The sequence below is a fragment of the Amblyomma mixtum genome, chromosome 1, assembly GCF_055824585.1.
Source record: "Amblyomma mixtum isolate Tamu chromosome 1, ASM5582458v1, whole genome shotgun sequence".
NCBI classification, from domain to species: domain Eukaryota; kingdom Metazoa; phylum Arthropoda; class Arachnida; order Ixodida; family Ixodidae; genus Amblyomma; species Amblyomma mixtum.
In genome coordinates, this window is record NC_143012.1 from 301,276,841 (window position 1) to 301,348,929 (window position 72,089).

Consider the following 72,089-nt stretch of genomic DNA (forward strand, 5'->3'; position numbering starts at 1 on the left):
TAGGGGATCGGACACTTGTTTATTTATTTTCGCATACTGCAGCCCCTATTGAGGCTATTGCAGGAGTGAGGTTAACAATTTGTAAAAATGACAATGTACAACACAAACATTTAAGATGCAATGCAGAAGAATGGCGGCTCTTCGCCTCACCATCGTAGATGGACACGACAGCACTCTCGCCTACCCGCTGCCGTACATTCCTCACCCACTTTCCTCCCCACGCTCTCTTCCCTATCGCCGTACTTTCATCCTCAGTTGTGCTCTTCGCTCGCTCTGCTGGTTCCAGTCACGCTGAGGCCAAAGCCGACACTACACCCAGGAGTGGACGCTTACGAGCTACGTTCTAGAAAGCCATGACACAAATTTCCGCTCAAGTCCACAACAGGTCCTCCACTGCTGCGTTAATTATTACCTGAGTGTAGAAAGCTTTCGGTATAGGACGTAAAGCCTGACAAATTGCTTTCCCTCCCCCCGCTCCCTTCCTTTCAAGCGCGATTACAGTACGAAAGAGCTTTTCAGGACAAACAGCTTTACCGTCGGTGTCAAAACTAACCCCAACTTAAAACTGACGCAATCACCAACTGCACAAACACAGTGCCGTTGTTGTCGGGTTGAGCCATAAGGGACTTCTGTGCCATAGTTGGCACGTGACCCAAGCGCGCCTCATACCACTCACTCATTGGACCGAATGCAAGGAAAGCTACAGCTGTTGCTTGTAATTTTGATGTTAAGAAAATAACAGAAATGCTGGAGGTTTCAGTGCCCTTGTGTTTAATTTTATTTTATTAAGAAAGCCCCGCTCTCGAGTGAAAGCTTCGCCTAGCAACGTTGTCGCGTCACGTGTCCTATTCAAAGTAGGGCCTTTGCAGGGATAAAAGAAAAACACTTTTGTCGTATTACATATCGTTCGCAGCCATTTACAGGGCGAAACTAAAACCAATACAGCTTTGTCTCATCAGCCGTCTTATTTAAACGGTCCACCTTAACAGGGATAAGAAAAAAAAAAAAACTGACGGTTCATGTGGCTTTCGTAGCAGTGCATCCTTTACAAGATGAAATCAAAATCAGTGCAGCTTTGCCTCAATACGGGTATATGCCGTGATGCCCTCTTTACAGAAGCTAGAAATGCAGTTATGGTGCAGCACGTGTCTGTCGCAGCAGTGCAGTCTTCACAGGCTGCAAGTTTGCCGCAGCATCACGTGTCATATTGCAACGGGTCACACTTTACAGGGTTGAGTAAAAAAAAGTAAGATGCATCGCGTGGCTTTCGCAGCAGTGCACCATTTACAAGAAGAAAACAACATCAATGCAGCTTTGCCTCATTACGTGTGTTATTGCCGTGCTGCCTTCTTTAGAGGGACAAAAAAATGCAATCGTGGCGCAACGCGTCTTTCGCAGCAGTGCACCCTTCACAGGCTGAAACCGGAGCTAATGCGAGTTTACCCCATCCCGTGCCTTATTGAAACAGTGCGCCCTTTACAAGGATTAAAGAAACTACTTTGTCGGATCAGGCGTGCGCCGCAGTTTGGTCATCTTTGGCAAAGTAATATCGAAACCTGTGCAACTTTGCTGCATCACTCGTCTTATTGCAACGGTGCACCTTTTACAGATATAGAGATTTTGCTGTGTTACGTCTCTGCGTCACGAGTCTTATTAGTAAGGCGCACCCTTTAGAGAAATAAAGAAAAACAATGCAACTTTGTCTCTTATTGTGTCTGCCGGAGTGGTGCGCCCTTTCCAGGGTAAAAGCAAAACAAAGAGAACTTTGCAGCAACGCGTGTATTACTGAAACGGTGCACCCTGCACAAAAAAAAAGCAACTGTAGCATCAGCGCCTTTTGCAGTAATGCACCCATTGCATGCCTTATTACAACTTCTTCGTTTCACGCACCGTGCTGACGTAGTGAACTCATTAAACTAGAATGCAAAAAAAAAACTTTACTGCATCACAGCGCGTTTTGACTCAAGGGACGCTTTACAGGGAAAAGCAAAACGTGCAATGCACGAAAACGCCGTCAGAAGCTTCAGTCTTCATTAAAAACAACAGTCGTCGGTGGCCAGGTGGCGAGGCTAAAAACAACCACGGAACAAAGGACTCACAGAAGAAAGAACAGGCCACAAAAATGTGGTGAGTCTAGAGCCAGTTGGCGTGCTACGCGATAATAAATGGTGACGGAGGCAATGCACCTAGTTTGCGCATACACAGACACTTAAAAACTCGAGAGATTACAAACGGAAATAAAAAGAGCAAAACACGAGCCTCTTTAAGAAGCTCGATGCTGCGGATCGTTGTGTAGACGAAGGGAACAGATCTGCCCTACATCAAAGATGACTAACGGGTTGTCGCAGCTATAATGACATTCACCTAGATTCTGAAGAGGGCACGCAAAGCGGCGCTAATGAGGAAGTTGCGAGGCAATTGCAACTGAACTCATGCGCCGTGGAAGCCGGAGATTAGGCCCTTGGTTAATTACGGGTAGATCCTTCCTTCTCAGCAGCTCTAACCAGAGCGTCCAGCCCTGATTACAAGTGGCCGAGTTCGAAATCCGATTTGGGGCCAGAGCTCTTTGGCAGTGGACAGAGTTTAGCAGAGTCGTTCGAAGGCATAACACTTATGAAACACGTGTCACAGTTTGGTGTTTATCCGACAGCACGGCTCAGGAAGGCGACGTTGATCCTATGGTGTGTTGAGCCTCGTTGATTGTGCCGATGAACCAGCGACGGGGCGGCAGCTTCTCGCGGTTCTTCCATGAGACAGCGACTTCTCTCCGCCCGGAAGGCATGGCCCGGCTGGCTCTTGCGGCTTCGACCACGGCCTGGGTAGCCCAAAACCGTTGGGACGCCTCCGCTGCTCCGCACTAATTAAAATTTCGTCTCTTAAGCCACACGCTCTCTCCCCCACGAGAAGCGCGCTTCTTTGTGTACCTACTACTGCTACTTTTTGCACTGAGGGCCACGGCGGTTATTCGGACGTCAAACACGGAACCCGGCTGACTCATCACAGACATCAAGAAACTTGTGTCCAACAAACCTTGAAAGGAGTAGCGAAAGCGTCAAAATCAAGGCGCATGAATAACATCTAAGAGACTAAGAAGCAGATTCTATTAAGCATATCTGAGGCAGAGCATCCATTGCGAGGGGGAAAAAAAACTGCAGTTGCAGATTGTGGTACAACAAAAGCGAACATTTCTGAGTCGCCTTCCTCATGCCCTAAGAAGCCATTTTCAGGCGTACACAGATTGACGATCTAAGGCTCCATAAGAACTTCAATTTGTCTAAGTGGACACGCTTACGACTTTAAAAGTGTTGTGTTTAAGACACCATAAGTGCTTTAATTTATTTCACTGGTTTCACCTACCACACTAACTGGCCCTTCATAGAAGGTGCAGCATTAGTATATTTTATGACGAAAAGAAATATTGAGGTCAGTGAGAAGGCTAGAAAATAGTCGAAGCTTTAGCACTGTTTGAAGCGATGACCATGTCCTTTGATTTATTGATGAAAATGTGCTTGTATGGAATCAAACTCTGCCGAACAGCTACACTATTCAACGGCAGGAGACGTCATTGAGCATACAAGTTGGGAAATAAAAGCTGTTGAAGGCCCCGAGCGTGGGTCACTAAGCAAGTTTTGCCGATAAAGTTTTAGTTCTCTCTCTTACAGTGATAAGTATCGTTGAGATCTCGGGTCGGATATGCCGACCGGGCTAGACACTGCTTTAGGGGTTGCAAGTGCATGCAGGTGACGCTTGAGATGTTTATAAGAAGGCGGCCGGTAAACATTAATATAGACCATCCTCCGAACCGTCTATGTAATTACAGCACCAGTGAGCAATACAGACGAAGCTTTATTAGCCTTCCCTCAAGTTTAGTTCAGTTAAATGAACAACTTTCAAGACATCGTAGCGAGGATAACCCTGAGTGCACGCGTCGACGACGGGAAGACCCCAAAAGTATGTGCCAGAGATGCACATAGGACATTTCTGTAATAAAACAGCCATAACATTGGATCCCGTCAAGCGACCACAAAAATGCTTCTGTCACAAGACTCTGATGTAAATACGTGCTGCTGCGAACAAAGCTAGAAGGCTCAGACGGCAATCAGATCATGATGGCGCTACTTCGACGTTCCTCTGTGCATTAAATGACAACTCCGATGCTTTCTGGCGTTACCTTCGTCACGCGCTGTGAGTTAAAGAAGGCCTCGTATCGCTCGCTCCCCGACCAACGGCGGTGTTTTAGTTAACTCCAGTTCATCCAGATGAAGAGACAGGCAAATCATGTTGTTGGCACTAGGCATTCTAGTGTTACTTCAGCGGAAACCCGCTTCGCATTACGTGTATGGTTTCCGGCATTGTTACAATGAGCTGAAAATTTTAAGGGGCAACTGTACGCTTAACCGCCTTGGTCATCAGTGACATCACAGTGAAGCGAGTAATTCGCACCATCTTTGATATACAACCGGTATTGTTTACGGTACGTCGACTCGAAAAGTTCAGCGCGGAAATGAGGAAAATAAGAAGCGCTCAGATGTTTGGATTTTCAGGCTACCACATTTAGCGTGCCTGTAATGATAACAGAATCATTGTTCTGGTTTAATGAGGCGACTGACTCTCTACGCTGACATAGTGACACCGATTACTGGTGCTTATGCAGAGACCGCTTATCATTTGTGATTTTAGTTTAAAAATAGCAATTTTAGGACTTTAACTATAAAGGGCTAGAAGAAAAGGCGTGATTGAAAGGACAGTACTAGCAAAGAGGAATAAATTGTGACAGCAAAATCCGCTGGATCTCATTGTAACGGATATTCAATGTTTCCTTTTCTTATTGAAGCTGAAATGATTGCCAAGAAACACAGCAATTTGGTCATTATTCTGAGTTCCGCTGAGTATTATAAGCTTCGTTACTCCACCAGCTTGAGAGATGTGCTCGAAATCAGAATTGGGAAACTGCACTGCCTGTTAAAGAACAAAAAACAACACCATTAAAAAAAACAACCTGTGTCATTCATACCTCCTTGAAAAAGAGATAAATCAATGATTTGAAATATTTCGCCTTCATTTTCTTGTTTTTTCATGTGGCTTGTAGTAAAGGCCAAAAGACATCTCCTATGTTGCCTTTCATTGGAAAGTATGCATAAATAACAATGACGTACTACACAAGATAGTGGCTTTTGTTTTTGTCACAAACACCAAATCTCTAACACATGCAACAAACACATTTCCAGGCGAGTGCGGTGTTGCTGATGAACGTTATCAATTACATAAGCTCCAGAATGAGCCTTCTATGCAATGCCTATTTTTGGTGAGAGCGAAGGCCACCACGTCAGACATGGATCTCCTCATTATTGTTATTTGTTTAAAAAAGATCTTAAAGTAAATTGTGTTTTCGACACATAACCCATCTTTTCTTTTCTTTCACGCAACACCTTGGTGCATTTTTTTTTACACTCTTGAAAAGGCGGTTTTTCTGCCCACTCTCTATGAGTCTTTTTAATTGATGCTTGAATACGCTCTTAAGTCTGGCTTAGTACTTCCTTATCTGATCATACTTATGAGCTTCCTGTATGAGCGTGTCTTAAGTATTCCGCTGCAAGCAAGTGTGCGTACATTAGCTCTCCGTTATGGGCGGACAAGGAAGGTAAAACAAGAGTACTAAAACACTATGTGGTGCGAGTTCGAAATAGAAGCGCATTACACATCGTAGAATGTTTTCATTTTCTTTCAATTTACTATGTTCTTCTATTCCTATTTTTGCACCATGAAGCAGGTTTATCAAGAACAAATAAGCTCGCTTACGGGGTTTCATGATCGCCCCTTAGGAGTTCTTGGAGTTAATTAGTCCCGGGCCACTAACTTTTCGCTGCGCAGAAAAAATGAACGCATTACAAGGTAAGACCACTCCGCAGAGTCAATTTTCACACAGACTCTGGCAAGCTGAACCTCAGCAATACTTTTTTTCTTCGTTTTATTATGGAATACGAAAGAAGCCTCGCCTAATTTAGTATATGCAAGTTTTGTTTACCTAATTACGGGAGTGTTTTAGATAAACACAGGTTCTACTGGGCCTTTAGGCTGGCGTTATGATTCTTGTGCAGGAACAGAAAAGAGTATGTGGTAATTGCTTTTAGTAGATCTTCATTACGTGTACCTTCAGTCTGTGTAGCCCTGAGTTCGTTGTTCTGGAGGACAGCAGTTACTTTGGGCGATAGCTTCCCTTTAATCATCGTTGTTCTTGACAGCACTGCCCATTAAGGTCGACATGTTGAATTCCACCGCCCTCCCATACATATAGGGCGTTTTCTTAGAGACTCTGTTCGCTTTTATCGTCTTACAGTTGAATCATAAACATAGCGTAGTATAGCATACTCGATTAGCATAGGAAATGTTCGGAAAGTTAATTCTCATAATTATTTTGACGTAGAAGGGTGAGTGTTCGGGCTAGTGGGCAATTGACATGAGGTTTTATAGCGCAGAATGCAGGGACAAGACAAGGAGTTTGTGCACTGTCTTGTCCCTGCTTTTTGCTCTATGAAACCTCACGTGTTAGCACGTCCAACATTCTCAGAGAAAAATTTTGGAAATTGGAAAATTGTAAGATACTGTCACAAAGATACTGAAGGTAATCTACCAATCTTCTAATATACAGCACAATATTCCTTTTAAAGAGTTTACATCGATCTCGTCGAGAGTTAAGACTCCCATAGAAAACCAACGGGGAATGCTTTCGACGATAACAAAGACGTTAATAAAGAAAAAATGCAAGACTGCCGTTCGGTGATTTCTGGATATATAGATTGTTATAAAAGTCTTACATAATATGAAAAAATTGCGTTCATAAACAATTTGCCGTTCAAAAATGCTTTCGTCTAGAGTTGCTGGGTATGTTCTGACGGCTGTGATGTACGGTTAGTGCTTACGTAACTTCAGTTGCCTTTCAGAAACGAATACAATATTAAGTTGTTGGATGTGACATCTTAAAAGGAACACTGGTGAACATATTTGTTCCCAGCCAAACAGCCAAGAGTGCGGCATCAGTACCACAGCTTGCTGAAATTTTCAAAGATAATTAATTCTGATATCTCCTTCAAATGCGGCCATGTCTTAGTAACGGTTTGTGAGATAATAAGAGATGCAAAAGAACAGCACTTGTCCAGTATTTTTCTTCTTTTATCGGTGTAGTAAAAATCTTTTGACACTTTCTTTCAAAGCAGGGTATCAAAGCTGATATTTGGTTCGAATTGTTTTTCACAAATGAATTGCACATCTTGCCACGATCCTGCCGCAGCCTTCAAGCAAAGGAAGTGTAACTACAACAGAATAAAACAAAGCAAACTCACTCCGGAAAGCCTTTTTTGTGAAATACATAAAACTTCTTTTCGCTATTCTAGTTACCAGTGGCAGAACATCTCTCCCCCCTCCCCCCTCCCCCCCTCTCCCCCCCCCCAAAAAAAAAAAATGTATTGATGATGTTATAATGTAATCGTTAAATAAAATTGGAACCAGAGACTTTTTGGGGGAAATAGCTCGTAAGAAACCTTGCTTTTTGTGTAATGCAGTGGCATGCGCCTTTATGAAGGATGGCTGTGAAAGAGTACGGCGGTGCTGAATGAAAAACCCTTGACAGTTACCTTTGTAGTAAAAATTTTGTACTTATCTAGAAGAAGCTGCCATTTTTCAGTGCTTTCGTGAAGAACAGGCACTAATTTTTTCCCTAGCTGCTTCTGTCCTTAGTCTTTGGATCGCGGAAATGGACTCAAGAAAATTCATTAAGATACAGGTGGCTCCAGTGCCTCAGGTAGACAGAAAGATGAGCTTTGCTGCCGGAAATCAAACTTTTGTGCGATCGGCAATTCAGCAGATTAAACTCAATTGATTCTTGTCGGCGAAGAAAAGTTGGCGGAGCGTACATGAAGAAAGCGAAAGAGCCACAGGTAATTAAAGCTACCAGCATCTTTAGGATGGAAAGAAATCCAGGATGAAGAAGCGGACGGCAGGTGAACGATGCCGCAGTGAAAGAAACGGAATGCGGAAGTTCTGCAGCTTGAACCAGAGCTGATGACAAGTTTCTGGAGCACAGAATACAATACAGCGCTTTGTTTGGTGCGCCGTTCGATCACGAATACATTTGTCGGGAGATCAAAAGAATTAAAATCCGGCAGAACACAGAAGGAGCAAATGATAATATACTAGATATATTGATGTGCTTTTTCAACTTTAAAAGTTATTTCTGTATGTGGTAAAGAACACCTAATCATCAAATTTTGGAGGAATGTATTTTTGCGTGATGTTGATTGGCATGAAGATGTACTCTCCTCTGTTTAAATGGGCAGCAGTGATAAATGAGAACGATAGACGGTCTCGATGCTATTTAAATAATGACATTTTATTTTAGTGTGACTTTTAGCTCAGCCAAATTTAGAAATATTCTGACCACCATATATAGCATACCCAACAATGTCAGCAGCAGGTCTGCGGAATGTTCCGAAACTCTTAAAACAAACCTTTAGGCCTCCGCATCTGAATATATCTGAATTTTCACTTCGTTCTCTATTTGTCTTCTATTTTTGTGGCTTACTTAGTTTATCACGTTCTTTAAACAAATACTAACGGCAATTTGACCCATAACTCCGTCTGTTCCTAAGCTCCTGTATCCAATCGCATGCTAACCTTAAACACTGATTGACAGTTGCAGTAACCAGAAATGACAACACTAAAACCACAGTACAGTAGTGGACGAGAAGGAGCATTTTGAAAACACCGGCAAATTTACCCACCCCGCTACCATTTTAGCTTTCCTCATATTAGCGTTTGATTGCAAAGGAAGCATCAACGCCTTTGTTAACATCGGCGAAGCATTTTTTTTTTTACTAACAGTGCATTACTTTCCGGTGCGACATGAAGACGGCGGCTGTTGGTTCCAAGAGCCCTTTGAACTGCCCACATTACTGTAATAAGAATGGCGAAGAGGCGCAAAAATGCTGACACACAAATTCGCTGCTCACGGAAAATCACAGCCTGGAACTGCTCTGTAAATGTTCGTCTATCGAACACATCTACAACCTCTACGACAGAAGAGATGCCGCTTCTCATCTGCTGCTGGCAGTGTTAGTGGCTTCTGTTTTCCAGGAAAATAGGCCCCATTCGACAATTTCTCATGGTGAGCACGACCTTCACTATTTCCTTTTTCGAAGAAGTCTGCCATTTTCATCTTCATCGTTCATGAGGACAGTACGCACATTGTACATATTAAGACTCGCATGCTGGCGTTCGGAGCGATCAACACATTGCGTGCCTCCTATTTACATAACGCAATGTGCTCAGTCCGCTGCCCTCCTCTTCAATGATTGCAGACTTGTATGCCTCAGTGTTTTCTTTTGCTTTCATTTTCTTCTCAGTGTCGTAGGTTTTAATATTGCACTTGTCTTCAGATGCTGCAAAGAATCCTTTAGAAAAGAAACACTGAGCTGGATGAAAGTTTTGGAATGGTTTGCACAATAAAAAGAGTAGAAACGAGCTCTGAAGAGCGTCTTCAATCAGGGCGCCCTTAAACAAGTTGCGCCTACTAAAATTCCAAAAAAAGAAACGTTCGCGAGAAATCAACAAAGATTTTTGGTACGCATCTGTCAAAATTTCATAAGCAATAAGCGTGAGACAGCTCCTGTCGGTGGATTGTGTCCGTTTATTTGAACATGAGACGCGCTGTTGCGAAGTTAGGCTTCCGACTGCTTACAGAGGATCAAAAAAAGCACGCGTTTGATTTTTTGCCCTGACTTGAAAAATCATGCTGAAAATTATTTCTTTCTAGGTCATCACGGCGATGGATGTTGATGTTATGGTTACTACACTCAATAAGCTTTCCGCTGATGGAAGTCACCCAATTTACCACGACAAAATCATATCAAGTGAGCTCAAATTTGAAAATAATTCTGGTTGTTTTTGTGCGTGAGTGTGTGAGGAGTAGCTCACTGGGAATGTGTTGTTCCGAAACGACGGTGAACAAAAAATTTTCGGTTGGAGGTTTTAAGGCGACTGAAAGAGAACGTGTGAAGAAAACACACGGAATTGTAGAGATTGAATGGCTGGTGTCTCCATCAGTGCAATGCTCATCCCATACAGCTTTGTCTGTGACCCCGTATTTGGCTTCCCCTCCATGGACTGTTGTTCTCCGCCCCTCTGTTCACCATACCTCGCTGCAAGGAATTTCTCTTTATTCATGACAAAGAACAAAATATTGAAAGGAAACATGCTTGACAAAATAGCTTCCACGAGGCACCCAATTCCATCAAGCTTGAGCAGTGCCTGAGATGCTTCAAACGGTGGGAAGAAACAATAGGTAAGTGCATTGTTTAAAGAGGAGAGTACTTTGAACGGGATTGAGTGTTTTTTTTACGACATGCATTGGATCGCCGCTTAAGAAAACGTCCTTTTGTTTATTATTTTTTTTTGAGGGGGGAGTTCCGGGGTAGGCAAATAGGACAGAGTTCATGTCTACCTTTGTTAAGAGCCTGGCTGTATAGATATTATCCTTTCACTGCAAGCAATTTCAAGCTAGAAAAATGTGTGGGCGTGTTACTTTGGGTACCACGATAATCTTGCAGGGCAAAATATGGCAAAACCAGTCCGCATTGTTTGTTGCGTTTCTTGCATCTTTGCCTTATTAGCGCTGCTGGATCGATTCTGCTGGAGGCAAAGAGTACTAAGAAACTCTTCGAAGCGCCTGCAAGACCTGCTAAAGCATGGCTGAAGCTCGAATGAGGCACTCCACAGGCATTCCAGTCTTTAAAAAAGAAACACGCGCAGTCTATTCTAAGTCCAGACGCATATTTATTTAACCTAGGTATTGCATACCAAACAAAGAAGCAAGGTGCACCATCTCTTAAGAGGTTGAGGGCTGTTACTTATAGGCTTAAGAGACACACGCTCACTGAATCTCATTGTGCCCAGTAAACGTGCACTGCTTCTGTCTCGTTTTCTTTTGGTTTCAAGTTGCACATTTGCTCCTTTGCAATCCTATCTTTTTATGGAGTCTTTACGAAGCTCCAGACATTTCTTAGAATTAGAACTCGGGATGGCGACAAGCTTAAATATTTCAGCGCCAGACTCGCATTAAGAACGTCACCTCTATCTTCAAAGTGACGCGGGTGCCCGAATTTGAGGCCCAATGTGATTCTAATCAGTTCCAAACTAGTTTTTGATTTTGTAGTGCGAATTAAGCTGCATTCTTAATTTCCTGCTTCATTCTAACGAACAATAAGTAAGTGTAGAAAGGGCTGATCAATATAAACGAAAATTTCCTATATTTCAGAAGCTAACAAAGTTAACAGCCTAGGTGGGGAGCCCCGCGGTCAACAGTGGAAAACGGGGTGGGTAATTAAATATTTACTGGACTCATGCAGCCACCCCAGAAGTACTTTCTCCAAACTGTTCTTTGCAAAGACAAAGAGCGCGGTTCTATGTAATCTTGGTTATTGTTCTAAATTCCTCAAAAGGAGAAAAAAAGGCAAATACATGGTCTGCTCTGAAAGTAGTAGGACTCATTTTTTTAAGCAAAATTTATTCAGGAGAATAGTACAAACCATTACAATTTTTCAAGGTAGCACCCTTCCGCACCTGCACGCTGCTGCCAATGAGTTTTACAGTTTTCGTACGCCTCCAGGAACGCCTGGACCGGAATGCTGTTTAGCTCCCTCGTCACGGCCTGTTGAACCACCTCTACCGATCCGTAATGTTTCCCCTCGAGCGTCGATTTTATTCTCGGGAATAGAAAAAAGTCTGGCGGGGCCAAGTCGAGGCTGTAGGGGGGCTGAGGCAGCGTTGCCGCCTTGTGCTGGGCAAAAAATCGGGGTCCTCACTCACATCATGAAGAAGATCCTACCGGTTGGCCTCTTGCTCCTCTGACAACACTCCCGGCACCAACTTCGCGCACGCTTTCCTCATGGATAAGTTTTCTGCCACGATCTCAAAAACTTTGGTTTGAGGAATGCTCAAGTCATCAGCAATCATTCTGATACTCATTCTACGATCACTGTTAAGTAAATGTTCCACTCGCTACACATTTTCGTTGGTCTTGCTGGTCGAAGGGCGTCTGGAGCGGTCGTCTTCCTCCACTCTTTCCTTACCTTCTCGGAAAAGCTTGTGCCACTCAAAAAACACTTTATCTACCCATGGAAGCGTCACCTTAGGCCACCTTAATCATGTTGTGAGTCTCTTTGCCCGTTTTACTAAGATTTACTCAAAATTTGATCGCGTATCGCTGATCCAGTAAACGCTCGACGATTCTGCGTGACGAGACGTTTCGACAGGGATTCACAGTACAAGCGACCTCCTCTATTCAATGGCCGAGAGCCGACTGCCGATTTTCCCCAGCATTCCCAATATCCCCCTTCAACGATCCTGCACGCGCAGACCACCTCTCGTCCGCCCGTTCGCCCAGGAAAAAACCAGTCCTACTACTTTCAGAACAGACCCTGTATACATGGAACGCAAGCAGAAACGCCTCAACTCAATATGATAACCTTCGTGTCCCTACATAACGTTTTTTCTACGTATATATAATCAGCGTCACCGCATGTAGAGTGCTGGAACGGTGCAATTGCCTGCAAAAAACCTGCACCCTCGTCGTGTCTTTGAGGTTTTGCAATCTATGGTGGCCGGAAGTAGAGCCATTTAAACCAGCAAGCAAAATCGCCGTGAGCACTTTGCCTGGAAACAGCGAAACAATGTGATGCTTCCTAATTTCAGTTTTAATTTCGTGGTGCACACTACTCGAGACGCCCGCGTGTTTGTGTGCAATACAGTTGTACGAAAATGAATTTTTCTCGAATTTAAGGTATGTTGTCCTGCAATTGCAAGACTCTGTGGCGAGTGTTTATGGTACAAGTTCCGCTGCTCAATTCTGTGCTTCGTTGTAGGAGTGTTCTTTTCGTGGGCATGTTTTTTCGTGTAAATGTCAGTTCACCTGTACTTTTTTTCCATTTCACTGCAATACAAGCTAACATTGCTGCTAAAAGCTGCTAACAAACTAACAGCTGCTGCTAACATTGTATAAGTTTATTCTTTTGGTTTTATTGTATTGGTATCCGTGTGCTGCTAATATTGAATAATTTTATTGTTTTGGTTATGTAACAATGTAAGTTCACTCCTGCTTGGGCCAAGCAGTGGCCTGCAGTGTTCTGAAATAAATAAATAAATAAATAAAATACGCCCGCCCCCTCCCCCTCCCGTAATGCCATTTATGGTGCTGTGGGCACGATGGTAAATAAATAAATAAATAAATAAATAAATAAATAAATAAATAAATAAATAAATAAATAAATAAATAAATAAATAAATAAATAAATAAATAAATAAATAAATAAATAAATAAATAAATAAATAAATAAATAAATAAATAAATAAATAAATAAATAAATACTCAAGGGTGACGCAGAGTGTACATTCAAGTGTGTTGCCGTCATTGATCAATGCAGGTAGAGTCTGCCAGCAAAATGACGGCAGGGGGGACATGCATGTGTACGAACCCTGGGAATACGAACCCTTGGGTCGTATTTCGCGTGCCTCATGAACTGCTGCCGTCCTACCAAACGTTATAATAAAGAAACAAGGACTGTGAAGTAGATTGAAAGCGATGTGATAATGGTCCACTTCACAGGGGTTAACATTTCGATTCGCCACTTCAGGCAAAGCAACTTATTGCTCTTAGTACACAACTGAGTAAAACACCTTTGAAAATATTTTTTAAACTGCGAGAATGGCCTTGCTGTGATAACGCTGCTGTAACGCACTAAATGAACGTCACGTACGTCCTCTTAATATGGAGGTTGTTCCCATATACTAATGTTTTTTGTGAACCGTTAGGAAAGGGCTTCTGTGACGTCCCAGAGGCTGTTGCGTTTCGTGTTAGGACCGGAAATCTCCCGTTGAAAAGCAATGTGTTCGACTCGAAAGAGCCCGACTTCAAGTAAAATAAACAAAACTTCTTGCGGCAGGCGAGCGCTCTGCTACGACTGGGAAATTTCACGGGAACAAGATTGCCAACAACCGATGTTTACAGCTTCTATCAGCCGCCTAATCTGAAAAATAAAGGTGAACAGTGTTCTTCTGCGTTTCTGAAGAGGAAAGATTTCGAGACCGTACTGAAAGAGAACAATCTTAGACAGCCCCTTGGCCGGAAGGAATTAACCGTAGGAATCAAACGAAAATCACAAGCACGGTGATATCTATCGAAACGAAAAGTCTCTTCTTGCGTCAGAGTCCGAGAGCAGCAAATATTTCCGCATCGGTGGCTACAGACGGCTCAACCTGCCAGAAATTTTCTACCACATAAAAGGGCAATGAGAACAAAGAGGACGAAATAAAAAGTGCAGGAAATCATAAGTTATTTCCGCACAGTTTTGGCAAAAAAGGGGAAGGCAGCAGCATTCCGATGACGCTCGAAGATGATGCGGCAAGCATTGCTTGCTATGATCCTCAGATGAGCCGAATCAACCGCTTTACCACAGCGTTGTGTGTTCCAGTTTTTTTTGGCCAAGGAACTGTGCAGTACATCACGCGAATATTGCGTAAGACAATAGACTAGAAGTGTTAACTGCAAACTATTTCTAACGAGCTGCACCGGCTTTAAAGCATTTTTCAGAGTGACATCTTGCGTAACTAGAAGCGTAAAGCGTCTTGCGACCTCCAGTTTGGTCTTACTAATACAAAAGCGAATTCATAAAAAAGTTCACGTCTCCTTGGCAATAGTACTGTTAGATTTAGTGTCCGGCCAGTACACGGGAGCCACTGCAGAACTTCATAGCAGATTTGTTTGCTCACACAACTGTTCAAACCTCTCTCTACTGCCTGTTTTCCAACTTTACTATTGCCGCTTTTTGCTACTGTTAATTAAGTACTCAAGACTTAAGTACTCATGCCGAAAACTCAAGAAATTTATTGCCGCCAGAGCTCGAGGAACCAGTCTGGCCCCCAAAAAAGCAAAAAACAAAATGCTTTTCATGGATGAGAAACCAAAGACGCGAATTGTAAATAAAAGTGTTTTTCAACCGCTAGGAATCTTCAAACTGCTTAAGTTTAGAACGAAAATTTCATTCTTATAATTTTGTATTCAGGTTTCCACTACGGCTTCACCATTTATTCAGCGCTTATGCTTGCTTACAATTAAGCAGAACGCATACCTAAGCAACACTCTGGACAAGATGGAAAGGGAGCCCAGAAAGTTGTAATGGTCGACAGTTTTTTTGTGGCTGTTGCGAATGACCTATAGCCTGTCCATGATCCTATGCCAATTGAATCAGGCTGGACACCTTAGCAGCGGAAAACCCCGCTTAACCAGGTGAAGCAAAGCAGGCTATTTAAAACGTATAATCCTACACGTCGCGAAACGGGCTTGGTTTTATCAACGATAATGAGCACGAAAAGTACGATATGCCTCAACAGATTATTCAAAGGAAAAGAGCCGGAGGACACAATGACATCCGCCGCCAACTTTCGAAGGCATGAATCGTGAGGAGGCCAATTTGTACAAGCCCGAAATAGAGTAATTTAAAATCAGGCCACATCCAGTGCAAGCTTCCTGAGTAAGCACGAAGTAGGATGTTACTCTGTGCAGACTTCTCTACAGAAGTAACTGCGAAAATGCAGCAAGCTGGAGCAAGTCACTGTCCGTCGACGGCAGCTTGCTGACTTATCAACGAAAAAAACGGGGTCATCGCTTAGAGGCAGCGTGGCAGAAGCGGAAAGTTCCGTTCTCTCGAGGTCGGCCTGACGCGCGGAAGGACAATGATATGCCTTGTCCGCTGTCTCAAAGTGCCAGAGCTAGCTGGAGCATATAATGAGGTCAGACGTGTTCTGCCCCCTAGGAATGCTGGGAAGCTTCCATTCCTTTCTCTCCCTTCGCGCAGAGACTGGACGCGGCGCGTGGAGCGGGGGCGGAGATAACGCGTGTGAAAGAGCGGCCGAAACTCGGCTTCCGGTGCAGCGGTGCGGCACCTTTGAGGTCGTTTTCAGGAGACGAGCTTCGGATAGGAGGAACATAAAGAACAGTGCGAAAAAGTGACGGATCCCGGGAGCTGCGAAAGGGCAGAACTTTTATAGGTCACTGCGTTCTCCAGTTCCGTCAAGAAGGAAGAGTGAGTTGCTTTTTTAGCCTTTTCCGAACGAACAGGGCTTGTTAAGAAAGAGAATTGGATGCAATTGATACCAAAAATTTTCAAGCTTCCTGGCTAGATTGAAAGAAAGGAAGAGAAGGAAAAGGAGGCGTAGGTGGAGGTAGTTGTGGACACTATTCAAAATTCGCTTCACGTAAACAATACGATCTTGAGTATTCAGAGGAGATGGAAAGAATATGATTTAAAAAAAACGCATCGCTTTAGAAGTATTGCAATTCTTATAATGTTCATAATGCAACAAACGTAGTTCTCTCTCTATTTTATTTTAACACTACTACCCAGACTTTTTAACAAGACCTTACGGTAGGATTGCACAGCCATGGCGGCCGCGCTACAGGCTCCAAGCATCTGAAAGCACAGAAGAAACAGCAATTTACAACCCGCAACGAGAAAGGCTACGAGTTAGAGGTCATCGCACGACCACTATCACACTTCGTTCCCTAAGTAGCCTGGAATGCAAATAGCTCTGTGCAGGCGGCATTCCAGATTGCGGCAAAAGTGATCTATTATCCTCGTACTTATATAAGCAGCTTGTTTTGGCCGAAGAAGTTGGGGAACAGCTATCTGAATCCGCGTTTTCAAGAAAACAGATAAAACGACTAAAAAATGAGCAAGTGAGCACACTCACAAAACGCTGGTAGGCGGTACAGTGACGGGCGCATTACGCAGCGAAGTTAGAAGGCGCACAAACATACAGCTTTCGGCATATGGTCTAAACGAGTAGCGCAGCCATCACACTTGCCGTGATGACTCCTCGGGCCACTGAGTCCCATATTCAGCACTCGTGGTGGAAGCTAAGCGGCCATCCATCATTTTGGTCAACGTCTTCCCCAGTTGAGGAGCAGTAGGTATCAACAACCGAAGAAGCAACATGCCAAGAAAGATTTAAACAAACAAACAAAAAGACAGCAATGCAGGAAGCTACATCAGCCTACTTGTCATCATCGCCCTCTTCAACTTTTCTGTGAAACGATCGAGAAAACGCCCGATTGCAGAAGCTATTGCTGAAATTCAGCAGGAATGATAGACAGTTTGACGTCGATATATCAAGAAAACTGAATGCTGCCGACAAGGCTACCACAGCTAAAATCACAAGGTTTCATACTGTTATTGTGAAAACTTTAAGAAACTACTTCTCTGTTTGCTTCTTAAACCTCTGAATTGAATAATTGGTTAGTTGATCGATCAATTGATTGCAATACTTGTGGTACCGATGATGATTATGGTGTACTAGAAGTAGAGGCAGCGGAAAAAACGGGCGCAACGGCGCATAGGCGGTGTGAAGCGGAATTGCCGACTGCGGACAGGGGCGCTGGCATTGATTTAAGCGCTACTCCCGAGCAGACGAAGTTTCGTCGCCGTCTCCGCCACCGGTGCGTCTGGTTCCGGTTGTCGCGTTTCTCCGCCTTGCCGTTTGCCCGTTTCTGCTTTGGAAACGGGCAGAAAAGTCGCTGGAATAGCAGCTTCTTAACACGTGGATGCAGACTGCAGTGTTTTGTTTATCACAAAAGGAAACTCTGAAGGTGCTATTGCCTTTAGTGAACATTCTCACAAAAAAGAATATGCAGTGATTTTAAAATTAGTGCGCACCTCGCCAATTCTTGCGGCGCGTTGTACGCTTATAGGCTATGCGGGAGGCACGGAAAGTAAGCGCGCTGCCACCTGGCGGCTTTCTGCACAATACACATACCTTACGTAAAGGCCGCCCCTTTGTGCAATATTGGTGCGAAAGCATTTCTTGCCTCATCAGTGGCGTGGACAGGATGCGTCACGCTTTCAATAATCCATATTCAAACAACAATAGAATCCATAGCCATCCAACAAGCCAATCATTAAATCCATAATCCAACAAGCCAAACCATAGTCCACAATCCTATTCATCATCCAACCCAGAATCCAATTATGCACGAGCTGTTAATGAAGAAAAATGAGAAAAGAAAATTGGGTCTAGGCGGAAATAGAACCCGGGCCGGTCCTTTTCTTTCTCTATTGCATGGCAATAGTGCCGAAAAGGAAAATATGAGTACGCTTTTCATCAGCCATGTGAAATAAAGTTTGAGTATGAGTTTCGCCTGCTATGTGAATTAAAGTGCCTGACGGTAGCCCGTCTGGTTGGGGTTGCGCATAACTTAGTTCGCGTACCGTACATACCGTCTGAGAAGGCATATCTTTTTTTTTGCTATTATATTTAGTAATTTTGCCAGACGAAATTCCCGACAGCATCTTTCAATGAAAAAACCATGGATAGAACCGTTTTTCTTTCTTTTTTAACATCATACGACTCAGAAAAAGTGAAGAAGTAGTAACCACTGACCCGTTTTCCATCATCAGATTTGAAGCAAAAGATCTATTGTGAAGTAACATAAAATCTTAGCGTGTTTTACAATCTCGTTTTTTTTTAAAAGCCGAAATGTTGGTATAGGAGTGAATCAATGGTCTGGTCCCGAAAGCCTTTTTGAATGCATGGCTGATAGAAATTATAAAGGTTCTACTGTCTGCCTTCAGCACGAAAGTCGGCCAGTGACGAAAATTTGAACAGTACCCCTAGTTCAGGAACTTCGTTAATTCTTATGAAATTGAGGTGAACGCAGCGGGCCATGAAAAAAAATAAAAATTGGTGAAACATAAAGAGACAGAAGAAAAGCTCTGCTGATTAGACAAGAAGTGTAGTACGATACATGGCGTCTAAGGTCCCATATCGACATGGGCTACAAAGGACGTCATCGTGCAGGTTCCCGGACTGATTTAGACCGCCTGGGGGTCTTTAAAGTGCACTAACATCACATGAGACACAGGCGTCTTGCGTTTCACCTCCATCGGAATGATTATAAAAAGCATACGTGTTAATAACATTCTAGCTCAATGTAAATAGAAGTGAACGTGGACAGGACAGACCTCGTAGAGAACCGATAAACGATGATCTGCTTCTGTATCAGAGTGTTCACCGAGAGAAGAAATTCGTAATCGAGGTAGCTGAGAGGCAGTTGAAATTATGGACTGAAAAAATAACCAGGAATAACCTGGCCGCAGCTGTCGCATTGCAGAAGTCGCTAGAAGCCCTTTGGCGATGCCTTTTTCCTGTGATAGACTCAACTGAGTTGATGATGCTGATTCTTTGAAGCATGTCCTTGCAGTCTACTCAGCGGTAAACACCTCCGAAGTATCCGTCTTAGTGCGGCAACAAATTACGTCAGAAAAAGCGCTTTGTGGCGATATGTACGAAAAGGAAACATTAATTTTTCTTGTTTTTGTGTAGGTGAAATCTTTTATTCGAAATCTGCACTTCGAAGGACATATGAAGATATATGGCATAATATTTATGAGCAGCCTTCTCACACTAAAGGACGTGAGTGCTTGACTCACGAAAAAGCAAGTCATGGAGTACGGGCTAATTATCGGTGAAATATTGGGTAACACTTCCTCTGTAGTGCCATGGCGCGAAAAATTAAAATTTGTCACGATACTCCGGGCCGTTATCTAAGCTGTTATTTGGGATTTCTCAGCAGTGAAGCACTTGCTGCAGAGAATTACCTTACGAAGAAACGAGATATGATGTTTAAATTGAAGTAATTATGGCTTTGCAGGGCAGTGTTCGACTTTCCGCTGGAATATAACACTCCTTAATGCGTGCACACAAATTTCTTTAATTGTCTTCACTTTGGGGACGTTGGGCTGCAACGACCACTGTTCGCCATTATCGCCTAATTGTGCTCCCATACAACCTGACGCTACTGACTGCGGCGACAGCATACGAAAGAAAAATGTCTTCTAAGCACCCGATCGCTTGCGAATTGCTTCTATATAGAGGGATGCATAGCTTGTTCAAACCGAAAATCAATGCATGCCTCATTAAAGACGGTGTGATCGCAGGTGAACTCAGCTTCACAGCTTCTGGTGCTTGGATCCTGTAAAAAGATTCATTGCCTTTGATCAGTTCCTGTGGTGGTTTACTGTTTTAATATGCACTTCCTTACCTACTTCTGTGGCTTCATTTAGGCTCATTTATTTCTCCATGCTCACCAAATGACGAGGCGTTAACTAAGCATTATCGTACAAAAATATTGTTATATTTTATAGACACCAGGTAAGACTAGAACAGCTCGTCTTAATCGCAGTGCATGAGCAGAAGACGTCCAAATAATGTTGACTGCATAGCACCCCACGCGACATCAATAGGTTGTGAGTTCAGATCTCACCGGATGCGTGTAGTATTGTAGTTTACTTTCTTAAGTCTTCCATCACTTAAAATGAATGCTGATATATTTTTGCTGTGTTATACAGACTATAAAGCAATAAGAAAATAGTTTATAATGCTTTTATTCTTTTGAGACTCTTGCCGTATGACAGAAAATGTACAGTTGCTGCAAAACTTCATTTCCCTGCGGAATGCTGTAGCCAGAAATAAACGCGCTCCTCTCTTTACTATTTTTATGCTTTGAAGACTTATTGCAATGCAATTAAATTTGTCCTCGAAGAAGAATTGTGCAGTCATTTTTCTGATTCTTTTCGTGCTGTTGTGCTTGAAATCACATTTCCTACAGCAGGTAAATTTCTCCTCCTATCTCGCTACTTCAGCGAAACCATTAGATAAAGTGAAGCGTCTCCGCAGTATTATTGCACTTCCCATACCGAGGAAGAAGGCACTCCTGTAAGGAAAGTACCATCCTCTTATATGTTGCCAATCCATTCGAACGAATCGACACTGCACCAGTGATTCTCCCCAGCAATCTTGCTTTCAAGTGTGTCAGCAACTTCATTAAAGTAAGGGTAACGATATATCCTGAATGAAAAGAACCGCCTCTGAAACTTGTCAAGTCAGCATTACCCCTTTCTCCGTTCCATCGACCCACAGCTCAAATCAAGGCTACCACTCGGGCTTCCGGGTCTTCTAGAAACAATTTACTATCGCTTTCGTCTTAATGTTGCATTTATGAATAGTCTACGGTACTGTTTCAAGCAAGCAGACAGTCCGTGTTGTGACAACTGCGGCTGAGTGGAGACTGTACTTCATATACTTTTCGAATGCCCAGTGTGCGCTAACAGCGTGTGCACTATGAACAATACTTGCGGTCCGTCACCCAAGTGCCACTCACAGTGGACTCCACATTAGGTCCTTTAGGCTGCTACATTCCGCAGCGACGTGCAATGATATTCTTATTTGCCCATTTAGACGCTATTGGTGTTTTAGACACACTCTAAATTGTCCACACACTTGATCACCCAGCAGTACACACAGAAAACTTGACTTAGGAGTCATTCAAAGAAGCCATCATGCAGTGAACTATTGCGTCAAAAACCTCTTTCGTGACCGCACTCTTTTCTAGCACACTTCTTCCATCTTGACTTCCCTACTCCCTCCCCTACGCAGAGTAGCATTTCAGTGAAGATTATCCACGCCGGATAAAATCGAGAGAGCTCTCTCTCTCTAGCATTTGTCAGGCACGTACGACGCGCGGCTTTTTCAACAGGAGCTTGCAAGCCGTGTGCTACGTCGCCAAAAAAGCGATATCTAGCCTTGACCGATTGGCTTTCAGAGTCCCGCGGTGAAAAGCAGCGCAAAAGAATAGCATAGCCGATCACCGCATCCGGATGCTGTGCACGTCGTTCGTATGAAGCCGCACCACGACCGTCCTGCTGACTGGACTTGAGGCTGAGCGCCGCCAGTTCTGTGTCATGATAACTGTGTTTAACTTTGCGCGTCTAACCCCTTTTTCCCACTGAGAACGCGGTCCGCATCAAAGCGATGCTGCAGAGGAGGGAGCAATGATACGCCACACAATTGGGGACAGAAGAACTTGCTCCAGACTGCCGAGCGGTCCCAAGCAAGATGGCGAAGCACTTTTTCTTTCCCCACTTCTGAGCTGTATCAATATTTCAAACAAATTCGCCATAGAGTTGCGCTGTATTTGCTACCAGGCGAAGCGCTATAGGGAAGTGCACCATGTGGTGCTGTCTTTTGCCATTCTCGTTTCGAGGTTCTTAAGCCTCTTCTAAAAAAAAGAATATAATATAAGGCGTACCCCGGCCGATCCCTTTCAATAAGGTGCTTAAGAGTCGCCAACAAACACGCAGGCCTAATAAGGCGCACGTTAGGCTGGATACCCGAGGAGAGGAGAGAGAGTTTAGCTATGAAAAACTCTAACAAAGACAGAGAAAAAAGCCGCTTTCTCGGGATCGCGACCGCATGAGAAGAGCGCTCATGTTGACGCTTTTCTGATTTTCTTCAAGTAATGTGACCTGGCAAGAGGCTGAACACCGTATCGACATCTTGCGAGAGTAAGTCTGGGTCTTGGCTCATGAACGAAAGTTTGGACGGTCAGTGTACTTTGCAAAAGGTAGCGATTATTGACCCGAGGTTTTTATCAAAGCACGCCATCGCCGCTTATACGCTCTCCCGCGGGGCCATTCACCAGCTTTAAGAAAGCGCGGAGGCGTCGTGTAGCTCATGTCACAACAGGGCATCGTTACATCATGCCATCTAGTGAGGAAAAAAAAATTAGATGAGTAGGAATAAAAAGAAGTTGCCTAACCATGAGATGGAGTGCGGAAAGTTAACCAAAGAAGCTAAAATACTGTAGCAGTACATCGAGAACAGTGCTACCTCAATAGCAGCATTCATGCCAGGCTCGTGTGCGGGGTTTGTATTGTTGGCATGTGCCGGTGTCTTTCAGGCTCATATTGGAGGAAATAGGCGAACTATGACCAATAAGAGATTCAGCCAGAGACGCCAGCCTATCCTGACAACAAAAATAAAGTAATGGGGTAGGCGTTTTTCTGAACAAAAATGCGTCCGAACCAGCAGGGTTTCTATTGGAGACATGTCATATTAGAGGTGTTACATTATATTTTCAAACCAAAATTCAAAGCGAAGCAGTGCAGAATCAGTAAGAAGGGTATCGGTCGTGCCCACACCATGTTCCGTAAATGCAAGCAGATGCAGGTAGCATTGAGGACCAACCACGAGAGTCGGCACTGCTGGCCCGCAGAATCGGACTTTCAAAACTGTCTAGAAATTTTACAATGTTGTCAGCTCGTTTTGAACACTCGCACCTTAGAGTTCGTCAGATCCCATTTCCTTCGCGAATGCTCTGGTCAACTTTTGCGACTATGCACTCGTGCTGTTTCTGCCGCGCCTTTTCACACATTTGAAGACTGGCATCTTCTCGTGCTTGTTCTTGGCACACTTCTTTCTCTCTTTTCAGTTTTTTCAAAATTCCGCTTTGTCTATTCTGTACTGCTCCCCGTAGCATCTAAACTTCAAGCTGCAATCTTTCCAGCTCCCTTTCCTGTTTCTCCAGCTCTCGTTCCTGTCTGCTGTTAGCTTCTTTTCCTGCTCAGGTTTCAGGAGTTCCCACCTATAGGTTGTTGTTTCCTCGTGGGCACTCTAACAGAGTTTTTCTCAGATTTCAAATTTCGCTATGTGATCCTGTACTACCGCAGCCAACTTGTCGCACAACGCTAGCAAATCCACCTCAGACCGCCCTTTGAGATCCACACTTGCTGTCCCTCGCGTCGGGGTTGCTGGTCAAATGTCGTGAGATTAACACCCACGCATCAGCGAAACACTCCTGTTGATTCCAAGCAGGTCAAACTTATTAACCAAAAATTAGCCCTTCGAATCTCAAGCAAAGTTCGAGCACTCACCCAAAAAAGCAGCACCAGGTCGCATGGTGAAGAAAACGTGGCGCGTCATTTCGCCTTGCGCACTTTACCTTTCAAGCTCTGACCTGTGCATATGCCTAGACATGGGCACAGCGCATGTCCAGGAACAAGGTTTGTGAGCATATTTTTCTCGTCTTTCTGGTAAAATTCGTTATGAATCACAGCTGTCTAACCTTGATGGCGAGTCCACTGAGATGCATGTCTGAGCAAAGAAGGTTCTGTACGCGTATTTCGCACTTTAACTTGTTGCCTCAAGCACTCTAAAAATGTGGTTATGTACCTAGCATTTGTACTGCTAGTGCTTTTTTTGTAAAACCAAGGACATTTTACTCTCTCCTATATCCGAGGGCACAAATCAGGGCAAAATTGCTAGACAAACATTCTTGGTAATAAATTACACGCTGGGAATTTTTGTGGATCACGCTAAAATTTTGACATCGGTTCCTGCTGTGGTTATGCATTCGCCTCTTATTACCTCCGACCCTCGTCGTCTACATTCTCTTCGATAGTCACCAGGGATGAAGCCTGCAACTCAAGCACCGTGCGTTCATTATTGCGACGTTCATGAATTTTTGTCGTCTTTCGGCACCCAAGGATGTTGCGGCGTAGGAAAGGGCGTCGTCCAAAGATTGGAGTTTATGTCCTCCTATGGCCACGGCTGTGAGGCTTTGCCTCTGCGAATGACAAGTCTAGTGTACGGCGTTCCGGCTAATAATAGCCGGGAGCTATTTAGAAGAGTGCTTCGTTGAGCTTTCCCGAGAAGCGCTAATCTCTGCATTTTAGAAAAACTGATCATCACTCGGTTTTGCGAACACTGGACGGTCATTTTATACCCTCATAAGGAATGTAATGATAAAAGGCGGGTTCCTATATGTGCACATATAGATGAACGAATGACGCCTGATCTCTTGCTAAGCCGACGCACGTGCCCGCGTATCAGAATTCAGGTCGTTGAACCATTTTCTTTCCTGCAGCCCCCAATAATCCTTGAATGCTGTACCGACTCAGAATAATTGGCATTCAAGCAAGCTACGAGCAATGAAGCCTTAATGCAGAAACTAATCTTTCCACTGCGAGGGTCTCACAGTCACAGTTTCCTCTGTTTGTTTATACTTCTCATCGTAGGGTGGACGGCGTCCCGTGCGAGAGGTCCCTGAGAGCAGCAGACAGGCAAATGAACTCAGCTCATGGAGTATAGTGCTCGCAAATACTAAAAATGACCAGAAGCAGGGCGGCACGCTTCGTCAGTCAGCGCTGGGCAGAGCATACTGATCGTCCCTCTGAAAACTCCGACTTATTTTCTGCCTTGTAATGGGCACAGATGGGCCCAGATTGTCGCGGACTTTTATAATCTTCCTCGGGGTTCACAAAAAAAGTATCAGTATATATCTCGCACGCGCTCTTGGCGGAAAATTTGTTGTAACGCTTACAGCTGAGCAAGTAAAGTTGTCCGAACTTAAAGAAGGGATTATGCCTGGCATTAAGTCATGGATTATGGCCCGCACGTGTCTAGAGTGCAACTCCGTACCTTACTGTATTTACCTGATTGTAATAAGAACTTTTTTTTTCATGAACAGAGAGCCTGGAAACGGCATGCGCGTAGAATGGCATACGAAAATGGAACTTAGATATGGACAGGCCCGGCATCATTTAGAACACATTATGCCATTTAAGCCTTTTTGCGTCATCAGACTGCATGCTTGGTATCTTGGAGACGACTCATTTTTGATATCTACTGCAGGATATAAGTCGACCTGTTTTACAGCAATAGCTGTTAAACTCCCGTTTCATCGCATCGTAGCCGTAGTAGTAGTAGTAATATTTCATTTCATTTCATTTCATTTATTTCATCTTTAAAGGCCCGATGGCATTACATAAGGAGGGTCTACAATTCATATAAAAGAAGCACAAGAAAACACACGCACAATGAACACACACTACAAACTTCAAAAGCTAAAGAGAAAAAAAAAATAAAGAAAAAGGATAAAGGGTATACTTGTGCTGTGAAAGCATACAAAGAGAAAAATTTGCTTGCGGCAGCGAGCACAGGTGAAAGTCAGTGATCAATATGTGGTAAAAATGACAAGGGATTCACCTATTCTGAAGATGACGGGCGAGTTCTGTACGAAAGGATTTTGAGTCGTTGCATAAAACTATGTCGTTAGGTAGGTCATTTCAGAGTGTTATTGCATTGGGGAAAAATGAACTATTCATTGCTAATGTACGGGTCTTGATACCGGCTATGGGGTGGCTATGGCTGAGGCGACTTGAAGTTCTTATCGGGGGGGGGGGGGGGGGGGGGGGATATGTCACAGCATGACGTAGTCTTAGTATTAACCGGTGGGTGCATTGCCGTAGGAATCATCCGGAGGGTGACTACAGTAGAAGGAGAAGGGTACTGGGAGAGCAGAGGAATCCCCAGCCGGAGGATGGTTACCGTGGAAGGTTACGGTAGAAACCAGTAGTAACGTTTACAGCTGAGCAAGTAAATTGATCCCAACTTAATAGATTGTGTCCCACGTTAAGCTATGGATTATGCACCCCGCGTGGCTTGAGTGGAACGTCGGCACTTACCGTATTTACCGGATCCTAAAGAGCACCTTCTTTTCTATAAAGAGAGAGCCTGAAGACGGCATGCACGTAGAATCTGATGCGAAACTGAAACTAAGCTACAAAGAAACCCAGCGTGATTTCCATTATTTTATTTCGTTTAAGCCTTTTTGCGCAGTCAGATGGCGTGTTTGGCATATTGGAGACGAAGGCCGTACTACGCAATTTGCTGATGCATTGCTGGCTACACATGCCCAGAAAATCTGGACAACAGAATTTTTCGACGGCGAGTTGCTTATCAGCGTAATTATTTCGCGTATTGCAAGATTCCACTAAGATAATGAATAGAACCGCAGATCACTCCTCACAGGCTGGAATTTTTTTTGTTGCAATTAACGTTTTTGCTATCGTCAAAAACATTCCTCATTGGTTTCCTATGGCAGCCCCTGCTACTCGAAACGAGCCACGCACAAATTTTAAAAGAGAGATTTTCCTACGCATCGAAACAATGAGCCATTACCTTCGATACAACTATAATAGTACCTTGCAATAATCCACATTTGCGTCATAATTACAATTGATGCTCAAGAGTCCTGGACTTGAAGTCGACCTCTTTTTAATTCAAGCAATGCATTTAACGGCGACATTTTCACCTCTGTCAGGCAACAAATGTTTGTCTGCACGCCCTCCCACATTCCGTGAAAGCTCGAAACATAAAACAAGCGGAAAGGCATAATAGGTCTGAGTGGGGTTCGAGCCCAGGCCTCTCAGGTGCCAGTTAGTGCTTCTAACGCCTTGGCTATCTCAATTTTTTTATTGCCTCACTATATAAACTATATGATCCAATATAAAACAGAAAACGCTGTGCACATTATAAAATGGTTAAAAAGGGCCGAAGATAAACATGCAACGCGTTAAAGTGGCGAGCAGGGGCTAAATTTCGCTTAAATGTGTAAGACGCTTGATGCGATCTGGCCACTCTGGTATGGAATTCACGTTGCTGAGTGTCACAACGAATCGAGCTACCCATTCCTGGCAATACATTAGGTACGGCCGGGTATCAATGCCTGCTGGCGCGCATTCATTCGAGCGCGCCAGATGCGCTCGATTCGGACGCGCTCTGGCGCGCCAGAATGGAGATTCCTGCTTTTTATTTCGCACATTTTTCGCTCACCAGCAGGGTGAGAGATCACTTTACGCGTCAGAGGTTGTGACCTGCTTCTTTTCTACCATTTCGAGTGTTGAGAGTGTGAATGTCAGGATATGATATAGGAGAAGTTAAAACAAAAAAAACATACCTAATGTCAGAATCCTGCCCTACCGAGATCAAACTAAAATGATTTGACAACGTTCATGAAAAAATAAAGTGTGGAAGGCTTTCTGAGCGTGAGGGTGGAGTCAAAATCCGAAGCCTGCCGGGCATTTTAATTGAATGAAGAAAACAAAGAAGTGGCAGTGCACAGTTTCTTGGAGCTTTGTACATCAGAGTGGAAGCTTGCTGGGCGAGTTGGCTGGTCATGGGAGCTGTGTGTTCCAGCGAGTTCTCTTTCGTCGCTTGCTCGTTAATCGTGTGTGTGTGTCATATACCGTGCATTGGCAGGAAATAAACAGGAGTCTATAGTGCTCTTTCTTATCTCGTGTTAGCTTCGCGTTTTTTCGTAATTTTTTTTTGCTTCGCACCGATTTTTGTTCTGGGGGGAAGGGAGGATCAATGTTAGGAGAGCCATTATAGGTGTCACCACCAGAAGAGAATGACCATGGTCATGACACGAGCATTGCTCCTGATATGTGGCCTTTCGGGCCGACCAGTCGTTGGGCGGAACGTTCCGTTGGCAAGATCAACTGCCACGTATATTTGTGCCGCAGGGATTCTCTTGCGGTTAGGGGTACGAAAGGGGCACACGTGTCCTCCAGAAGAGCTTGTTCCTTGGGGAACTGCGGTTTTCTTTAAGAATGGGCCCACTCGGAAAAGATTGTTCCTGGAAAGCTTAGGGACATCAGATAGCTTGTGCTAATCTTCAAAACATTTGGCTTGAGCAGTACCGCTATTTTCTTTTTGCAAGATTGGAAGTGTTAGCAACATTCGGCGCTGACCTATTAGCCACTCTGGTGCGTAAGGAAGTGACGCTAGGGAGTCATTTAAAACCGGCGACCTCGGAGTGTTTCCTTTTTTTTTTTGGCAATTACCCACTGAGCAACTTGAGCATCATTAAGACATTTCCGTGTACTTGGTTCCTTGCTGCACTTTATTCAGACGGCGCGAGAGCGAATGTGGAGAGAGAAACTCATACGTGCTAGAAGTCTAGTAATTAAATTTTTCTTCTATGCGACCTGTTTTTAGCGCTATGAATGGACATTTATCGGCTTTCAAAGGAGTAAGTAAATCTGCGCCTCTCACTGTCGCAGGTGTTTCTTGTCTTTTCTGCTTTTATTTCGGCGCAACTAGAGCCTTGACCGCCAAATCTTACTCTCCATTTCCTTTGTAGAAATTCAACGCCCAAAGCTTGATGGACGGACATTAAAACTGCGCTTACATTCTGAGAAAACACAATGAATATGATATGTTGAATAAATCAAATATTTGGGTTGACTTTCTGAAGCTACGCGTGTCTAATATCTGCCGGTAAGGGCGTCTGAATTCCAAGTCGAAGTGGGATTTTGACAGCATGTCTACACTACGAGTTTCAATCGATTGCGGGTCGATTTGAGTGCTTGGAAGAACGCGCTCACGTTTTCAGAACATTTCTGACCACATGTCTTCGCTAACTACTCCGGCGTTGCCGTAGAGAGTGACGCTTCAGGAGAGTTACATAGCCAGCTTGAGCAGATTTAATGAGAGGCCATAAAACATCTGGACCAGATTTATTCACATGCGAAATAAAGCCACATCAATTAAAGCTAAACAAATGACAAACACCTGTGGAAAATGTTCTTCCCTTACTTAATTCATGAAATATCTCTCTCTCTCTCTTAAATCTGCCTCTCATTTCAAGCCATCACAACCTCCAATCCAAACGTATATATTGCCGCGAATCTTTATAGTGTTTGTTCATTCTCCAAAGCTGCCGGCGCGCTACTTTACCTCTTTGTGATGCAAGAAGCTACCAGATTTGTCTCGACTGATCGCATCCAGGTGGAGCCGCTTCTACGTTGTTCCAGAATGTTCTAGCAACTTTGCACGCTTTATCTCGTAAGTTTGCTATCAGCTTTAAACTGCACGGCCGAGAGCGGCGGGCATTCGGTTCGGCGACCACCGAGCACGCTTGTTGTTTCACCGCCGACTCATTCAGTTCCTTGCGGGCGCAAGTCAGCTCAAATAAAGAGTTTTGTTTAGAAGCCATTTTCATCGTCTTCCATCTCTCCAGACTGCAGTCACCACTCTGCGACCATACATATAAGATGGAGGCGAAAAGGCAGCACAACAGCGGCTTGACAATGCTCAATATCTCCTTTGGTAGGTTCGGCAGAGTGGTGCACAGCAGTGACAATAAAAAAAAAGACGGATAAAAGAGACACGACGGTGAGTTCAGCCGTTGCATAATAGAAAGCAGCTTACGGTTAGCAAGTTTTCCACCTGCCTAGAAACTGCAACAAAGAGAACATACAAAGAACTGAAAAGGAAGGTTAACAACGCCGCGACGAGAGAGATTATTGTAGCACATAGGACAATCTCTTTGGGGATAATGAAAATTGTCTTTCACTGAGCCAAAGTGGTTCAAAGAAAAATGCAATGTCTTTGTTAACGCTTAGAAACCGTAATTTATGCTTGAACGAGGGATGTACCGATACCCATAATGGAGTATTAAGTGGGGCGCTGGATTATTCTTTAGTTAAGATAGTAGAGTGAGAAAACTACCGTCCCGGCTGTTCATAGTTTTATAAACTGCTGTTATTAATTACTCATGCAACCCATTAACATCTAGGACATCGTGATAAGAAAAAATCTGTGACAAAGACGATATATGTGGAGCATTCGCTAACGCTCTTAATAGATTTACTGCGACGCTAATAGTTTGTTCCGATTAGTCGGAGTAAAATTTGCCCATATGGGACGGCAGTTGGCTATATCGGATTAATATAGCGCACGGTAAATTGAATGTTTAGGTTAACTGAAACGTAACTTGGACGTTGAAAATTGAAAGGTGATTTGGCCATGGTAGATTTTATGTTTACAGTAGTATAAACATAAATTGTTTGTTATTTGTATGTTTATAGCTGCATGATCCTCATAGTACCTTGCAAGCACCCTGCTGAGAATTGTTGCTCACTCTGGAAGTGAGTTGGACTCCTGGCAACCACTACGTTCTCAAGATTTGTGATCTCAACTCGTCTGACCCCCATCCGCTAATGACCAGAGGGTCGCGTAAGGATGAGGTCTTCTGAAATTAACGAAGAGAGCAGAGCTCTAGCCACTGAAAAGTCACAGCGCATGGTAGACTGGAGTTTCTCTAAGCTTAACGAAGCGCTTTGAGTAGGCAACACAGTCGGGTTGGTTTCCACGCAGCTTATCGTAATTCAGGACTCTAGCAAACGGCCCTGCCAGCGTGCAAGGCGCACACGCGAATCTTCTAAAGTGGGTTTATAAACTGACCAGCATAGCAGCACTACTCCGAACGTAAAGCGACGCAGTTTTACTGTGCCCCTTCCGTCACTTGCTACACAGTGTGCTCTCATACAAATGGGCCTACCCTCTACCACCCTTTCCTATCTCGCTCGGTCTCTTCTGCTCATCCCTTCGCTGTTCCTCTCCCCTCTTTTATTCTTCGCCGCTAACGACATATGGGCAGTATTTTAGGTCGGGCATTGTATAAGCCGGCCTTTGTTAAAAAAATTGTTGATTCTTTGAGCATGATTGGCTACTAAAAATATCTACTGATGACAATTCTCGTAAATTTTTTGTTCACGATAGTAACATGAAAATTTTTTCACGAGTGAAAGCGCAATCACCAAACAATGAAATGATTAGGATACTGTGTGACGTTGATCGAAGAAAAGGTAGCTGCTCGGAAGAATCGCATAAAAACAAACTTGTACAGTCGAAAGCAACCCACGGAGGACACACAAAGCTTCCGACATTTCTGATTTCACAGTCCAGAACTGCATTCATTCCGTGGAGACTGTATATGTATTGGAAACTATAATGCTACAGTGACTAGATATTTATAAAAAAATACGGCGAGGGAAATGTGGCTCTGAAGACGTTTTAATAAATGTCTATTAATCTCAGCGTGTAAGGTTATGGTTATACTGCGGTTCAGATATAGAAATAGTGTAGCGGATATATGTGCGGCCTAATGCAATCTGCGTTGCCTACATGGCACTGGCCTGAAATCCGCTACTCTTAGAAGCCCAGCGTGCGCTCAGCGGAAGTCTCACGAAGCGATATCGTTTACTTCTGTAGGCCAAAAACACAAAGTAAAAAAAAAAAAAACTGCTGATAAATCCGCAACTCCCCCTTTCGTTTTCGGCAAGCGCGCTTGCGAGAACGACTCTCGGCTGGCTGATTACGATACACGGTCACATATTTCGCTGGCCCGTCGGCTGGTGAAGAAGAGCAGCGCCATCTAGAAGGCGAAGGAAAGAACTTTTTTTGTTACGTTGGCAGAAAAGCAAGAAGCTAGAAAACCCTCACTCTACCTCAAACACAGACGAAGATCCACAAAATAAACGACCTGATGACCTTACAGCAGGCAGCAGAGGGTATAACTCACTGAAACGAAAGATCATAAGGAACGTTCCACTCCACGCTTTCACCGAGCTGCTTTTTTGTAGCTTTTGTTGCAGATTTGTTTAAGCCGGAGTCAAAACAATCTCCTCTCGCCTTTTGTTTTCTAGGAACCAAATAATGCCAGCATTGCAGCTTCGAGATTTCCGCGTTGCACTACTCGTACTGAGAGTCCTGTCCGGCGCCTCCCCTTTTCGTTCGAACACATTTCGTACAGTTCCTACTTACTGTAGTCGCTCAGCAGCACAGGGAAAATTTCTGGTAGCTAGATCTCCCAATGACTATGGCCAGCGCCGCTTTCAGTATCAAAGGGTAAAAATCTGGAATAAGGTCCCTTACGTAGTCCTAATTACGTCTAAAGCCTGTTTCACATGGAAGCGAATATGCTAGCGAAATCTGTCGCCGCGACGGAAAAACCTGTTTTGAGTCGTCGCTGCGACGAGCGGCTAGGTTTCAACAAGTTGGAAATTTTCGCAGCGACGCGCCGCTCAATCGCTCAGTCGCTTGCATGTGAACCGGCCTTAATCTGTGCATTTCACTGAACACTTTTTTCTTTCAGAAATAATTACCTGATCTACAATGTGAATTGCTTAGTTGCCTATTTTCTGTTGTTTTCTGGTTTGGTTTGGTTTATGGGGTTTACCATCCCAAAGCTACTCAGGCTGTGAGAGACGCTGTAGTGATGGGCTCCGGAAATTTCGACCACCTGGGGTTATTTAACGTGCACTGACATCGCGCACTGCACGGGCCTCTAGAATTTCGCCTCCACAGAAATTCAACTGCCGCGGCCGGGATCGAACCCGACTTCTTCGGGTGAGCAGCCTAGCACCATAACCACTGAGCCACGACGGCAGCCCCTATTATCCTCTGTATTGTCGATGTTGGTTGGTTGGTTGGTTGGTTGGTTGGTTTATGGGGTTTAACGTCCCGAAGCGACTAAGGCTATGAGAGACGCCGTAGTGGAGGGCTCCGGAAATTTCGACCACCGTTTGCTCCTCCCATCATATCATGGAAAATTAATTCTGAGGCAGGTACCTCTATTTTGGATAATGTATGCTGCTTTTGTTGTTGTATCTCTGTTTATTGTCATCAGTCCTCGTCACTTCTGTAATTTGCATGAATCCGCTTTTACCTGTACGTTTTGCATTCCTGCAACATTCGTGGGTGGGCCTTGTGCGGCCCCGCTTTTATCTTCCCGAGTGACCAATCATAAATTTAAGTGCCACCTGCCACGGTGGACAGTTTTCTCACTGTCGGTGGGCAGGCTGCGGTGACGCCTCAAGGTCACGTGACCTTTTAGATTTCTCTCTGGGCACCCCATGCCAGAGTCATGCTCGCGATTTTTCGTTCACAGCGCCGACGCCGATAACGCCGGCACAATATTTTTGAACAACGAGGCCTTTAACGTTATCGCGTTAAAATGAAGCTGCGAGCGTTTGGCCCGCACTTAAAAACTAGCTCGTGCGCATTGAAAACTGAATGCCTGCATGAGCCGCTCATAAAACAAATTTCTCAAACATCTAAATTTTATCAAAAGGAATCTGCGCGTTAAAAGCGGGATACTTCGCGGCTGCGGCCGACTGGTCTAACAAAACGAATCTGCTCAATTTGCACAGACGTTGGTTCGAATCACGTTCGGAGCGCTGAGATGTGAACGCTTTTCTGCTCGCTTCCATTCGGATTAAATATTCAACTTCAAGGGCATCGGTTTCGGCATACATTTCATCGCTTTTCGGGAACGATGTTGGCCTCAGTTTAGCAAAGTAACGGAACTTCACACTCAAGAAGCCTGATAGGGCTTTAGTGTGCATCCAGGCGGAACTGTCAGGGCTTCCGAGGACGTTATGACATGTTCGTAGAGGTGTTCGGTAACGGCAATGGCAAGCACTGCAATTTTTATCCCAGAAAGACTCAACGCACTACTGCATGAACATCCCAAATAGCCTCAGGTGCCTAACGCAGTTGCGTACGCTTTGTTAGTAGGTAACTAAATTGAACTGACGATGCGCAAGAGTTCGGCTGCCTAGCGGCTCTCATATCCCACGAGCTGCCTTATTTGCATAGTGGTAAGACAGCGTTTTCTGTGTTCCGAACTTGTCGTCTCGAGTCAGACGTCTTTTTATGAAATAGTTTCGACTTTTTGGGTATGCCTGGTTGCGTCGCATGGCTGATTCTATGTAACAGAGGACCAAACAATATGTCGTCAAAAGCTCTTTACTAGAGTTAGAAGCTTAGCGATAGTTTATCTTGCAGGAAGACCAGTATTGTGTTCTTTCAGAGTTTCGGCTTTCATACCTTTTCTCTTTACGTTAACGCAAAAACGTAGAGACATGCCACGACGTACAGAATGGCTATGAAATGCTGTAAGAGGTCCTCCTAAGAAGATGCAAGATGGAATGCGTGTCTGGAAGAATACAGGACCTAACTTAGGGGCACGGAAAGACAGGCCACAGTGGAGTTAGATAGTTCAGCTGAGATACACCCTTCGCCTGGTGTTTTCTATTAAAAGGAAGGAACACAGTGAGTTCGGATAATGCCTCAAAGGGGTTTAATGCAGCCTGCCGCGTTGAGATTTGGAAGTTCACGGTGTCGGAAGCTGCAAAAACACGTTTGCAAGGATAGGGGACTCTCGAAACTTCCAAATTGCAGTCAACGTGCCGAGAGTGCCACTCGCACTCCCTCTTTCGCGCGAATCGAGACACGAAGCGGGACACAGTAGTTTGAGGTAAGCGGTTGAAATCGGTGGAAAGATAGAGGGGGGTGGTATGCCAGGTAGCAGTTATTGCAGTGGTAACGTGCTAAACCCTGCTATTGGAGTAAAACATACAGGAGTAAAATGTACTGGCTGATTCATTACTTCTCTTTCACGAACTTAAAGCTTCTGGTGGTTGGTGCGATGACTGACACAGCTTCTTTGGAATCATTTGCATCAGGTTGCATTTTGCCAGTACGCAATGGCGGAGCCTATTCCACGCGCTCTTCCAGGCTTAACAGAATGCCTGGCTATTTGATTCTGCCTTGCGCATGGGGCGAATCTTCAGCGTATCATTTAAAGTCGGAGAAACGCCCGGTTTCTCGGGGTGGGGCTTGTGGTCCGTGCAAGCTTAGAGCATCTTTTGAAGCCATGTAGACCTACCCTGAGGTCAGTCGGCAAAACAGGCTCGATGAGGTGAGAACGCGCTACCGCTGTAGGCTCCTGCTTGTGGAGTCGAGGCATGCCAGTTATCGCCTGTCCACTTCGTTATCAGGTTGCAACAAAAGGGTTCTGTATTTTTCTGGGAGCCCCGTGCTGCTGCTCAGTATTGTGAAAAACATACGACTGACCGAGCACTACGTTTTTTTTTTCGGAGCTCTCAACAGCGCCAACGAAATTAAAAAAAAATAATATTGTTTCTAAAAACATAGCATTTTTTTTTACTTTTACTCTCGCGTAGTGACAATAAAGGCATCGCTTATAAAGCTCTCTACCGTCTTCGACAACGGGAACCAGGCTGCATGGCTTGCTTGTCAGCCGTATAGTGTAGCACTAATACCTCCCGTCAAGCTCTCAATCTCTGTAAGGCAAGAAGCCTTTTCCTCGCCTTTCAAAGCGTTTGATTTTTAAGGAAGCGATAAGGGCTGCACTGTACGAGTGAGAAGCAGATCATGTAGCCCCGGTCACCTTCGGCAAAGACGGCACATGCAACGCAAAGGGCACAAGACAGTCTTCGAGGTTTATGACATTACGGGAGTTTTAAACATGTAAGAACGCTATAATTTAAAGATGCCATCGTAAATCCAGACACGTTCAGAAAGTTCAAAGCACAGTGCTTATCAACTGTAGCGCGACACTCTGTCTCGAACTGCGAGCACGTGACCAGAAACAGCTTCTCCGAAGACAGCGTAAACATATGAACGACGGACGGGCGGCAGGCTTCACAAGACGATTCCGTTATTCACTGCAGGAAAGACGACAGACGTGACCACAGGCCCCACATTTCAAGAGGGGCACTGCCTGGATGGTGAACTACAGGGTTAGGTAGGTTGGTTGGTTGTTGGGATTTAACTTTCCAAAGCGACTCAGGCTATGATGGATGCCGTAGTGGAGGGCTTTGCATGATTTCGAACACATGGGGTTCCTTAATGTGCCCTGACATCACACAGTACACGGGTCTCTAGCATTTCTCCTTTGAAATGCGACCGCCGCGGCCGGGTATTACGCTGCAAAACGAATCTAAGCATTTGATACTTCGGCAAAATTCTTCCCCCTCACAAAAAAGAAGATAAGCGACAGACGAAGGAAAATATTTTTTTTTTTTTGCGCTCTGTTCCGAGGCATGGTTTCATGTTTTAAACCTTTCTGCTACAGCAGGCGGCTCTAGGCAAAGAGCAATGACGTTTTCCAACAGTTTCACTGCACACGCTAAAAGGCAGTCTACTTCGACAAAATGGGATCTTCTCAGCCTCGTAGTCGAATATATACAGGCTCTAATATTTACAGGAAAGCAAAAAAAAAAATGCGAAATTTCAGCTGTGTGCGAGACGAATGACTAATAATGGAGTTCTCCTGTCGCGAAAATCTTCAGAATCAAAATGATTCTCACAGAACTTAAACTACATTTTCGACAAATGACTAACTACATGCAGCTTCAATGATGATTGACATGTAGCGCCTCTTGTAAAGGAGCAGATATCATCATTGTTTTACTTTAAGTAGATCTGTGGTGACTGCCGGTGTAGTCGCTACAAATGAGAGTGATACCAAGGCCCTTAAGTACTCCTAATAGTCACGAACCTTCTACCGAAGGTTGGTTTGAGGAGAAAAGCAGCCGCTAGGGGCGCTACCAGCGATCGGGGAGCTGGGAGTGCTAGACCAAGTCGGTGGAGTATGCTGTGGTTTTACATCAAAAACTTGCTTCCTTACTCGTGCTACCATTCTACCTTTTTAATATTCTATACGAAATTGAAATGGAAATTCTGTATCCACCAAAGTGTCGTAATCGTAACGCGCTTGAGTCTTATATTATGGCAGAGTGCTGCCGACGGTGCCCCGCTGGCTTCTTACCTGCGATTTTCTGGCAGCTGCGCGGGGCCATGCCATGCTCGAGGGGACATTAAAACGTTGCTAAAACGTGCGGTGTGCTCATTAACCTATAATATACACGTGACCACAGCGTAGTGCATAATAAGGCAAAGGCCACATTAGCAGATGGCACACAATGGATTTGTGCTGCACTTCTGTTGCTTTCCCGGCATAAGGGGACACGACTTCCAGTTTGATAGCATGTTGCGTTATACTGCCGTACGTTCAGCACTAGCTGGGGTAAGGCTTTAATGGATGGTTTAATTCATGGCTAAGCGTCAGCAGACGACGAATGCGTCAAAACGTCCTTCTAGCTGTTTATATGCGCGGCAGCGTCATGCATTGGGAAGCGCAGTGCAATCGATTTCGCTCCCGATATTTGCGCTGAAGAGCGTACCTTAATTTGTTCATCTTTCGAGCTTATGAATGGTGCATTTCGGTGTCCGTATAGCTTTGTCATTTTGCCAAAATGGTGCCGCTATTTGTACAGACAGCGCGCTATGGCATGGCGCCACTAATTGCTCCGATCCCGATCAAATAACGCCGTTCTGAATAGCGACGTGCTGAGGTACGCATTAGCCCATTGTACCACGGTCTTCATTATCCAATTAATGAAAATTCGCAACTCACCCGTAGCCGTCTTCGGTGGTGTACACGCACAAAATGCAAAAAGCGAATGTCTTGCACGGAGCGAACAATAGCTTCACAAATACTACGAAGAGCACAGAAAGAATCACCAACACAGAAGCTGTTAATGGCTCGACGTCTTGCATCCACTGGCTGAGCGTTTTTCACGCCGCACACACAGTTACGATCTGTGCTGACAGTGATGAGCACCGGAAAGTTGCCTAGGTATAGCATAGTCGACGGCCGGGTAGTTCGGGCACGAGTTATCAGAAGCGTCCGCTGTTATGCAGGCATCTGATGCGATATGGCGTCGCTTTGTCGATGGTCGATAACATGGTTTGGTCTAGGGCAGGCTAGACCATGGAGAGCGTTAGGCTTCAGCTTGGACAGCTCACGTCGCAGTGACACATAGCCCGCCTCCCCTACGCAGTCAGTGTGTTCAATGACGTCCATGGGGATTGTAATATTTCTCACAAACATGCACATTAGGCCGATCGGAAGAGAAGCCATCAACTCCATTTTGCGGGATGGCGCGTGTCTGCTTCTCTCATACTTCAACGTCAGGCGGAAAACAAAGAACTGACACCTTTACGTGGATGCTTCAGTAGCCGTAGCGGTAGCGCGTCGCAAAACAAGGTGAAGGCGTTGTTCACCGTTAGCACTGGCTGTTCACAAGCACTCGTATTCACACACTTCGATACTACGCCTGATAAATTGCCAAAGCAAGAAAACGGCGCAACGCAAAGCGGTGCTTTGTACTCCCTTCCAATTTTTTACCGGTATCACGCGAGCATCGACCGTTCGCTTGATCAGCGCCCTGTGACGGAACGAATCGGCAAACTCGCCGAGAGTTGCCGCATGCGCAAGAAGCCCAGGCCGCGGCGATTGTCGTCTGCAGGGCTGTTCCTGGAGCTGCGCACTGCCCCCGACCCTTTCCTTCGCTTACCGCACTACCTGTCGTTTTTTTATCTCCCTCTTATCAAAATTGTAGGCCACAGCCATATCCGCATACAACTGCAAACAAAACAACAGCAAACGAAATATTGATCGCAAGGTTCGTTCGAGAAACGCCGGGTAAAGCTTCCCCTGAATATTGGCACGTGGCTTCTCCTGAATATTGGCGGCGCGTATGCCAGCAAACGACAGCCACCGTGACCTGGCCTTCGTGTGCATACGGCAACTGTCGGCGAGTAAATGACTCTCGCTCGTGCATGTGCGCCATGCTCTGTTGTTGGCGATTCACCATGTAAAGAATATTTCAGTTGTGTTTCCAGCGTTGTCCTGCGTACTTCTCCTCCTTATGAACGCGCCCTTTTTGCTGGTTTTCTACGTACTCTCGGCGAGTTTGCCAATTCGTTCCGTCATAGGGCGGTGATCAATTGAACGGCCGATGCTCGCGTGATACCGTTCAAAAATTAGAAGGGTGTGCGCGACTAGGCGGCCTCACGCTCCACCGCTCAGTGACTAAAAAATGCTCCTTGATTGATGCCATCGTCACCATGCGGCTCCTTTCGGCAGGGTATTAAAGTCTCCCACAGAATTGCGAAGTTTCGTGGCCACGAAGTGCCATTGAAGGAAGGACTGTGGCGATACTACGAGTGGCAACCTTCGATTCATTCTGCTAGGGGTAGGAGCGGACACCTCGAGAGATGTTCAAAACGTACGCATAGACCACTAGTTAGACCATAGAATTTATTATATAACTTACGCCTCAGCTATGATTGCTGACAGCAACGAGCGGATCAGCACGACGAATAAATCAAAATAGAATTGAAAAGGCTTCACAGTTTTTTTAAAAGAAACACGTATCCTACATGATGATGCACGCGTTTGTATGCGCTTGATATCTTTGAGTAGCCTCTGCAATCTTTCCTTCAACCAAGATTTCGATGACGATGTCCACGTGTCTGAACCTTCACGATGACTGAGGAGGGCCTCTTCCGTAGTTCTGTATAGTTTGAACGATGTTCCAGTTTGCGCAAGTGCGTATTGCTTACTTAAGCAATTTCAGTCTTTCACTTGGACAAGTCGTGGGCAATATTTTCTGTTCACGATTTTATTAGTACCCATGCGAACGAAAATGCCGACTTTGGGCTAGAGTAGCCTGTACATGACGTACCGCTCCCTGTCGGCCTTTTTCACAAGCATAGTCTGGCGCTAGTTCCATCCACCACCTCACTCCCACGCTTCCAAAACCGTTGCAAAACTCCACCCGCTAAGCACTTTTCTCTTCCACTGCCTGTACATTTCACTTAGTGATGCCAGAATCAACTTCACTTAGGTGGTTTTTCTCGGCAGCGTCTCCACAACCCTTGGGTGCCTGCAAAGCATTATCCAATCTCTGGATGCCAGAAGGACCACCAGACAGGCCCAGACTGCAAATAAAGAACACTTACTGTACTGCCTTCCACATGGAATGACTGCAACCGAAAGGTAAATTGGTGAGCCGGCAAGCTTATTACCTCTGCTGTGTTGCTCAGCGCCACGAACTTTTTTTCTTCTCAAGGTACAGAGTGACGAAAACGTAACCGGACTTGTGCATCAGACTTTTGCTCTTAGCTACTGCCGAACCATGAAGTCAGCCTGTTCCCTCCGCCAGAAACAAACGTTGCTCCATAATGCTTCCGAAGCGGACGAAGGAATGTCCTCGGCTAAGTGCAGTGCTGGCGACTGCCTCTTGCGTGCCTTCGTGCACTGTGACAGCTCAAGGTTTTCTGAATTGGGTAACTGTTGTTCTGGCTGGAGGGCATAATAGCAAAAGTGAGGAGCTACTGTTGCACTCCTTTGAAATTCTATACGCCACCAGTGAAGGAGCGCGCCCTCGCACGTCTATTAGAAAGCCACGTGTGGTACAACAGAAAGACGATGTTACGAAGTCCAAAAGCAAGAAGACACGTGGCAGTAAAAGTTGAAGTTTCTGTGTGCTCTGGCTGGGTTTCGAAGCGTGCTTGACCAATTCACATACGTGAGGCTTGGTATGCGCACTGCAATGACAGGTAATCCTGAGACAGTCAAAGTGACTACAATCTGCGTCATTCGGCAAACCTTGATCTCTTTCTTCATTAATAAAATTTCCAGTAACCCTTCAATGTGTTCGGGGCACTTGCTGCCTTTAGGGCGAATTTTCAAGAAAAAATGTTCGTCGTTCTGCTACTTCATTAAAACTTTTTTTTTGCATGCGAGTTGGTACGTTGCTATTTAATAAGAAGTTGTGGCACAAACACAGACAACCACTGGTTGACAGTATTTGTGTATGTGTGCCGTCTCTCCCTGTGGTTGTCTGGGCTTGCGCTACAACTTTTGGCCAAAGTTATGTTGCTTAAATCATACCCGGGTAATCTAGACGAGCGCACACTTTTCAACGGGAAGTTGTTAATGTACAATACTTTTTTCGTAGCGTAAGAATGTGCCATAACTATCAATATACGCCATCAGCTAAGGCTGCGTTGGAATTGCGGTTTTGTCGACAGAATAAAGTAGCGTTTGTTTGTTTTTTTGACCTCACAAATACCTTGCGAAGTTTTTCTTAAAAGGATCGAAAAATAAAACAAAGAGAGAATGAATCCTGGAGAATTGTGACCCGGTACGAATGTCAGAAGAGGCAAAGCGGTATCACCGTTGATTTCTTTAAAGGAACGTAAAAGCGCGCTGCAGTTAGCTGATGCTGCAGCACAGGCTGGTCATGACAGCTTATCAAAAATGGCTCTAGAATCTCGAATCGAATTTACCCGAGGGACCTACGCAATGTTTGACCCAAGCCAAGATTTTTAGCCACTACCTGTTCTTGCTGTTTGTGAACCTCGTATAGGGTTGATCAAAACATAGCAGAGCCGACCAGAACACCGCGTAGGAAGAGAAGTCAATTATAACGGCGCTTCAGGCTGAGCCGAAGGGAAAGTTCGAAGAATTTGTACCAAGGTGTGCTGGCCTTGTGAACAATCCAGGTTTTAGACGTCGCGAGTGTGGACAGACTACAGCGAAAGCTGAACAAATCACTCTTTCCCATTCCCCTCGCTCTTATTGTTCAGTAGGGCGTGTGCTCAGGACCACTGAAACGGGTCAACATAGACCACGTGACCACTGACTGCGCCTTCTTATTGGCCAGCATTCTTGAGGAACTAACCTCAGACACGAAGAACATTTTATTTTGTCAAGAGTGATTTCACTTAGTTTTCGGTAAGAGCACGTGCAGTGGGCAAAAATATGATGATAACAAGCGAAATATACGGCTTAAACATCTGTCATTCAGGTTTCATTGTGGTGTGCATGTCTTGGAAGTTTGTTTGTTTTTTTGAGCGGATCTACTACGTTATTGCGCGACTCCAAGGTGTACCTAATTTTTTGTGTGGTTTATTATTTAATCGAATACTCTCTTCGGCCCTCCTGGAAACTTTTTATACAAATCATGCCAAAGCTATTAAGCTATAGCAGTTGCAATAATAAAACTAATTGTGTACCTCCATAAAAATTTCGCAGTTTCGTTTATGCTCATCAATATCCCATGTTGTTTCGTGAGAACACGGATCAAGAAGTTGTGAGAAGAAGGACTTGGTGCTGGTCTAGTTGGTACTTTTGAACTTTATATTGCATTACCAAAACGGGGATACTGAATATCTGCCGCCATTGAATAAAGACTCGGTTGCACTTAACAGCCTGTGTTGTGTTTCTCTTTGCGAATGTTTACTTTCGTTTGAGGTCAAACATATAAAACTAGAATTTCCTCTGTTCTTCACGCCACCTACGTACGCAGCCGGTTGTTTGAGTTTTTATCACTCGCCAAGGGCATTTCGTACTTTCACAATTCTTTCTTCTGAAATCATCAAGCAGCCGCTACTAGCAGCAAAAATACTCTACCTTCTCGCAGTTTGTACCTGAGTTAGATTGTGCAGAATTCATGTGTTATTAATATCTCCCGGACTCTTACAACTTGGCATATTTTTCTCCTTCGCCCTCTATCTTTCTTTCGTTTGTTTTCTGTTTCTAATTGCCAAATTCAACGGCACGCATTTGATCTAAAAGAAACGGCTCATGGCAGCCGCTATTCGAGCCTCCAAACCAGACAGGGAGGCTCTGAGTGCTGATTGCTTCGAAAAATAGATTTGTGTAAAGATGGCAGCCCGTCCATTCATCATCATCATCATCATCATCAGCCTGACTACACCCACTTTAGCCGCCGCGGTGGCTCAGTGGCTATGGTGCTCGGCTGCTGACCCTAAAGACGCGGGTTCGATCCCGGCCGCGGCGGCTAGAATTTCTTTGGAGGAGAAATTCTAGAGGCCCGTGTACTGTGCGATGTCAGTGCACGTTAAAAAACCCCAGGTGGTCAAAATTTCCGGAGCCCTTCACTACGGCGTCTCTCATAGCCTTAGTCGCTTTGGGACGTTAAACCCCACAAAACCAAACCAAACCATACACCCACTTTAGGACGAAGGCCTCTCCCATGTCTTTCCAATAAACCCTGTCCTTTGCCAGTTGCGGCCACTGTATCCCCGCAAATTTCTTTATCTCAGCCGCCCACCTAACTTTCTGTCGCCCCCTGCTACGTTTGCCTTCTCTTGGAATTCACTCCGTTACCCTTAAGGACCAGCGGTTATCTTGTCTTCGCATTACACGCCCTGCCAAAGCCCATTTCTTCATCTTGATTTCAACTAGGATATCATTAACCCGCGTTTGTTCCCTCACCCACTCCGCCCTCTTCCGATCTCTTAACGTTACACCTATAATTTTTCTTTCCATAGCTCGCTGCGTTGTCCTTAACTTAAGCTGAACCCTCTTTAAGCTTAAGCTGAGCCCGTCCATTAGCCAGAGGTTAAACGAGCGGTTTACTGCGCGAATTTGTTCACGCTTCACGGTGGCTGTAGCATTTGGTAGAACGAGGACAAACAAAGGAACGAACAAACAGACGTAAACGAAGCGGCTTTGAACGTCTGTTTGTTAGTTCCTTTCTTTGCCCTCTTTCTGCGATCTGTACTACAACCACTGCGAAGCCAAAGGTCTTTGCCGATAAGCGCGGTAACCGTCTAGGTGGCGGCCTTGAATGCCGTACGCCTTTCCTGTCGTGTATTTCAAACTTGCACCTAACCTAACTTGTACCTAACTTACACCAAACGAGATTGGCTACATTTTTTTTGTCATGTAGTGGGTACATCTGCCAAGAACTCTCTTTTCCTTCACCATTCCTAGTGTTTGCAGCGCTGTGATACCCACCGAGTTCTGACCGTCATGATACCCACCGAGTTCTGCCCGTCATGACACCCGCCGACAAGGCAAATACATGAATAGAGAGCAAAGAAGTGTGTCGGGAAAGCTTCTGGTGACGACCCGCTATCATTGTTCAGGGGAGAGTGTATGATTAGAGTCTTGATCAAGCTTGACTATGAAAAAAAGATGCCCAGGCTTAGCTTAGTTAAGCCAAGAATGCGTTGCATATTGCGCGGTCTTTTTGCGCGAGGTACTGCTTGGCGGCACTCGATTTTCTCAGCAGCTTTTCCTCCGTGACGTCACGCGCCTGCGCAGCGCCCCTAGCGGGAGAAGCGGGAGTCAGGTGGTGGCTGCGGCCGCGCGCGACCGCGCGAGTTGGGGCACAGCTTTTCCTCCGGCTGTCGTGACGTCACGTCACATGGTTTGGTGGCGGCCCGGCCGCGCCCAAGGGCTGAACTGAGTGATTGCAATATGCAACGCATAAAAAGTATTCCCGCGAACCTGGGAAGGAACAGCGATAGAGGAAAGATGAAAACGGTGCTACAGAGTGATTGCGTTGTTACCTGCGAAGAGAAGTCAAAAGAACTCACGAGAAGGTCATCAAGCCTATCTGAGACGGAAGATGGAGATGATGATTATTGATACAACACGCGGAAGCACATAAGTGGTAATGCATGGTACCATCGCTGTTTAATTTTCTTGTTGGCTTAAAGGTACTGTTCTTTTTAAGTCGAACGGATTAATCTCGAGACGAAATGCGTTATTTCAGTGTCAAAAGCTTGTCATGGAATAGATAACTAAACGAGTTTGTTGTTGTCCCTAGTGTCTCGAATTAAAAGCAGAAAAATGTAGAATCTGTCTCTATATAGATGGCAAGAAATGGTCTCTATTTGCTGTCCGATGATTCTCCATGTTTAGTATCAAGTTTTGTGAGTTACATTTATGCTATTTTTTTAAAATAAAGAGGTGCGCAAGAAAGGTCAGGAAGCGAGGTTCGAAAATTTATAAGGCCAATTAAATGTTAAGTTTTCAAATGCAACAACACTCTGTATACAGCTGCAAGGGATAGACTAGAAGGACACGAAAGCCCGAAAAGAGCAGTGAGTTTCTAAAGCCACTTACGCGTAAACACGTCTGTGCTGGAAGGTAAACATAGTTCTAGAATCAGTTGGCCAGGATTTCTTACTGTATGATGTGCCGCAGAGAGTTGATTCCGAACAACCTATATTATTACGAGGGTTAGCTCAGCAGCAGGTGTGACAGGCCGCAGTCAGAAGGCACACCTAATCAAGTCACCCCAGGCACTAGCTGCAGCGACCTTTTCATCGTCGACTGCCCAGGGCCAAATCAACGTCCTCTTCGCCTCGCGACTGTGCACCGTAACACTACTCCCTCCGCCCCGCGGAATGAAGCACAGTCCCTGGACGTCCTGAGATGGTGGGTTCGAATGATAGTGCTTAAGACGGGCGACGTGCACGACTGGTGTGGAGGGGACCGCGGGAGGAGTGTGGGGGTGCAGGGGCGTGATTTCGTAGGTCATATTGCTCAGTTGCCTAAAGACGCCGTAAGAACCCATGTAACGAGGCAGTAGCTTCTCACACAGGCCCACACTGCGCGCAGGGAGCCAGTGGAGGACGAGGAGCCAGGAGGATAGTGGGCGTCACAGTGATGAACGAGATGAGCGGTTTTTGAGCGAGCTGAGAAGCGTCGAGGCGACCCCGAACGATTTGGCGGGCGGCGTCAGTACGGGCAATGGCGTCACAAGCGTAAGTGCTGGTAGAAGGGTCATGAAGCAGTAAGCTGTCAAAGGGTAGCAACGGATCGCGGCCAAAGAGCATTTTGAAGGGGGAGGGAGTGTCCAGTGGTATCATGGTGTGTGGAATTGTAGGCGGACATCACGAAAGGTAAAGTTACTTCCCAGGCACGATGGTGGTCTGAGACATACATAGACAGCATGTCCGTCAAACTGCGATTAAGGTACTCAGTAAAGTTGTTGGTTTGAGAATGGTAGGCCGTGGTGAACTTGTGGCGGATTGAGCATGAGCGCAAAAGCAAAAGGTCGTGGACTATTTTAGAAAGAAACCAGGGGCCGCGATTGTCGAGGAGCGCTACGAAGGAGGACGACGTCATGGAGAAGAAAGTCGGCGACATCGGAGGCACGTCTAGACGGGATATCGCGCGTGATAGCGTACCGGGTAGTGTAATCGGTTGCAATGGCAATCTACTTGAAGTTGATGTGGGGAAAGGACCAAGCAGGTCAAGATCAACACGGAAAAATGGGGCAGTCGGAATGTTCATGGGCTGAAGCTGGCCACTAGGTGGAAGCAGGGGCATTTTCCGGCGCTCACATTGATCGCAAGCAGCAGCATAGCCGCGGACAGAGCGGTAAACGCCAGGCCAGAAAAACTACCTGCGCACGCTGTCGTAAGTGCGTGACACGCTGATGTTCCCTGCAGTAGGAGTGTCATGAAGTTGGGTAAGTACTGTGGAGCGGAGATGGGTCGGGACAACGAGCATGAGGTCGGTGCCATCTGGATGCATATTGCGTCGGTACAGAGTATCGTGACGCAGCACGAACAGGCGCAGAGCAGGATCGGAAGGGTCGCTGCGGAGGTGGTCAACTATGAGTCGCAGAGATGGATCACAGCGCTGCTCAGCACCGATGTGTAGAAAGTACGATACGGACAAAACACAATCGTCGGTATCACGGGTGTGGGAATCAGTAGGATCTACAGGATGGCGGGAGAAACAGTCAGCGTCTTGGTGCAGCTGGCCGGACTTGTAGACAACAGTAAATGTGTATTCCTGCAAGCACAAGGCCCAGCGGTCTAGACGGCCGGCAGGGTCTTTAAGGGAGGACAGCTAACAGAAGGCATTGTGGTCCGTAACTACGCAGAAGGACCTTCAAAAAAAAAATAAGGGCGGAATTTCGTTAATGGCCAAACGGTTGCAAGGCACTCCCGCTCCATAATGGAATAGTTACGTTCGGAGGCAGATAGCAGGCGGGTGGCGTTGGCAGTCACACGGAAGTGTTCGCGTTGGCGCTGCGCAAAGCTGGCGTCTGTGCGAAGTTCCATAGACCCAGAGGGGTTGAAAGGGGCCAGCACAGGTAGAGCAGTTAGAGCCGCAACAAATGCTGTGAAGGAGCGAGCTTGGTTAAGGCTGCAGAGGAAAGGCACATGCTTCTTCAGGAGGGCGGTAAGGGGACGGGTCGTGTCGGCGAAGTTCGAGATAAACCGGCGGAAATGCGAGCAGAGCGCGAGGAAACTTCGCACATCGCTTGAGGAACGGGGGGTGGGGTACTCACAAACGGCACGAGCTTTGTCAGGGTCGGGCTTTACACCAGAAGCATCAATGAAGTGGCCGATGGCCTTAACTTGGCGCTGGCCGAAGCTGCACTTCTTGGAGTTCAGTTGGAGACCAGCACGAAGAAAGACGGCAAGGATGGTACAAAGACGCTGTAGGTGGCTTTCGAATGTAGGGGAGAAAATGAAAACGTCATCTAGGTAGCACAAGCACGTCGTCCATTTGAAGCCACGCGGGAGCGAGTCCATAAATTTTTTAACAGCGCGAAAAGACGACGACGTTTACACACACAACAACACGAGCGCTGACTTTCAACTGAAAATTTATTAACACAAAAGACATTTATACAAAATCCCGCCAAACAAACACAAAAAACCTACTTAACTTATCTTAAACCTCCGGCGACGACTTCTCAAGAAGGGCAAATTCATGGTTCATCAATGACAATGACGGTTTAGCGACACACGCAGAACCCCCCTTATCAATGTGATAGGCCTCTACTAATTCTCTTACCGTCTGATCTTTGTGTTGGAAAACTACAGACGTGTCTTGAAGCAAAGGGGTACAGGTGTGTTCACGTTGTCTGCAATGCAGAGCTAAATTTGATCCGCCTGCTTTGTCCAACGAATTAGGATGTTCCCTCAGGCGGTCGTTTAAACAGCGTCCTGTCTGCCCTACATACCATGCGCCGCAAGACAGGGGAATTCTGTATACTACCCCTTTCACGCAATCGACCCTCTTTTCAGCATGATTAGTGGTGCATTCACTTTCGGTCCTCCTACCAAGTAGGGACTCACGCCATCACGCGCTCCATCACGCGCGCCATGACGTCCATCACGCGCTCGAAGGTGGCTGGAGCGTTGCAGACGTCGAAAGGCATAGCTTTTAATTGGTACAGGCCATGGAGAGTGACAAAGAGAGTATTTTCAAGATCTCTTTCGGCAACAGCAACTTGCCAGTAGCCTGAACGCAGATCAATAGAAGAAAAATAGCTGAAACCATGTAGACAGTCGAGGACGTCATCAATTCTCGGAAGAGGATAGACGTCTTTCTTTGTTGACTGATTAAGATGGAGATAGTCGATACAAAAGCGCCAACTGCCGTCTTTCTTTTTGACCAACAACACAGGGGACGCCCAAGGGCTGCTAGCAGGCTCAATAATGTTGTTCGCCAGCATCTTGTCCACCACTGTCTGGATGACAAGGCGCTCAGGAAGGGAGACACGATAGGGCCTTCTGTGTATGACGCTGGCATCGCTCGTATTGATGTGATGGTTCACTACAGTATTTTGGCTGAGTGGACGATTCCCGAAATTGAAGACGTCACTATAGGAAACAAAAGGGCCCAGAGGGCGCTGGCGTGGTCAGGTGGTAAATCGGCCGCGATCATTGCAGAAGTAGGGTCCGGGCGTGCAGCGGTAGAGCGGCGCGGCGGGCATAGAGACCAGAGGGAGGCTCAGCTGTGAGAGTTTAAACTGTGCGTTCCGCCAAAGGAACCAGTTCAGTGAGCTCGATGCCACAAAGTAAAACGTGGGGAGAAAGGCTGAAGTTCAAAATCGAAAGGTAGGTGTGGTTGCCGGTGACGGTCAGCACTGGGTGTGGAAAGATGACGTTACGCTGAAGGACAACGTCCTTGATTGGGTAAGTGACATAGGCACTCAAATGTACTCAAATGGTGCTGATAGAATAACATCACGCACATGATCAGCCCCTTTATGTAGTCCTTAAAGCCCCGAGGTTTTCTAAAATGAGACACTATGGATTTAAAAAGATGTCGTGTACATTCACTCTGCTAAGCGGTAGGAAGTGACTGCGACAGATACCGCACAGCCAAAGTATGTTCCTGAGATCCTAACCAGTATTCTAACAACAACTTTGTTTTGGTCTGATGTAGGGAAATGATTTTTTTTTTACTCCTATACATAACCGCAAAGTTTGGACCTGCATGTTATGACAATCTTGACGTTGCCGACGTCTGTCATGGCGAAGTCCCTTTTCCCGCAAAAAAATTTCTTCATAACCGTGTAGATTCAAACAGAACCGAAAACGAACTCGTATCTACCGGATAATCTAGAGAAAGCTGGTCCGCATACTTAACTCGAGACCGATTCGCTCTCTACTTGTGCTGGATGCATTTGCATTTTGAAGAAAAGCTAGACATGACAACCCAGAGTGTAAGTACTGTCGACACCGCAGAGAGGAACGCGTTGCGCGAGGCTCCGAAGGTAAGGAGCTCCGACTTTCAGCGATTACGGCATAGCTTTCGCACCTCGTTGAGAAGCACTCATTCAAAGTCCGCAGTGTAGCAGAATTTTTGTAGGCTGTCGCGAGTGCAGCATCCTCAGCGTCTCGAGTGCCGGAAGGCAGTCCTGACAGCTACTCCAGAGAGACACGTGGTGGTTTCATAAAATGCGCGCGGGAGACTGCGAGAATGCATATGTCGAAATTTCGTACGTGGGAAGAATGCATCCAAAATGCGTTGCTTCACACGTGTAGTGTGTCTGCAGCGGAAAAAGTCCAGGACTCTGAAAACGGGACGGCGGAAGCCGCGTTCTTGAACTTATGTTCTATTGCAAAACCGCAAAACCGCGGTGATGTTTTATTGCAAAACCGCGTCGAAATGTAGGCAGCTAATGCAAACCAAAGAAGCAAGGGAAGAAGCAGAAAATCCCGATAGTGCAGTCTGTGAGCTGTTGAAGAATAAAAGCGCTAGCTCCGTATTTCTGCTTAACTATTTCATCTCTCTGTTTCACGTTTACCGTAGCGTTGTTTTCTTTCATCCACCACCAAGATGAACGGAAATACAGCTGCGGACGTTCAGACAACCTGAAAGCTTCAAATGACTCCGGTATTATTCAAGTCAGCTCTTCAATATATATCGTACAAAGAAATCAAGCCGGAAATATGTGATAACATAAAAAAACTTCGCAAAAACTTCTACAACTGCGGTTATGAAGTCTACCTTTCTTGGACGTCACTTTTAATTATGAGCCAACTGTTGAATATTGTAAGATACTGTTATGAATGTACTGATGGCAATGGTCTGTCCTTCCAGTGGGTTGCAAAATATTGCTTTTATTGTTCGTCGTACTCTCGCACCCATTGGATAAAACTGCTATAAAGAAACCCGTGGTTTGCGTTTTTGACACTTAACGGCATATAATACAAGCGCACCGAGGAGGATTCAGCGGATAAATTGATTGTTAAAGTAGAATTTTACGATATGCGCAAAAATTGCGTTCGTAAACTATTTACCTTTGAAAAAAAAAGCGCGTGTCCCGACTAATAGCGTTGTTTGAGGTGAAGACGCTCTCTAAGTACGTTTTAAGGACATTTCATCATTTGAGGTGATCAGGCTGTGTAAACATGTTTTAAGAATATTTCGTGTTCTGATGCCAATATGCTCTTCAGATCCGTTTTTTTTTTAGTATTTCTGGGGACTTACTTCATGCTACTATGCTACACGGCACCAGTTTTATGTTTCGCCCCCGAGGTTTTTAGAATGACAGGCATATAATTGTGCGCATGATAAAAAAATTAAGTCGTCAGTTACGCCCACTTACTTTAACGCGCACATTGTTTCTATGTTTGGCAAACAGAATGGTGAAGTATTGAAACGAATTCTGCGAACGCGCCTCGCTGTCATTCCGGAGAGCAGTGTAGTTTTTAAAACTGTGCGTCACATTAAGGTTATGAGTTGTGCCTGATGCATCATGGGTGTTTTTCTGTGTTATTCTTCACACATGATTGCCGTCTAGGAGATGGTATGCTAGTAGGAAAAGCGAAGAAATCGACAAGTCGGTGCTCTCGACTGCAGTGTGTCACTTTGGGTTGCAAGTAACATTAACGCCATAGAAGAGCCTTTTAGTGCCGGTTGGCTTTCAGCAGACCACTGATGCAATTCGCTTGCGGAAAGATGTACGAGGTAGGCGGTGAACCGAGGGTCAGTAACTGGAATAGACTGGCATTCTTTTCATGAATACATGGCGTATGGGGGCTTAACGTACAAAAGCGTCTAATACTATTTTCCAGTGCATAGGTGGGATCTTTCTTTGTGTGTGTGCGGGCGTGTGTGAGTGCGCACAGCTCAGAGCTTGTGTAGTTCGTGACATATTCAAATCAAGGTTCGGAACAAAATATGTACAACATCCTCGGACAAAAATTCTGAAAATTGAATGATTATAAGATACCGTTATGAATATTGTAAAGGAAATAGGCCATTCTTCTGATATGTAGCAAACATTTTTCTTTTAAAGTGATTCTATCGATCGCACTGAACAGTTAAGACTGCCATAGAAAACCAATGGTGAATGCTTTTTTATGAAAACAAAAATGTTTGTCCAAAAAAAAATTCCAGACTGCCATCGGGTGACCTGCATATATATTGATTGTTATAGTGAACTCTTGCATTTTATACAAAAATTGCGTTCGTAAGATGTTTCCCGCTCAAAAATGCTTTTGTCCAGTACTGTTTCGTTTTTAAGATTTAGCAAATGAAATTTACAGCCGCGCGGCAATCACGCTCTCACACAGGCACCCCATGACAGCGCAAACTTTATTGTACAACATAATAGCACTTTCAATGGTCAGGTGGTGAGCGTGTGGTTACCTCCTACGGACTACGGGCTTTTCGCTTAAGACTCTTCCTTCCCGAACTTACGAGATTTGACGCTTACGCAACGGCTTCGCTTGTCCCCAAAAGTCTTGTATGGAGCTTTCTCCTCGTTTGTAGCAATTTCAAGACAAAGGGAAAGAACTCGAGTATCAGAACTCTGAGTCTATGATTGGGCCGGAATTCAGACGTTAGCCGACTGTCACGTCTCAGAACTAAATTAGACACCTCTCAGAACTGAATAAAACACGCATATAATGTTATTGAAGATTTGCAGGGTCGCAGCGGAGCACCAGAGCAAGACGACCAGCGTGGCAGACGAACAGCCCGTGCCGGGCGTGCGCTCCGAGCACGCGCTGTCCATCTTTATTTTCCTCTATCGCGGGAACGCCGATCGCAGCGCCTGCGCTTTATAGCGTCGCCGGGAGCTATAGGGCCCCCCGCCTAGACGGGACGTCGAAATGTGCGTGCCGACGGGGTAGAGATGGAGGTCACACGATGGAGTGTCCGGTAAGTCCATGTCAGGGGCCGGGAAGAGCCGACGGGTGGAGTGCGCGAGCTCAGGTGGACGAGCCTGACTGCTGCGCAACGAGCGAATGATGCAGGGTGCCGGGCTGACAAAGGATATTAGGGCAATGGAGGCCATGGTCGGGCCGTCACCGACTGTAGTGCTGCCCGCTGGCACAAGTGTAATTGGTGTTGGACCGTTGCAGCTGATGTCGGCGGGAAGCTGGCACACAGAGTACGCCGTCACAAGCAAGGGAGAGGCCGAAACGGCTCGGTGGACAGATGTGGTCTTTATCGTGTTGTCGTGTCGCTGCTGTAGCGCCAGCTTCAAGTCGTCCAAGTAGGTTGCAATGGCTGGCTTACATGGCTCAGGTGCCCCTGATGTAGGGCGCGAGCAGTGCGGGCCGGCCACCAGGGTTGGCACAGGTGTGACCGACGAGACAACGGTGACAGCTGTGGTGATGACGGAGGAAGTTGCTCGGTTCAATGCCAGGTGCTTGGGTGAAACGGGAGTGACAGTCCGGAGCGACTGGCCAGTGCAGATTTGCGGGTGGGCATGGTCGGCTGTGGGTGGCGGGAATGGGCATGAGGTGGCGGCCCAGCTAGCGGTGTCAGGCTGTTTTGAAGATGCAAACACCGGCGGAGAGCAAGAAGGGCCCACATCAGTGGACTGGTCGGGCTTTAGAGCATGCGCTGACACCGGGTCAGGAACTTTTTCGGCAAAGTGGGGCTGGTGGCAACCGCCATGCTTGTTACTGCTGTCACCGGGTTGGCCTTCTCATCCTGCTCCTGATGACAATTAGTGCTCTGCGGACCTTATGAGGGGCTGGGAGTGTGACAAGCAGGCTTGGTCGTTGTCGAGGGCTCTTTAGCTTCAGCGGGCGGCGGCTTCAACCTCACAGCAGAGGCCTGCAGGGCTGTTGGCAGTAGTGACGAGGTAGATGGGGATGCCGGAAGCCTCGGCACGGCTGCTGCCGCAGAGTCGTCCTTGGCTGCAGGAGGCTCTGGCGACAACGCCACTGAAGCGAAAGGAGGCAGGGCCAGAGACGTGGGTAGGATAGTGGTGAGAGCAGGACGCGAGGCGAAGCTCGTGCGGATCCCACCTGGTGTGGCGTCGAGAGGGACGGCCGGGCTGGAAACGCTGTGCAGGAGTGGCGGCGAGGCGGCGAGGGGCTGCTGAGGCGGGTTGGGTTCTGATGAAGGCTGAGTGGGCGCGAGCGAAGCCGGTGCAGGGCCAGAGGCTGGCGGCGGCGAAAACGGGTCCGCTGCGTTGTAGAGTGGCGGCGGTACATAGTAGGCGCCGAAGTCAGCCAAGACGGCCGCACGCAGCTCATCGTATGGCCGGCAGCCGAAGGCAGAGTAGGTGAGCCGACGCAGGAGGTCGGGCGGGAGGATGTCGCAAAGGACTGCGTGTTTAAACGGCTGGATGGTAATGCCGTTCAGGTACATCGCAGCCTCCAGTTGGGCGAACCACCCGCCGACGCCTGCAGGCCGGAACGCTGGGAGCGGCGGGTCGAAGCTTGGGTCCTGCCAGTACGCCATGCTAGGACGCCGCTGGGATAGAAGGCACGGTTCGCCGGGTCACCACTGTTGAAGATTTGCGGGGTCGCAGCGGAGCACCAGAGCAAGACGACTAGCGTGGCAGACTTCTAATTTCGAACAGCCCGTGCCGGGCGTGCGCTCCGAGCACGCGTTGTCCATCTTTATTTTCCTCTATCGCGGGAACGCCGATCGCAGCGCCTGCGCTTTATAGCATCGCCGGGCGCTATAATGTAAACACAAAAATTTGCTAGGCGGAATCGTTAGGTGGCTTTCCAGATCACAGGCGGTGGCATTGTGTGGTTATCATCACCATAATCAGCCTGACAGTGCTGACTGCAGGGCAAAGACCTCTCCCATGTCTCTCCAATTAAACCTCTCCTTTGCCTGCCAGTTGTGGCCACTGCATCCAACCCACCTAGCTTTCTGCCGCTCCCTGCTACGCTTGCCTTCTCTCGGAATCCACTCCGTTACCCTTAAGGACAAGCCGCTATTTTGACATCGTCTGGTAAAATGGCCACGGAAGACAGCCGGGCAGCTGGGCTTTGAAGCCATGTTTCGCAGCTGGCGTAATCGAAAAGCTCTGCGTCGAAGGGGATCTATAATCCAATGTGCTCGACTCATTACGCTGACTGCAAGAAAAAGGTACACTTTTTGCTCACTTCCGACGTGAAGAAGTGGTCAGTGTCGCTAAAGGACGCATATGAGGCGCTGTGCGATGGCTGCTACAAGTATACTAACAGTGATGAGCTTCATGCCCGCAGGTGCATCTAGTCGGCGCACAGAAACAGGATTCTCATAAGAGCTTCATGAAAGACAAAGCAGAACAGCGCTTCATGTTTTCTGTTTTTCGAATAGACACCACTGGTTGACCACTGCTGCTGAAGTGTAAAAAGATGCTGATTACGGTCCAGACTTAGCAACCGGTACACCACAAACAAATACTAGCAGGTCACACACGAACGATTAATGAAGGTAACTCCTCTTGGCTTTGCGAATAAGCAGCATTTCTCATCGATATTTAATGCGCATATAGTAAGAAGCATGGTCGTTGTTCCTTCTGCAGCGAAGCGCTTTTGTGCAAAAGCGTACATTCCTGCGCCAACGCCTCGTGCAAGCAGTGAACGAACGAGCCAGCACAGGTCTAAGCGGTGAAAACTCACCCCGTTATCGAAATAAAGCATTACTTTGGCAAGGTCCTCAAAAAGAGATAATATCCGTTCGACCACTCGAGCTTTGGTCCAGACCAGTAGGGCGTCAGTTATAATACTGATATTGTACAGAAGGTCAGCGATAAGCAGCGATATATCACAAAAAGAAAGAAAAACTGGTTTCAGCTATGATTACGTTTTATTCAAGCAGAGCGGAGTACTGATAGCCAAGCTGAACTGCTGTTTCACAACAGTGCAGTATTGTTCCCCGAGAGGTTATGCTGAGGAACAGCACTACTCGTGTGGTTACTAAGGAGAATTACCTGTAGCGTGCAGCTTCTATCGTGACAACATTTTTAGCTGAAATGATTGAAGGACTTTAGCATTAATTTTGAGAAACAACGCGTTTTATAAACAATCTGTTGTCATGCAAAAGAATGCTCACGCAGGCGGCGCAGTGCTCTATTTTCATGAACGCAGTGTGCCCTGTCGCAAAGTGCTACTAAGAATAGTGGGGTTGCCATAACTGAGTAATTTTAACTAGCCTTGGTGACACCTCTGCTTTCATATATGCATTTAACCAGTTGTAACTTGATTTTTGCCTGTTTTTCCATTTGTTACCTTCACAGATGTGGGGCGTTGTCTACATCTCCTGCTTGCTTGGTACCACTGGTCTGAATTGCCCGAGGTTTTTAATTCACGTATTTGTTCATTTGTGTACTGGGTATAAAACGTTCATGGCATTCCTAACAAATTAGTTCGTATTTAGCGCAAGTATGTGCTAAGAGTTTCTTCGTGTCATTTATTTTGTGCTGTGCATTCCGTATTTTAAAAATGAGCAATCAACCAGTCGTCATAAGTCTCGCATCTATTTTTTTTAGAATGCTGTTTCTGAATTCGGTAGTATTTCTGAGCCTCGCTCCTGCATGAAGTCACGGTTTTATGCAGGAAAGCGTGCCCCAATAATTTATGAGCATAAACCACACTCGACCAGAAAAGTTGCCTTATCCGCAAGCACGCCTTTCGTGAGTCAGTGGTTAGTCACACTGTTTAAGTCTTTTTTATGACAAAAATAATTCGATCGCTGCTAATAGCCTTGTTACGAGCTAATAATTAACTGTAAGTAAGACAACTTCGACTATTGCTAATCGCAATTATGCGTAGCCGTTTGGTAAACTAACTTATGTCCTGTGTCATGTTACCGCCAGCGTAAAGGCGTGATTCCTCTTGGTATGCTTGATTCCGCACTTCTCTGACACAAGCTGCGTGAAGAGTAGAGAAAAAAAAATGTCGACGTGCTGATCATATCGCATAGGAACATGCCCTCTGTCGTTAAGAGTATTGTTCCCAGATAATAACCTGAATTCGAGAACGGCAAACGTATCAAAAGTAAAAAAAAAAATCTGAAAATCAGGAGCCGTTGTTTCAGGGTTTATGAACCCGACGAAATACAACAACTAGCCAGACTTGTTTCGAAAGCCTTCTCCCTTAACTATTCACAAGAGCGGCAAGTTGAGACCACAGTCTCATTAGGAAATTATTCGCGGTCGAGTTGCGTACATGCACTAATCCCGCATTGATTATTCATTACCACCCCGACACCACAGCGCTCTTTTACCCTATCCCTTGATGTTTGCAGGAAACGCGAAAAAAAAAGCGGCTGCATCGAACAGCTCTGTCAGTGTTAAGTTTCCTAACCCGCTTAGCTCTTGCAGGTTAAAGACATGGTTAATAATTGAGAGTAGTTGTACAGTGATATAACATTAGCTAATTGAGCTCTGTACGCTAATTCTTGGGCCCCCTATCTTTTTTTTTATTCTACGTAGTAACTCAAGCTGGCTGCGGAAAAACCGGCACTATCCATGTGCCTTTTTTAAGCGGTTCTGGAAACTCTTCCTACCACTTAATCTTCGCTCGCGCAATCATGAAATTCGGTGTTTTCTTTTCTTGAACGTAATGGGAACACGAAAAGTAGCAAAACACGTGTGTTTTGAAATCGGCATGCGCTATTAAAGATTCTTTTTAACGAAGCTTTCTTTTTTTTTTTCAGAACGGATACCGCCCCCATCTGCGCATCAAGTCGCTCTGGCGAACACATTATCAGTATTAATGCTGCTTGTTGCAAGCAAGTCTCGATGTAATAAGTCTGGCTCATGACAGCGACGCCGTGTTACAAACAGCTTCATGTTGTAACCATTTGAAGTGTGGGCAGTTAGAAATGCTCCGGAGTTAAAAAGAAAGTTACCAATTAAAAAACCGTTATTAGTAAGAGACTCTTTTAACGTCGCTAACGTAAATTTATGAGAGCATAAAAATCACCCCACATTGGTATGCCCGAGCACGCAATCCGCTGGCCTCCGTGGAAATCAGCGCGGTGCGCCCGTCATTGCGCAAAGCAAGCACGGACTCTCGGACATGTCGCGGCTTGCAACACGATTAATCCTGTTCGCTCAACACAGCAGCACCCCCCCCCCCCCCCCCCCCCCCCCCCCTCCTTTTTTTCTACTCGCAAGTGCCGGCTCGAGATTCAATCGATGCTTCACTGGCAGCCCTTTCAAGGCTGCAAACTTTCAACGGTCCAGCCCGTCTCGTCCGCTCGTCCAATTCAAGCCGCGTCCTGTGGCGTGACCTGATTGGAGGGTTCGAACGGCTGTCTGCAGCAACCGTCACCGGAGATTATAAAAACCGAACCGCGATGAACGGCAGCAGCAGACGGGAAGCAGACGAGACATCAAGCCAGAGATACGCTCTCCCGGGACACCGCCCAGCTCCTTTGTGCTAGCCCGTTGGGCTCTCGGTCCTTGTGCCTATTACGTAAAAGGCCTTGTACACACTTAACATAAACGTCCGTTTACTTACTGTCGCCTCGACCGTTTCTTCGCTCAACTCTGCGCAACAGTGGCAGCAGACTGAGATGCTCCAATCACAACAGTGGTGACAGGGTAGAAGGCCCAGTCCTAAAAACACACTCCACTGGCTGATATTCGCCTAAGGGATCGTAGAAAAGGCGTTGAATATCGTGACGTAGCAGTGTCGACTGACCTGAGGTGCCGCGGGCTAGGAGATATTGAAGGCACAATATTGCGAAGTTTTTTTTCAAAAGCATCATCAAGACGCTATCATCAAGAGCGCAACAAGCACGACTAAAATTTTTATTTCACCTGATGCACTACTACAAGATAGACGTATCAAAATACATATCTTTCTCACAATCACGCCCGTCGAGGCATAAACACGCACGCGCGATAACAGAATACTCATGCCATAATGACACGTTCATGTATTCGTACTTTCCCCTCGTGATCAGAGAATGGAATCACCTTGATCCCTCACTCCCTCAATCTCAGTTCACGTCACGGATACAATCCTTATCAATTAAATAATAATGCAGTTTCACTGACATACTCAATCGCCTCTCATCACTTCTTTAGATTGTTAATTATTTGTGAAGAAAGTCTCTTTTCCGCTGCTGTGTTCCCATGTGCTCTAATTGAATTCCTTATGGAAATGCTCCACCCGACTCCTAGACATGTATTTTTCTTTTTCCTTGCTAATGTTTACCTTTTCTTTTATTTTGCTTGTTCCTTTCTGTTCACCTGTGTTTGATTTGTATTCACTTTTTTTTTGAATTCAAGAGTGCACTGCTCAAATTTTGATCATGTTTGTCATTTTTGTTCGCCCACCTGCTATGGTCCCTGATGGGACTGGCAGTATTGCAAATAAATAAATAAATAAATAAATAAATAAATAAATAAATAAATAAATAAATAAATAAATAAATAAATAAATAAATAAATAAATAAATAAATAAATAAATAAATAAATAAATAAATAAATAAATAAATAAATAAATAAATAAATAATTTTCTTCTTATATCCTCTTCTTCATCTCCTACCCTCATGGCCCGGTTGGCGTGTCCACCGAGAGAGAAAGAGTTTACGCGCTTTTCCGTTTCTCATTGCAAACCATTATTTCTCAACGAGTACGGCTTCAGCGGCGCCTCAAGTGAATTGTGAATTACGTCTAGCGGGAACGAAACGAAGAACTCTGGCGATGTAGTGGAAGTCGAGATGCAATACGTCACTCCATGTGCATGGGAAATGTCTTCTGCATAGAAAATAAGTTTTCCCCCCGAGAATGACTATCGGGTGCATATAACCTGTTTTGTGTAAGACATAACTAAACAAAGAACTCTCCGGCGATGTAATGAAAGTCGAGATGCAATAAGTAACTTCATGTTTTGTGTAGCCTGTTGTGTAACCGTCACATCCTGTTTTGTGTAAGACAGAAATTTTGAGAGGTCTTTGTACAAGTGGCACTACTACCTACCTGTAGCAGTTTGACACGTGGCTTGTCATAGATTTGTTTAAAGAAGTACTGCTCCTTAACTTTAGATGAAACAAGCCTCAGCCGATGGCAATGAACGACAAGCTAACAACGATTTCTGACCGTCAGCGACCGGTAGCACGTGTCAACGTTCTCAGCTAAAGTGTATTTTGAAACAGGGATCATGGATTTTCGCAACTGCACTAACGAAGCTTGTGGACATACAGTCAAGCGAAACATGAAAGGAAACGAAGTTCGGGAATTCGTCTAATTACTTCGTAATTATGTGTGACAAGCATAGTTTATTCTCTTTGTTAACAATTTTTCCTTGCCGCGTAAAATATCCGAATGTCATTCCCAAAATTAGTACATAAAAGAACCAAGAAATTCGCAATTACGTGCAAAACGTTTGCCCCCACCCATATCACTAACGACTGTACATTCAAAACTAGAGGTCAGTCGACGCTTCTTAAAGCAGCTTTGGAAGACACATGTAGTCAAGATGTAGTACACTGTCTTCGTAGTGTAAGGATTGTCTTTATTTGCTAAAGTCGAAAAGGTATCTACATGCTTCATTAAAAAATCGTGGTTTGAGAACGTAGGAATGCCGGAGAATTATGAATCACTGCTATGAATCAGTATCAAGAGGCTCAAATCGCAGCCCTAATTACTTTAAAGAGCAATGCCCTAAGTGCCGTTTCGAATTCGTGCTTTAGGAGATAAAAAAAAACTAGCTAAAAGGGAATTTGTTTCAATAGTAAGGTTTTATGATTCAGCATACGCAGTATGAATAAGACAGGCTCTGTATGGAGTAAAGAGCTGTGCTCCTTATTTCACAGTTCTTTTTTTTTCCAATTTTCTTTTAGATGTACACGACAAAAGAGCACAGTTATCTGCTCTTGTCTCTCTCTCTCTCTCTCTTTCTACGCGCGATATGTTGTTTAAGGTAATAAAAAATACATGCTCCTAATTCACTTACGGCTGGCTTGAGAAAAACACTTTATTTTTTAGTTCTCACACAAAACAAGCGAGAATGGTGCTTGCACAGTGGTAAGAAGACGAGCACTTAACAAAGGCTACAGTGCTCAGTACATTTGTCTAAAGCGTCAAAGTGGCGCATTTCGGTAGTGTTTTCTACGTTTGCCGCTGCACCCTGACTTGAATTAAGTCTTTAAAAGCATGAGCTGTAAGCCAGAAAACATAGAAAAGTACTGTCTTTGCCAAAAGTGGCGAGGCAACGGGGTTTCATTTACATCCCTACAGTGAAGCCCTTACAGCGCCCCTTAAGACCAGAAAGTCCCGAAAGGGAAGGGCAAGGGTTCTCTTTATGTTATACTGACTTAGAAATTAAGGATTGTTATAAGTGGTCCCCTACACAGCTAAGAAACAAACCCCGCTACCGGGTTAATTTTCTCAGATACAGTAGATGCACATCCGAAAACAGTTATGAATCCTGATCCATACGTAAATGACGCCAACACTTACTGCAGTCCTCTTTCGCGCCTTCTAGAATAGTAAATAGAGGTCTGTACATGTTGCGAGGCGAGAATAGACCACCAACCACAATGGTCGCCCGTGATGAACAAATGTGATCCAGGTCGAGGGTCTGTCGAATGATACTTTGCTTCTGATGAGCTTCGGCCTTGTGGGCTATGCCAGTCACGGCACGGTGCCTCTCGGAGACATAAGAACTGCTCCCGTTCTTATGTCACAAAAAGGGCCACAAATTGGGCTTATGCCGCACGAGGCGGACTTATGTTTGCTTGGCAGGGGAACTTATCACTCATCCGCCAAGGCAACTGTTTGGTCTAAGACCCTTTTCCCAAGCATTTCACCCTAGAAGAGCCGAGCACCAGGCCAGGGGAAATCTTGTACCCATTAAAGAAACCGGTGGGTACCCGGCGGCACTGGGGATCGAACCCAGCACCTCCCGAATGCGAGGCGGATGCTCTACCACAAGGCCACGCACACAGCAGATTGAAAATGGGTAAATTTGAAGTAAGCGATGAGCGCAGTGGCAGTTCTTCAATAGTGGAGTATTTATTGTGTGTAGCCTCCTGTCCCCACGTTAAATTAATTTTCGAACAATGTGCGGGTTGTGATAGCAGCATCAAGTAGCAGAGGGTCCCAGGAACATGACAGAAAACGTGGGTGCAGAAATCTGTTGGCTGAGAAGGGGACGCTAAAGCTGGCACCAGCCAGCCAAAGGTCTCATTCTAAACGTTGTTCACACGTTGGAGGAATGCGTGATTTATGGGTACTTTTGCTGACGCTTGCGATAGTAATATATTTGCTCAATCGATAGGTCTGTCTTAAACTGTTCTTTTGTATGGGACGCTTTGATAGCGTGACACTCAATTAACTGACGTGAAAATCTGCTTCAGTTTTAGTGGTAGAAATACGCAGAAAGGAGCACTGAAGGGCTAGACTGGAAACCTTGGAGTACTGTGAAATGCTGTGAAATGAAAAGCCTTAAAGCCTGGCTTCAGGGCAAGCTAGAACCATAAGCATCATGTTCACAACGCACTCAGTACACAACATTATAAAATAGTTGCGCAGGAGTCTCCAAAACGCTGAAAGCAATGGCTTGAAGCTGGAAAGGTGAAATGACTTTTTTTTAGCACGATTTACTTTCAGCTGTCAACCTAGGACGTAATCAGTTGTTATCTTTAAACAACGAACGCGTATTCTTAACCCTCATCAATTTACTGCTTTTTTTTTTCGATGTAAAAATAGACGCTAGAAGCGCACAGATAGACGCTAGAAGCGCAGTTGCAAATAAATACTCCTTCATTAAAGTGTGACCTGTACTAGGCTACATGACCATTCCTCGTTGGTGTGCATGTATTTTTCTTCGTGATTAAATCTCCGCGAGGGAAGGCAATTCCACCGTTCCATCAGGTATTATTATTGTGCATTCTGCGTGGCAGTATTTTTCAAGTGTAGGCCTATGCATCAAGATAGTGCACTATAAAACGGCCTGATATTCTTCTTGGCGAAACGTTTGAGTGCTGTTTAGCTGGCACGTTCATATATTCGTCGTGTTCAGGAGGCTGTAGTGTTGACACGCACTTTAATTAATCAGCAATCAAATCTGTTTTCTATAACCTTGAGCACTGCTGTTCTCAGAGCCTCATGGGATATGAAAGTCTGTTTGCCGCGCTGTGGCTCATTTTATCACGACTTCAAGGGAACCTAGATCGCATGACAAAAAGTGGTCGAGGTTGCTTGCATTCCTTCCATGGCTCAGGCGACATTCTTTATTGAACGAGGTAAAAGCGGGAGTTTAAGTCATCTTACGAGGACGCAGATGGCACCAAGTCTATCACGCTGCTACAGCAAGAAAGCAAAAAATCAAAGTTTCTGTTGGACTTTAGGAGCTCTGTTGAAGACAGCCTGGTATTGGGCACGGTGTGATTACAGCTTCCACTCCAGGCAAGTGAGTTTGACGCCGAAATAAATGCAGGTAGTGATGCTAACAGCAGCGGTTTCCGAAGCGGAAATTTCAGTCTGCTTGCATCCACATGACAAAAAAAAAAGCTTTCCTAAGGAGCCTACAGGGATTACAACCAACGCGGTCACAAATCAAGCGGCAAGCGCAGTGTGTCGTAACTAGTATTTGCAGTACAAGCGACGCCACCCACTGGCGGCTAAATCGGCGCACTTGTGAGAAGTGGAGACACTGGAGACCACGGGCAATTGTCTGGACAAGGCGGAGGTAACGCATAGGCTGCCGCACTGACACATAGGAAAATGGCATATATCGCCGTCACCGTCACTGTCAACGTTTTCGATATCTCCGACATTTGTTCCATCACACTGAGGGAAAGTGAATGCGAATGAATCATTATTACTAACGTAGTTCACCACTTCATCAGTCAACGTCATTCATCCGTCAACCGTCACTTGCCACTTAAGCTCAGTTTCTTTTCGTTGAGCTGTTTTTAGTGCTAGTGACTTTCGTCCATTTTATTTCCCGTGAGCAAATTAAATGCCGGAACCTCGCATAGAATTATATAATGCAAAACTGCGGCTTCAGGCTACCTGCCTATCCGAGCGTCTCCTAGCGTTTGGGAATATGGAGCTCTTAATCCAAGGTCAGGTGACCTCGGTGTGCTCGCAGTCTGTGCCATTCACATCGCGCAACCTTCGTTGTCATCGGGTGGAAGGAACGGTCGTAGGCGCCCTGTCTCGTATGCTCTGCAGGCGTCTATGTATGAGTTATCTGTTGGAATAGTGGAGGTGTCCATCTGACATATGAACACCTGTACCGTGCTATGATGTTGAGAATTAAGGAAGGGAGAAAAGAGGCAGAGATTCCCCAAAACACTACTTTTATGCTTGATGTCGCTGATTTTCTCCAATTTTGCAGTAAAGCGTGATCGTTGTAGATTTTTTCACCTTGGGAGCTTGAACATTATAGCCAAGGCAACGAAATGTACACAAAACAAATGTGTTCCTGTGGCGTATATTGCAGCTAATAATATACAAATAAAATAGTAGGATCTGTACAAAGCAAATAATGAAGCCACGTGGATAATGCGCCCTTTCAAAGTAAAGTTGCTAGGTAGAAAGCAGACGAGTAGGCCAGGTGGGGGGTATAAAAACTTAGTAAGATTATTACGCTTGCTCCAAAAAAAAAAGTGGGTAAAATAGACAATAACAACGAGTTTTTGTTGTTTACCACCAATGCGGTGACTATAATTGACAGGTTGTGGGAAGCCTCTGGATTAATTCTGTCGATTTCACCCTGATCAAAATGCACGTGTCGTGTTCGCGATTGAAGCCGCGACCTTTGATGAGTATGAGAGTTAAACAAAGGCTCCCCAAAGGCTGAAGGTATGAAAGCTGAAATAAAACTAAACATCAAAAGAGAATTAGAACTTGAACGTTCATGGCGACACAAAAGCAGTTTCAGTGGCTGAAACATTGGCTACAGTGTGTTCCGTCGGCATCGTTTCGCTGTCCCTTGTGTTTTTAGCGCTGGCTACCATGTTCCAGCTAGTGAATTAAAGTACCAACAAGACCCTCTTTCTTCTTTAGAAACTATTCAGCAGACAAGGGGATGGAAAGATAAGCTTGTTATGGCATACATGACGGAAGTCAACAGCCACCGTAACCAAGGAGCGTAGGTGATGTTTTTTTTTTTAGTTTGTGGTTTTCGTCAATGGGAGATTAATAAAAAAAAAGAAGAAGAAACAACCACATGTCACGGGTGAGATCCGGAAGCTCTACCGCCGAGTTTCGCGTGCGGTGCTCTATCAACTGAGCTACGGTGATCTTCTCGGGCCCGAAGGGCACTAACCCGAAAGCTGTGTGCAACCCCAAAACGAAAGTATATACAATATCTTCCGGGTCAACTAGGCCGCATTCTTCCTTTGTACTAAGCATTGTATTGAATACTCCGTTATCTCTGGTAATGAAATACATAAAATGTCGCGTGTGAATGTAAAGACTTTGCTTAACCAGACGAGGTGGGCTTTCGTTCTAAGAAATATAGTTGAGCTGCTGTATCTGTGGAAGTCGTCACCTTCTGAAAAGGAAGGATGTGTGTTGATTTTACCTTCAAGACAATTGAAACGCTGAGGAAGAAGCCACATGGCGACGACGAGAAGCAAATAGTTGTGGGCTCTAAATTTTCCCAAAGGCTGCACATCTGTGACCTCTTCATTCATTGATTTAAAGGCTTGCTACTACTGCAGCAGTATTAGAGGCCTTTTGCTCCATCGCTTTGTAGTCGGGATCACTGGATGTGCTTGGGTCATTTAGCCCTCGTTATATCACCCTAATATTGATAACATTGATACGAAGGTGCCGCTAGACACGGATAATACACCCAAAGTGAACGCAGACAGATTGTTTTATCTAGTAAGACTGCATACGTAATTCATGTTTTGTCATGCATCTATTATTGTAAGTACATTTTCGAACATAATTATCTGTTACCTGGTACGGAAGATATTCCGGTTCAGCTCAGACTGGTCAGTAATCAGAGAAAACTGGCAAAATTTGGCGATTAGAATTTTTAAATACAAACAAGTTCGGATGAAAAGTCCCTGTAATCTTTTTCCCTTAAGTTGATGTAATTTGGTAGTGTCGAGAAAGAAAAAACCAGAAGAAGTCTTAAAATTTAAAATTTTTCTGGCCTCGTGAAATTAGTGGGCCATCACTGCCTGTCATTTCCAGCACATATAAAATGGCCGGAAAAATGAAGCTAAAATACTTGTTATGAAACTGTGACAACGGTAAGTTCTGTCTGAATATAAGGTTTGTATAAGAACCCATGAAAAACAAAGGAATCACAAGGATTTTAAGAGGTGTGTTTCTTACCATATACTTTTGTTTCTTACCATATACTTGCCTTGTTTACAAGAAATTAAACCGTCTCAAGCGCCTACCTTAAGGCCATAAAATTCCCATATATGTCCGGGGCGCTCAAAGCTTTCTTAGAAAGACATCGTTTTCCCACATCTCCTACAGAAAATTACCTCACTAGCTTTTGTTATGTAATTTAAAGCCAATCACAGCTTTCTTTGTTTCTTGCTTTGGCATGAGCATCGCATGTTGCACATGGCGCTCCAAAAGAAACGTTTGTGGTCGTTTAGAAAAAAAAAACAAGATTTATACAGTTTTTTATGATGAAATATATGCGGTGCGGGTGTTTTCAAACCGCGCCGCCTTGGCATATGCGTTCGTCTTCTCAGCCGATGTCGGAATCTAAAGTGGAACTCGAGATCGCTAGACTCGTTCTAAATTATAGGTCGTTGCGTGGCTTGTTGCCGTTCCCGGACACAGTCAACGTAGCTTAGAAGAGACGGTTGTTTCCAGAACGCAAAAAAAATATAACAGAATAGACCCTGGCTCCTCGCACGCAAGAACAAAAGCAGCAAAACACGGTGGATGAAGAAATACATGTCCGTACGAATGACGGCAGCCGGGAGTGGTCGTTTCGAGTGGGCAATTTGTAAGCAGAGGCTTGCCATGAGTTGCAGTTGCGACAAAGGCAGCCAGCTATTTCCGGCGTGTCGCCTACGAGAAATAAGTATCGACTGCAGGCGTCCGACGTCCGCACGCGTTTCGTCTTGCTGAGTGAGCCGTCTGTATGAACACTTGGAGACGCGTTGCGAATTGTTTTTTCTTGCATCGTTTTTCTGAAATTTATCATATACCGCTCCCGTTTTTGTCCTCTGGCGTGTCTGCGATGATTTCACGCACTCTGGGAGGAGAATCAAGTGGAGTCTAAGCTATTGGTCTCAGTCATCACTAAACACCAGTTGGTAGCGTTGCGCCACCGAAATGTATTTCTCCCTTTTCTTACATAACTTCTGGAGTGCTTTGGGAAGTAGCTGGTGACTTTTCGCGCAGTATTGTAATTAATGCTGGATCACTTGCTTTTCAACTTGTTGGCACATGTTTATATATAAGATCCTCTTCCTAGGGAGCTTCCTCCTGTCAGGAGCGCGCACTTAATACGTAGGGCACACAACGAGTGCCACTTCTAAGTAAATCACTCATAAGATATTTCGTACTGACTATTATAGCCCATTGCTTTATGTAGTGGTAATCCTTGTAGCGCGTCGTCTGTTGGGGACTATATATGATCATCGGCTGCCAGCAAGCAAAAACATTAGTTTGGAGCGCTCGTAATCTGCCCTCTACTGAGATCATGATGTGGAGCTAGTTAGTGCATTCATTGACGTTTGGGAAGGTTGCGCGAAAGACACAAACACAAGACAAAGCACGGGACCCGCGTTCATCCTTAATCCTGCATGCCTTGCATTTTCACCTTTCGCTGAGTCTTTTCTTGTGGGATTCTGTAGCGTGAGTTCTTGAAAGCCGCTCGTCAACTGCTCTCAGTGAAATGTTAAGGTTTGATTCGAGCCACTCTGAGTGAGGTTTAGAATCCTGCTCTTCGTGGGATTCATAGCTGAGAAAAAGAAGTCGGGGATTCTCGTTTGCAAAAGTATTTTTTATCAGTTTTTTTAAGAACATAATCGAAAACTGAAGGTGCAAGCCTCATACAGAAACCGTATTAGGAAACCGAGGCTTGTATACCTTTGGGAATGTCATGAGCGCTCATCACGTTCTAAGACGGTTTACCTGGCTTTACTATACATGCATTTTCTTTTCCCATACATCATTACATTTGAATTTAAAAAAAGAAATATTTCAATATTATTACAATAATAGTAAAACAGTGCGACTCCTTTCGAAGGAGTGCGTCTCTGTTTTATTGCACTTGACTCGCACAGTATGAAAATAGGGCGTTTCGAGAGCGCGATATAATGTCTACCAAAGAGTTGGATTTCCACAGCCAAAAAAAAAAACAAAAGAAAACACCCCTCCCATTTGCAGCATCTGCTCATCCGCTGAAAAAGAAGCTGGCTTTCCGGCGGTCAAAGAAAGAGCACGTTTCACCGCTTCTAAATCCTTGCGCAAGAGGGAAAACAATACCAGCCGCACAAACATGCTCCTGCCTCCATGCTTCTCCAGCTGGGAAGGTCAGTACACTGTCTCGTGTTTATCGCTGCTCGCTATGGGTTTTTGGCAACGTGAGTGAAATGATACATTGGATAGGCTTACGCACTCGATGGCCTGCATAGCTTTTTCAAATAAAGAAAATCGAAAAATGAGTCTATACATTACAAAAGGACATGAGAACGCAGCGCAAACAAATATAAGCTTTGTATGCTATTGTTGCTGCCATCTCAACGTGGTCCGACGCGCTATATCGCACACAAGGACTATGCAGTGGCCTGAAGTATCCGAAGTAGCATGCATACGCGTACGATGGCGGCATTGCTATCGAAACTATTACTGCCGACTCTCGACAGACAGTGCAGTCTGAATGCATCAATGTGTGAAGCATTGACCCCGAGTTCTAAAGCGCAGTTTCAGTGTTTCAAAATTTCAGTTTTTGTTTTCGCCATGTTCTGCAGCCTAGTTTGAACTGTTAAGCAGTCGTCCAGTTTGAGTAAAACTGCATCCGTCGATTTGTGTGTGCAATACATGAATTTTTGTGCACGAAAATAAAGAACAATTTGCTATGTTCTAATTATCGTGCGTAAAAATTCTAGATCTAGCCTGACGGGTTCGATACATGCTGTTTATTTCGTACCAGTCTGCATGATCTAGCTAAAAGTACATGCTTAGTCATGTACGTCTTTTTAGGAAAGCTCGAAAGAGTTTTTTAAGCAAATATATTGGGGGGCGATGCACCAGAGAAGGAACAATGTTTCATGCTGCTCGTGGATGTCTTGTGGTAGCAACTGTTTTTATAACTTCGGAACGACCGGTTAAACATTTTGGCACAGTGTTTAAGAATATGAAACGTGGGTGCCCACAGGCAAGCGTGCAGCGTCCTTAAATATTGAAGTAATTTTTTCTTGCCACCGAGGGCACAAAAGGAATGCCAGGCCTCGCGACCAGAAGGTAGTCCAGCGGCATTTACTCCGAAATAACAGCATTATGCCGTGCCAGTAAATTTTCACGACAAAATTAACTAAGTCTAGCTTTTCTGTTTTCTACAGCGTGGCAAACAGACTTTCATACACCAATTCCAGTCAAAAAGCTTCATTCATGTTTTTCATGTTACAGCAAAGAGTAGAAGTTTTCGATCGGCCGACGAAACGCTACTACGCCGTGGTTCGATAGTATGCAAGCTGAATAAAGTGCATGCAGAGTGTGGGCGTGATGCACGCATTACAGGACGGATGGACGATGATGCGTGCACTACAGGACGGACCATCTCCGGTGTCTGCCACCTGCAGTTGGCACTCCGGACATTTGGCATCATTAGGCACGTCAACATGCTTGGCAGCAGAAGCAGAAACTATGAAATTAACTGAAGTCACACGAAAATAAAGCCACCAACCTGCAACGGCAGAGGGGACGGATTAGGTGGGCGTCAATGCGGCCACTGCTGCCACCAAAGTGTTGTTCGCGATGCTTGTGAGTCGCTTCTTATACAGGACAGATTTCGACACTTGCGCCGAGCGACCCGATGCGTTGATTGCAAGCCGATGACCAGCAATTCCAGACGTCGAAAGGGAACGTGCACTGGCTATTTATCCGACATGTTGTTGTTGCTTGCGTCTTTATGGAGAAATTTCTGCAACAGTACAGGGAACGGATTAGAAGGCGGTTATTGTGGCCGCTGCTCCCGCCAGTCATATCTTTCCGCCAGCTCAGAAGTTAAAGCTGGGAAGTTGTGTAGCGGTAGTGTCTACGAGAAAACGGAAGTTCGGTGAAAGAGTCGCCTTATCCGCTTATGATGTGCCGTATCGAAATGAAAAACGCCAAAGTCGCGTTTCGACAGCTATTGGCACTTTGAACGCAACGGCACGGAGTTGCCTTTGTGGACGCAAAAGCACGGTGCGTCCGCAAGCATTCATAACGAATGCATCCCCGAAGTGCCGCGGGCCCATAGGTAAAAAAAAAAAAAGTGGGAGGTCACTTTAGCAACTAAAGTGTTTGGAGGCGAAAGTCGAGGACACATTTTTACATCTAATTTGACACAAATACGACGTTTTTCCGACCATTCTGTGACAATTTTCACTATGCCGTGACGACTTCCGGTGGATGTGTCGTCACACCGTTCCCGTGGCTATATCAACGTCCGTGCTATTTCGACGCAATTTAGACATTTGTGCCTATAATGAATTAACCAATTAATCTACAGTCATCAATTTTGGCTTCTAGGTTATTTTTTTCCTTCTCTATGTGAAACAAGCAATGGTTTTCTTCTATAGGTTTTAGTTCCCGAGTTATACGCATGTGACAAGCATTGTTAACGGTCGACCGTATGAGCCATTAAAGGCTTTCGCCTTAAGAAAAAAAATCCCACAGTGTGCACAATTTTTTCAGGCCCCCTGACACACTACCTAATGCTATACGTGCCCACACTTCACTTCCGTACCGTGGAAGGGAAGTGGTCCTGGACAGTGCAGGTTGCAGGTCCACTAGAGGTGCATCGAAGCCGGACGTTTACTTTTGTTCGCTGATGAAGTACCTCCAGCACCGAACTAAGAAAGAAAGAATAAACTTACGGGCGTTTAATCACTGCTATAATGAGTTACCGCTTGTGTCTGAGCCCGAGGTTAACCGAAAGGGCTAGAATTAATAGTGCGTTTCAAGCGGTGGCATTGTGTGAAGTGAAGCAGCGCGAAAAAAGCTGCCCGAAGGCGAAACGAAGAAGGGAAAGCAAAGGGCGCTCTTTCCTGTTCCGTCTTCGTTTCGCCTTCGGGCAGCTTCTTTCGCGCTGCTTCACTTATGTCAGAGAAAAGTATACAACAGCTGTATCCTACCGGTACTCACTTATGGGGCAGAAACATGGAGGCTAACGAAAACAGTTCATCTTAAGTTAAGGACAACGCAGCGAGCTATGGAAAGAAAATTGATAGGTGTAACGTTAAGAGATCGGAAGCGGGCGGAGTGGGTGAGAGAACAAACGCGGGTTAATGACATTCTAGTCGAAATCAAGAAGAAGAAGTGGGCTTGGGCAGGGCATTTAATGCGAAGGCAAGATAACTGCTGGTCCTTAAGGGTAACGGAGTGGATTCCAAGAGAAGGCAAGCATAGCAGGGGGCGGCAGAAAGTTAGGTGGGCGGATGAGATTAAGAAATTTGCGGGAATACGGTGGCCGCAACTAGCGAAGGGCAATGTTAATTGGAGAGACATGGGAGAGGCTTTTGCACTGAAGTGGGCGTAGTCAGGCTGATGATGATGATCATGATGATGATGATGGACCAACCAGCCCACCAAAGAGTTCCGCCTTTTGGCGAAAGAAGGTTAATAGCATGCTGAAATCCATCCTCAAATCAGTTTTATATGGTAAGGCACGAAATGAAGGTAGTAGTGTTTTTGATCTGTTACACATTCCTGACTTCTCTCACCTTTTTTTCCGAATCAGTAGTGTTTAAGCATATCTGGACAAGCGATTTTTGTACACAATATATTCCGGTCAAAGATCTGAGAACTCGTGATCGTTTTCTCGTCCCTAGAGTCCGAACTCGATACGGCCAGCGTCTGCGAAAACATTATGTTCCTTCTGTGCTCAACCGGTTACCTAAAGAAATGTTTTCTGCTAACTCCAAAAAAATAGTGAAAGCTTTTCTTCAGAAACTTCGTTGTTAGTTCCAGCATTCTGTTATGATTCTATGATTTTACGTGTTCTTTATTTTTCCGTGTTTGTATTTTTTACTCCGCTCTTTGAATTTATTTTACTTTTCTTATCCCCCACTTTTTCTTTCTGTTTTTTGGCACTTTGTGTGTTCGGTGCATGAGTTGTGTGCCGTCTGCTGCCGGGCGCTGCCACTCAAGCCTTCTAAGGCTTTGGCAGGCCCGCATTTGTATTGGAATGAATGAATAAAAATATTATTATTATTATTATTACTGCAGTATGTGAAAGTTGCCTAGTTGGGTGGCCACGTTTAGGTACGCTGCACGAGCTTTTTTTCTCTGTGTACTGGCAGCCAATGAATACGAGACCTGACCTCTACTTCTACCTCCTTTCTCTTTAATTTCATGTCTTCAACTCCCCTCCCCCTCGCCATCATTCCAGTTCACAAGCAGCAAGGATCACAATCGAACACTATGGTATATTACGAAGCAGCGGTGAACTCAATATTTAGGTGCCTGGTTTCATGAAAGA

The 72,089-nt window shown here is 45.3% G+C and overlaps 1 long non-coding RNA gene across 1 annotated transcript; it reads left to right on the forward strand.

The window, feature by feature from the left end:
* Window positions 1-2,102: 2,102 nt before the first annotated feature.
* LOC149372203 (uncharacterized) lies at window positions 2,103-41,845 on the forward strand. The gene is made up of 3 exons (XR_016286973.1): window positions 2,103-2,127; window positions 9,809-9,905; window positions 40,094-41,845. It is a non-coding gene; the product is annotated as an uncharacterized LOC149372203 (long non-coding RNA).
* The last annotated feature ends 30,244 nt before the right edge of the window (window positions 41,846-72,089 follow it).